Genomic DNA, 72,089 nt, shown 5'->3' on the forward strand with positions numbered 1-72,089 from the left:
TAGAATGCTTGAATGGGCCGAACAAGTCACACAAATGACAACATTATTTAATTAGGATACTTCTCGAGCACTCGCTTCACACTGCTACAACGTTCACCTGGGGCTCTTTGATTTACCGCTGAAATCAAAATAAAGCATTTACCTTGATACTGAATATCTTCCGATTTATTTGTGGCAAAGTCCAAATGATGAGTTCTAGCAGACGGCGCCGTCAGTAAAAGATAATGATTCCAAACACTTACTATCGTTTAGAGCGGTTGTTCTCAAACTTTTTACTTCGAGCCCCCCTGTATAATCCAGCTGCTAGCCGGGCCCCCTACATGTAAGCGTACTATATAAGTGAGTCGCTTTTGAAATTTTACAGTAAAACTTTATTTGCTTAGTTTTGTACATTTTATGCATAGGTACTACATTAGAGCATAATGGGGCAATAGGTTTAATCGTAATATAACAACAAATTCTATACAAACAATTATAATTTAATATTTATTTATTTCAGCTTCTATAGTACATACATGTTATTTATAACTCAAAGTAATAATAATAAAAAGACCTTCAATGTGAAGTATGTGCTTGTTTTCTCTTTAAGCATAGCTTGTCGAAACGCGGTACCAGTTCTGATAACGCTATTCAGTTCCTTGATCAAATCCAGTCCTAAGCAATATTTACATTTCATGGCCACTAGTACAGAAACTCAGTTTCACAAGAATAAGAAGTGGTGAATGGAGTAAGTAGTTTCAATTCCTTTTCACTCAAAATTGGTTGTTCCTTTTGTACACCAATCCAGAAGGGTGTGAGAGAAGATTCTTTAAACTTACTTTCGAGCTCAGTGTTACCCTGGAGGTCAATGAGGTTTGTTTCTATAATCTTGGGGGAGCACTCATTTACGGATGGTTTGAACGGATTTTGAATCTATGCCAAATCTTCCAAGTCCTCATAAAAATAATTTTTTATACGAGATCTGAGGATTTCTAAGTGTTTAAAAGAGCATTTCTTTGGATTCGTTGGAGTAATGTTGATATCCATTTCTTTAATCACAATTTGAAGATTAGGAAATAGTTCAATATTGTCACTTTTCAGTCCACCCTTGTATAAACTTAGCTTATTTAGTTCACCTTTTCAGTCCATCGCAAAAGGTTTGCATCTTTTTTCTGTAAAGACTTGTTTAGTACATTTATTTTCTCGAATATATATGCCATGTACGCTAATAGCAGAAAAAAATCTGAGCCATTGAAAAATGTTGCTTTGGTGCTTTTTGTCAAGCAAAAATGCTAAAATAACACGACTTCATATCTAAGCTCAAATATTCTGGTCAAAGCCGTTCCTCTCAATAACCAGCGAGCTTCAGTACGAAACAGTAAAGCTGTATGTTCTGAGCCCATATCTTCACAGAGAATCTTAAAAACTCGTGACTTTAAAGAGGCTGCCCTTTAATGATATTGACTGTTTTAACGACCACGTGTAAAATTTCATACATTTTGCCCCTAAATCCTCTCTATGAATTATACAATGTGTCCATTTAGCTTCTGAAGCTACCTTTTTTATCAACCCTCGGAAGCCCAGTGTACTTTCCTTACATAGCCCAAGCTCCATCTGTGCAAATTCCTGTACATTTTATTCAAGATATGTCATTATCCTGCAAAAATGTATCAACCATTCGGAAAGTGGTTTCACCAGTGGTATTAGCTGAAAACGTCTAAAAAATCTACTCTTCCCGCTTTGCATCACCATTGACGAATCTTAAATAACATATTAAATAAGAAACTCTATCGGTAGTTTCATCAACTTGTATGACAAAAATGAGAATTTGTCACCTTCTCCATCAATTGCGCGTGATGACCTTCCGAAATCCCATACATCTGTACGGCTATACTTCTTGATAACGTATCATTTGACATCGATATAGCCTTCAACTGTTGACCCATGGATTTTCAAAACAGTTGAAACCATGTCAATTGCTGCTGGTAATATCAGGTCTTATCCAATAGTGTGCGGCTTTTTTCTTCTGAGCGATTCTGTGAAAAATCTGGTAAGATGCCAATAAAGCCTTTGAAGATACACTTGCAATATTGGAAAAAGCATTTTTGTAGATTTAACACTCTTAAGTTTAAAACAAAAAACTCTCTGGGTTTGTTTGCGATATTTCCATGTTTAGTGTCAAGGTGTATTTTTAGCTTGTTAGCTTTCATGCTCTCAGAGGCCAGGACGGCTAGACAGATTACACACTGGGGCCGTTCTTGGCCATTTATGATTGTTTTTGTTAAACCTAGTGATAAATAACTGTTGTCATACTTGCGCATTTTGGCTACGCTTGGTTCACTTGGACTGGAGAACGATTGGTTACACTTGCCGTGTCCTCATTTTGATCTTGACCTGCCTTCACTGATGCGTCTACACTTCCACCATTTGTTACAGTTACAAGAAATCTTTTCATTTCGATGCTCATATATATATATATAAACTTGTACTCAAAAAGCTTACGCAAAACCAAAGTATCTCTGAAAATAACCACAAAACATGGAGAGGTGCTACATTTAAAACATGTAACTGCACTAACTGCACTAGACGTTCGCACTGGTGGTAGTGGTAGGAGTAATGAGGGCTCCAGGAAAGTCTAGGGCCGATCGGTCACGGTGGTACTTGACGAGTCATTGGGAAACCGCAACAACCAGGCGCTACCGCGAGTCGTATCCAGCACTCTACTGAAAACATGTTGGTGTAAACTCACAGTATTTTACTTCCGATAAACTAATAAAAATAAAATATTTGACACTAGTACGACGATGATTAAAAGTTATACGTAAAGTTATTGTAATTTTTAAAATAAAAAGTTTGCTTTATTGTTTTTAAGTTTGTGCTTAAAAATTAAATTAATTTTTCAAGCGAGCATGGGCCCCCTTGAATCTTCATTGCGCCCCCCTTGGAGGTAGCGCCCCATACTTTGAGAACCTCTGGTTTAGAGGATTGGAATATATTTTCTCTTCAGGTGTCAAAAAATCTAAGACATGCACAAACAGTTAAACATCTAGTAAATATGTGTTGATGAAGTGGAGTGTTGTGGAAGGCCATATATATGTCTACGATAAGTTAAAATAATCCGACATAAAACGGTATCATTCTGATTTCTTACAAAGTCGTATTTGACCTTGACAACAAACTTTACATTTGGGTACCTATACAGTAATAGTTATGTCATACGACTTATTGTTGTTTATATTATAATTTTAAATTCTTATTAATTTTAAACACATTTAAACTTGTATGTCAACACTACTATTGTTTTAATAAATTACATATATGTAGTACAAACACGTATACTGATTCTTAGGCAATAGGCTTAATATTAAGTCTTTTGTTCACTTTTTAGTTCTGTTTGTTATAAGTCTACCACAATCATTATTCTAAAATAAAATACTATTAATTTACCATTATAAGGAATGTTCTTTTCAAGTCTTGTTACATTAGAGGGTTCCAAAAATATTCTGCAAATAATGCAGCAATTAAAGCAGACTAATATAACTGTAAAGTCGCACCACATACTACTAGTGTAAGCATCAGAAGAGAACTTGTCAGTGCTCATGTAGCTGTAAGCTGCTGTAACAATCAGATTGCTTAGTGATTTGTTTATTTTAGATTAAGAGAGAGCAGATGTCTCTGCTCTTTGATTCAACTGTTGACCTTGACAGGCAGACTCTGTAGTGGGGAGACTGTAGATGGTGCAATCTACGAGTAGCGGCGGTCGGTCATCGATTAGCTATTGAAGCCGACATTGTGTGGTGACAGTTGAGTGGTCCAGTGTTGTTCTTCATTGCTCAGGCGATCGAGTGAGCAGCTTTTGTAAGTACTACTAAGTGCATAAATATATCTCGTATATTCCACATTAATATAGATTTCATACTTTTGATTGGTATTTTGAAATATCAGATATTCTATAATTACGAGAACACACCTAGAATAGGTTCTAATTCGTGCAAAGTCCAACATCTTTAAATATTCATGTAAAACGTTTTCGACAAATACATTATTTGGAATGGAACACAGGGGGATGTTATTTATTACGCTATCTCATAATATATTTTACCGACCCAGCTATCATCTTTTAGGATATAGTACCGGCAAGCCGGACGGACAGTCCGGCGGACTGTTGGACCGATCACACTATACATTTCTAGTTGAATCCAGTCCGGCAAGCGGTATTTTTTAAATATTAAATTACTTTCAATGCGTGTTTAGTAATTGAAATGTTCTCTAGTGATGAAGATGCGAATGCCATTTGTCTTTATTGGTAGTCTTAAATGGTAACAGGAAACGGCGAAAAAACGAAAGTTAATGGTGTAAACAGTGGTTGTCGAAGAGGGGTACGTACTCACACATAAATTTAATAATTGAATTAAATGGAATCCCAAAGGATTGGCACAACTACCTTCTATTGGATGGAAGTACGTAACTAAACCTTTTGTCATTGGTTGCTCCTGTAATTGAAAGAAATAAAGTGATGAGAAGTGCGACATCCCCTCATGAACGCCTTCACGGTTCACTTTCATGAAAACTACTAAATCCCTCGAGACACTGATTTTCTTTTTATCGCGATATGTTGTCTGAACAACCGACAAGAACTGTGTCAACTACGCTGGCTCGCAGTCAGGTGGCCCGCAATCCACACACACGCACAGGCTTGTCTAAATCATCTTCAGAATGGCCGAATAGTCCAAACTGACAGGCCAACCGGAGCCCATACACGCTCTGTGTTCAGGCAGAGCTGTCCGGCTTGCCGGCACGTTCATGCCGCGTTTAACGAACGCCACTGGATACGGGCACCACTGGCCAACGGACGCCAAAGGTTACGGGCTCCACTAGCTGACGTACGCCACAGGCTACTGGATCCACTGGCTATCGAACGCCACAGGCTACTGGACCCACTGGCTAACGAATGCCACAGTCTAGGGCTCCAGTGGCTAACGAACGCCACGGGCTACGGGCTCCACTGGCTAACAGACGCCACAGTCTAGGGCTCCACTGGGTAACGAACGCCACAGGCTGCTTGCTCCACTGGCTAACAGACGCCACTGTCTACGGGCTTCACTGGGTAACGAACGCCACAGGCTGCTTGCTCCACTGGCTAACGAACGCCACTGTCTACTGGCTTCACTGGGTAACGAACGCCACAGGCTGCTTGCTCCACTGGCTAACAGACGCCACAGTCTAGGGCTTCACTGGGTAACGAACGCCACAGGGGCGCTAACAGACGGCTCCACTGGCTAACAGACGCCACAGGCTGCTTGCTCCACTGGCTAACGAACGCCACTGTCTACGGGCTTCACTGGGTAACGAACGCCACAGGCTGCTTGCTCCACTGGCTAACGAACGCCACTGTCTACTGGCTTCACTGGGTAACGAACGCCACAGGCTGCTTGCTCCACTGGCTAACAGACGCCACAGTCTAGGGCTCCACTGGGTAACGAACGCCACAGGCTGCTTGCTCCACTGGCTAACGAACGCCACTGTCTACTGGCTTCACTGGGTAACGAACGCCACAGGCTGCTTGCTTCACTGGCTAACAGACGCCACAGTCTAGGGCTTCACTGGGTAACGAACGCCACAGGCTGCTTGCTTCACTGGCTAACAGACGCCACAGTCTAGGGCTCCACTGGGTAACGAACGCCACAGGCTGCTTGCTTCACTGGCTAACAGACGCCACAGTCTAGGGCTTCACTGGGTAACGAACGCCACACGGGCTACGGGCTCCACTGGCTAACAGACGCCACAGTCTAGGGCTCCACTGGGTAACGAACGCCACAGGCTGCTTGCTCCACTGGCTAACGAACGCCACTGTCTACTGGCTTCACTGGGTAACGAACGCCACAGGCTGCTTGCTTCACTGGCTAACAGACGCCACAGTCTAGGGCTTCACTGGGTAACGAACAGAAAGCCACAGGCTGCTTGCTCCACTGGCTAACGAACGCCACGGGATACGGGTTCCACTGGCCAACGGACGACACAGGCTACGGCTTCCACTGGCCAACGGACGACACAGGCTACGGGTTCCACTGGCCAACGGACGCCACAGGCTACTAGATCCACTGGCTAACGAACGCCACAGGCTACTGGACCTACTAGCCAATGGACGCAACTTTCTATAATCTCCACTATGCAACGTACCCACTGGCTAAAATGCGCCATTAGTTAAATGACTCCACGGATGTCACAGGATAACGTGACAGTTGCAATGTTGCAGAAGTGGTTTCAAGGAGAGGCATAGCCATTGTTAACAATCTTTGGAATTAGTACAATGCTGTAAAAGTGAAATAAAAATAGGCAGTTTTATTGAGACAGGATGTGTAATGCCACGAGCAAAAAATAACTTTCCTCCTCATTTTAATGTTTGATAGTTATCGCACAGACAAGTGTAATTCATCTGGACAGAAAGAGAGCAAGACTACATCTCGCGCCAGTCGCCTTATTTAACGTTAGGTGAGAGACCCCTTGGATTATTGACAAGATGTAGTACAAACAAATGTTTTGTAAATTTAACATTGAAAATATCACGCGCGCGTGTTGCTTTATTTAATTGTTAGGTGAGAGACCCCTTGGATTATTGACAAGATGTAGTACAAACAAATGTTTTGTAAATTTAACATTGAAAATATCACGCGCGTGTTGCTTTATTTATTGTTAGGTGAAAGACGCCCTTGATTATTGACAAGATGCAGTACAAACAAATGGTTTCTAAATTTAACATTGAAAATATCACGCGCGTGTTGCTTTATTTATTGTTAGGTGAAAGACGCCCTTGATTATTGACAAGATGCAGTACAAACAAATGTTTTGTAAATTTAACATTGAAAATATCACGCGCGTGTTGCTTTATTTATTGTTAGGTGAAAGACGCCCTTGATTATTGACAAGATGCAGTACAAACAAATGTTTTGTAAATTTAACATTGAAAATATCACGCGCGTGTTGCTTTATTTATTGTTAGGTGAAAGACGCCCTTGATTATTGACAAGATGCAGTACAAACAAATGGTTTGTAAATTTAAGATAGAAAAAACATTTCGTGCGCGTCGCTTTATTGTGTTGTCAGGTGAAAGACGCAAAATCAAATCAAATCTTTAATTGCTCGTCACAATTACACATTGTATGGCAACGTCAGAATTAATTATACATTTAAGATACTCGCGCATTCCACATTACCACCACGTCCAAACTATACATAATGTTCATGCATTCCAGTCTCATTCATCCATCGCCAATACTCAACCCACTTCCAGCGCTGGAGTCAGTCATCTAATTGGCGGTCTCCCAGTTAACGCCAGAAACTCGTCAACGCTGTAAAATGGATTTGACACCAGGAAGCGCTTAAGACGAGCTTTTGACGCCTTGGGCGTTTTGTAATAGAATTTGGCAGACTGTTGATAAAATGAACATCTGCCTGCGAAGGCAAGTGCTCATAAACCACCGTTCTGTGTCTTCAAGTTACGGTAGTTATCTCTGCCTCTAGGTCTCATACACGTGTATGTTACGTCCCCTGGTTAGGGCACATTTAGACCAAACAGAACAAAGATGTTTCTAAAATGTAGAGACTGGGCCCAAAGTCCAACAGTTGCAAAGTTTTTTGAATGCTGTCCTGCACGACTCTCTGAAATTCAACTTTGCGATGATACGAATTGCTTTTTTTTTTGCAATTTGAACACCCTCAGGAAATTATTGTCTGTAAGGCCCCCCACAACACCACTCCATAGCAAAGGGTGAGAGTGAATTAGCCCATAATATGCCGCAATCAATACCTGACTGGGGCAGTACCGGGGCCAAGGACCTCAAAACATATATTCCTGAGGACAGTCTTGGCACACACATGGTCAATGTGATTATTCCATGTCAACCCTCGGTCGAGGAGTATTCCGAGGAATTTTGAGGAGTAGACTTCTTCCAATATGGAATCTGCCAACATGACAGCTGACCCACATTGGGAGTCCACTGGGCGCAGTGCGAAATTTAGCACGTTGGATTTCGAAGAACAAGAATTAGTTTGAAGGTTGAGGCTATTGAAATATTGCACACAATGTTGATATCGACAAAGGTTTGTAGCTCCAAACCTTCTTGTGTGTTATCTCTGAAACAGAGAGTCGTGTCATCAGCATACTGCACAATTTTACCATGCAGCAGCGATGAACTGTACGTCATTGACGTACAACAGGAAAAGGATTGGGCTGAGTATAGAGCCCTGAGGAACTCCATAACTCAGTTTTGAATTGGTTTAGAAAGTTGGTTTGATATCTGGAACCACTTGAGTTCTCTGACTTAAAAATGACTTAAGCCATAAGAGCGGTACATCCCCTCGGATGCCATGAGAATGTAGTGTGTCTAGCAGTATTTTCATGGGTCAACGCAGTCGAATGCTTTTAGAAAGGTCAAGGAACACACTTAATGTGTGATCCTGACGTTCTAGTCCCCTCTACAACCATATCAACCAGACTCACCACTGCGTCTATCGTAGATTTATTTTTCCTGAATCCAAATTGATGTTCAGAAAGCTGGTTGTTTTTATTTAAAGAAATAACAGCATTCTCGTTAGAAAAAGTATTTTTTCAAATATTTTGCTCAATATAGGCAAAATTGAGACGCGGGCCGATAGTTATTTATTGAACAGGGGTTTTCTTTCTTGAAAATTGGATGCACTTTTGCAATTTTTAGGAGAGAGGGAAAAACTCCTGAGTTAAAAGACAAATTGACCAATTGAGTCAGTGGTTTCATTCACGATATGCCTAGTGCGAGCATTGTTTTATTAACCAACATGGATCTCGATTATAGATCATTTGATTTTTTAGCTGGTAATTGTTGAATGATTTTATTGAGCTCTTCCTCAACTACAGGAGTCAGAGCCATTTAGGCTGTTGGACTCTGTCTGCGCGTGGGATTCCCCTGTGGCAGCGATGGACGATGGTGGCCCCGTCCACAAGCAACAGACGCAAAAAATCCCGTTTTAAACTCGTCGGCAACCCTAGAAGCATCACTCACTAGGGGTGTCCCCCAATTTTGACAGTTGATTTTGCTTGGATTCGTGATGTTTATTGTTAAATGATGCCCCATACAGTTTTAGAAAACGATTTTTTTTTGAATAAATAATTGATTTTGAGACATCATACGCTTTTGCAGCTTGGATCACCTTTCTATACATTTCTTTATATTTCGAAAAAAAAAATTTGAACTGTTCAATTGTACGTTTTCCTGTTTATTTCGGATAAAAACTTGAGTTTCCTCTCTCGAAACCAAAATGCCTTTAGTGATCCAAGTATTATTTACCTTCTTATGACGAGGTTTGATCGTTTTTGTAGGACAGCAGGTGTTTAGAATGGAAATTAAAAAACATTCATTGAAAATTTGAAAACTGCTGCTCTACTGGGTGTGAAGAAATTAAAAATTTCCACTTTTCTTTTGAAAGGGAAGCGTTAACGAGAGCAATATTTTCTGGCCTCGTGTCTTTTATTGTTTGGTAATTTCTTGGGTTTTTATTCGCGATTTTTTGTTTTGCACTAAATGATAGCCTCTAGGCCATAGTGGTCTGAGATAGCTGTGTTGACCAGCGACAACTGTAACATTTTCAACGCTTGTGATGATGTTATCAATAGCCGACTGTGTTGTAGCCGTCACTCTCGTATGGAGTTTTGACCAAGAAGTTCAAGGCCAAATGACCTCAGCAGATCGACTAGTCGATCCTGTGCATCCATTTGCATCCACGTTGAGATCTCCCATCAAGACGTAATCGTATTGATGGTTAGTCAGGTCAGTAAGTAACACGTTCGAATTTTGAAAAAAAACTGATCTTCATTTCCCACTGGGAGACCTGTAAATCCCTATCACAATTAATGTTGGACCTGTTAGTTTTGTACTATGATCCCCAACTGCTTCGAAATTTTTCGCGGTCGATTCTTTGATTGTAAATTTTGTGAAAACTAAATTTTTGTCTCAGAAAAATTGCTACACCACCTCCTTTGGAGGTCTGGTGACAGTACGCTTCTGCAATTTTGTAAATTTGGAATTTTGCATAGTTCAAGGTTTTCGTTGTTTAAAACCGTTTTCGGTTACAACGAGTATATATGATATTTCCAGCTCCTCACACATCAGCTGAATTTCATCCAATTTGTTGGTTGCGTCGACCTGAGCGTTTTGGTGGAGTAGTCTTAGGGAACCTTGAACATGTAATTTTTGGTTTGTCTGATTTTGCCGATTCTGGTCTGTCAATTGTGGGGGTCCCTTTGCTGTAAAGTGGGCCCCCTAAAAAAAACTGAATTTTTTTAAAGTTAAAGAATGTCTGGACTGGGGGAGCGTCTCACGGCGTTTTCTGCGTAGGAGACAACCCTGTATGTTAGCTGGGGCCGTTATGAGGGGGGTTGGTTTCCGAGTCTTCTTGGGCAACAGCGGGCGTTGGCATGCTGGCCGGTGGAAGCAGCAGTTTGCTCGAGGAATTCCCCCCAGAGTCGCGGCTGCGCCTTCGTTTTCTGATATTTGAGTGGATGGTCTCATCGCCGCCACAATCATCCCAGCCAGTAACCGCTTGCCCCGCCAGGAGAGATGTTGGCCGTGTCTCGTGAAATACCTACGGCTGATGTCGTCGAAGTTTAACACTCTAATGTTGTGTCAAAACAGCCAGTTCCTCAATGTAGGCATTCAACGAGCACGGTCTGATAGTGGACAGGGTGTGGGTCGGGTCCAAAAAAGATCGTGGCGAATGCGGCAGTGTGGTGAGGATGATCTCGGTGCTGGAAGATCCAGCAAGCGATGTACCCCTCCAGATAGCGGTAAATATTCCGCTGCTGCCCGCTGACCGCCAGGGTCGTTAGTGCCGGCGATCAGCACCTCGCAGCAGGGCCGGGGCTCAGATGCCGTTCGAACAATATCCCAAAAAACTGGCCGCCGGGTACACAGACGTCGCTCACCGCGGTTGCAGGGCCGATCTGGTTTCTTCACAAGTCCAGCGATGTGGCCTAGCGTGGCTGTCCCCTCGAACAGTTATGGACTTGAACTGTACGTTGCGTGTAGGGGTATTTTGGAGCTTGCCATGATTTTTTAGAGGTTTTTTAAGGTCAATTGGATAATATTGCTTTTTCATTTTAGAGAAAGATTCAATTTTTGGCTTAGTTAAATTTTTTGGTTGGGTGGGCAAATAAATTATTTTGTACTACCGAGGATATATATTTTTGGGCTTCCTCTTCTTCACTTCTGTCCCACCTGTTGTTTCTCTTTAAGATCAAGCGCACTCCGCAAGTTTTCAGCTGCTGCTTCAGACTCGGATTCTCAGCCTCCAAGACCTCTATTGTTGTGCTCAATCTGTCGAGAAAGGTCAGGCTTGTTCACACGTTGCCAGCGGTTGGCTGTTCCGGCAGTCGCACTGCACTCCGACCTCCACAGAAGGCGGGTGGGTTGAGGAGCATCTCGCTCTGCACCTCGCGGTCCGAAGTCACGGGAGCGTGGGTCGTCTGGTCAACGCGGGACGAGGTATCGACAGGGAAAATCTGGTCGTGAACTGCAGTAGTCGAGGGTGTCGGATTCTTATTGTATGATCAAGGAGCCCCTGGAACTCTTTGTTAAGGCGTTTCTATCTCCTTTTTTAAATAAATAAAATAAATAAGGCCTTTATTCTTGAGCGGATTTCAGTTTACAATCTGTTTTACAATCGACTCACGTCAAACTAATCATAACAGTACAATTTGTATTTTAAAAACTGTGACAACCCAAATATTGCGTGCTGGTAATTTACATAGAAAATTCATACTTAAACAACAATACATCATTAAGGTACCTATTACAGTTTTAACTTCCTTTTTGAAAGTTTTAACAGACAAAGTCTTTATAACTGGTGGTAAGGCATTGTACTTCCTGGGGTCCAAAGTAACGAGAAGGACCTTTTTGTAGCCTCCAACCGCACACGCGGCAGTTTGCAGCTTTGTCGTCCTGTCGAGTGTGCCGTTCTCTTAGAGTCGCTCGCGCCACTAGTTTCCGTCTCAGGTAAAGAGGGTTCACCAGTTACCAAAAAAAAAAAAAAACCTTATGCACCAATGTCACAGTTTGGAGCCTACAAATATCTTGAACAGGAGTGTAAATTTGCTCTTTTTGCGATAAGGTGAGATGTGGTCAAATATTTTTTTAGATTATAAACAAACCTCAGCGCACTGTTCTGTATCCGTTGCAAGGATGTACATTTGCCTCTTGAGTTAAGCAGGCTACCAAACACTGGAAGGGCGTAATATATTGATGGAAATACTAGAGAATTTACAAATATGCAGCTTTGAAAGCATTGGAATTAACGCTCTGTATCTATTCAAAACTCTCAATTTACACATTGCACGTTGAGAAATCAATTCAACATGTTTAAGAAAGTTTAGCTGATTGTCAATTATAACTCCCAGGACTTTAACAAAAACACGATCTTCCAAACAAATACCCTCAACAGAAACAGAGAGAATACTCCTGTTCATGGTCTCTTTAATGGGACGGTGAGCAAAAATGCACCACAGAACACTTATCTGCATTCAACTTTAGGCCATGTCCCTCCGACCACTCTTTAACCCTACGCAGATCAGCATTGAAACAACTGCACCGCTTCATGGACACCTGGAGGGGGATATTGTTTAGAAGCATCTGAGAGTCATCCGCATAGGAGTAGAGTGAACACGAGGACAATGCAAGTTCAAGATCAGCAGTATATAAAATGAACATAACAGGCCCTAAAACATGACCCTTGAGGAACCCCTGTATCCTTCGACAGCGAGGAAGAGCATTTTTCTTTTACCTTCGTCACCTGACTCCGTCCGCTCAAATATGAGCCAAACCATTTTATAGCGATTTCATTAAACCTATAGAAATTTAATTTGGCAAGAAACAGTTCATAATTCACTGAGTCGAACGCTTCAGAGAAATCAAGCGTCCCCCCCCCGCCAAAATACTCCAAAACCTTTATCTTTCGCTACATGCAGCTCATCCATAATGTTTATCAAGGCGGAGGTAAGTGCTGAAAGACTTCCTAAAACCAGACTGATGTACAGGAAAAATATTTTCAGCCTCAATGAAAGCTGTCAACTGATTCACCACTACCCTTCTCAAGGATTTTTTGACATGGCCGGAAGGATCGATATCGGCCTAAATTGGGAAATCACACTTGGGATTCAGTTTATTTTGGGTATGGGCGTGACAAGACTTTGCTTCCAGCATGATGGAAAACACCCAGAAGCAAGGGACAGGTTAACAAATGCGTAATAGCTCTCAAGCAATATGGACTAATGGCTTTTCACTAGCCTGATAGATATTCCATCAGTCCCCACAGCCACTGACGTAATGTTATTCATTATGCATTTGATCTCACCCTCAGTAACTGGCACAAAACTGAAACCATGCGCCAGATCCTCACAAACATTGTTTCTGTAGAAATTCAGTTTTCTCGAGGCTATTCCTGTCCCCCCTTCCACCCACCCATGCCTGCAAAGTACCTGTTGAGGTCATCAGCTGAGAATCTTATATCGTCACTATTACGGTCATTTTCCAGCACTCCACCGGACCGTAAAACACCCCAGAATGAGATTTAGAGTCCTTACAATTCAGCTTGTCGTGAAAGTAATTTCGTTTTTGCTCTTCTGATGGGCGCAGTTCAATTTATTTCGTGCCTTACAGTACAACGTTCTAGCAGCCAAAACATCACTATCATGCAGTCTGTGTTTGAAATAATTTTTTTTTTGTGAGCTCTCTTATCTCGGTCACTCCGTCCCATGGGGGTTCTTTTCTTCTTGGTGACTCGCTTTCTTGTTAACGGTACGCAGGTGTCAAGCAGTTGGACAATGTAGGTAGTTATAACAATTGACTAACTTCCTCGACCGAGGTCTTTGTCTCGATATCATCCCAATCAATACGTGACAATAAAGAAACATAAAGAGACACATCGAAATTGGAAAATTTCGATAAGTTATAAATTTCTCCTTTGGCCTATAGTTGCCATAACCTGAGATCACAATATACCAGGTGGTGGTCCCCGTAATTTGTTTACGTCTTGAATCAACACCAATTTTGAGGACGTATCCAACTAAACCAATTTTGACAATGTCTAGACCTTTATTCACAACAATATGGTCGATCAATGTCGAAGAGCTCTCGGTGACACGAGTGGGCTCTGTTATGATTGTACCAACCCTAACGATTCATACAGGTTTTTTCAGGAATCTACAATCGCCTTACCAGTATCCATAAGATTTACATTAATGTCACCCAACAAAACAACATCATCAACATCCAACATCTGATCAATAAACAAAGTCGATCTTTTTTAGTCGTGCGATCTCTGCTGCTGCATCCTCAGGTGTTGTTTTTGAGGGGTGAGGTTCCGGGTTTCCATAGAGGACAGACGCAGGTGGGAAGGCGGTGGAGTGTGGCGGCGGGGTCCCCGCCCGGGCGTGGAGCAGGCGGGCGCGGGCCGTCGTCGGTGTGACGGGAGACGCGGTGGACTCCCCCGCATTACGGAGCTTAAGTATTGATTATTGACGCCCTTGATTATTAACAAGTGTACCCGGTTAATTGGTTAATTAAATTTCATATAATGTAAATTTCACAACCTAGTCAGCCCAATATAATTTAAAATATTATTTTATCCAATGTTCCGGAAACTAAAATTTATCGGCGGAGTAACTACCTAATTGGCACGCGTATGAATATTTTCTTCTAACCCTTTGTAGCAGCCCAACGTACGTGACCGAGCAGACCTCGCGCGCTTTGTCCGTAAGTAAAATTTATCTTTTCGTAACTATTAAATTAGCCCTTTGATATATAAAAATGAATGTAAACGTAAAGTAAAGTTGTAAATAGTAAAGTAACTTACTCTTGAAGATCTTTTATTTGCTTGATTGAAATAGATACACGTTGTGGCGTCGTCCTTCGGGCGAACACGTTGTTGTAATGGATTTTTTTTGTATCATTAAATGGCTAATACCGTCGCGAATTTGTTTTAGGCGAGTTCACGTAGCTCACGTAGCTGATGAATCTCACGTGTTGTTTGAGTAGATGGCTACCACTTTCCCAACTCTACTCCTCTTCTAGAAATAACCGTTCTTAGACTACAGCTTCAATGTCTCGTGTCAAGACGCCGACATCCGGGTTGTGAGTCTACATATTGCGAAGGGAAGTGAAATCTTGTTGTGTTATAAAGTAAAACATCGTAGGCATAATTCCAGAGAACATTGGATATTTTAGGCCCACCCATAAGACATACGTTTTTAGTTCTTGTATTCTAAATGGCAGCAACGTGGCATTACATACTTTTCCTTTACCATCCAAAAGTGGTGCTTGTAAGTTTCACAAATTAAACTGAGCTTATAAGTAAACTTTGCAATTCGAGTATTTATTACTACGACCTCAGAAGTCACCACCCCCATGTGTTATCGTCATTCGGTACACAAGATGCAGTACAAACAAACGGTTTGTAAATTTAACTATGAAAATATCACGCGCGTGTTGCTTTATTTATTGTTAGGTAAAAGACGCCATTAATTATTGACAAGATGTAGTACAAACACGTGGTTTGTAAATTTTACATAGAAAACATCACATGAGAGTCGCTTTATTTGTTGTTACGTGAGACAGGTCACCTGATTATTGACAAGATGTAGTACAAACACGTGGTTTGTAAATTTTACATAGAAAACATCACATGAGAATCGCTTTATTTGTTGTTACGTGAGACAGGTCACCTGATTATTGACAAGATGTAGTACAAACACGTGGTTTGTAAATTTTACATAGAAAACATCACATGAGAATCGCTTTATTTGTTGTTTACGTGAGACAGGTCACCTGATTATTGACAAGATGTAGTACAAACACGTGGTTTGTAAATTTTACATAGAAAACATCACATTAGAATCGCTTTATTTGTTGTTACGTGAGACAGGTCACCTGATTATTGACAAGATGTAGTACAAACACGTGGTTTGTAAATTTTACATAGAAAACATCACATGAGAATCGCTTTATTTGTTGTTACGTGAGACAGGTCACCTGATTATTGACAAGATGTAGTACAAACACGTGGTTTGTAAATTTTACATAGAAAACATCACATGAGAATCGCTTTATTTGTTGTTACGTGAGACAGGTCACTTGATTATTGACAAGATGTAGTACAAACACGTGGTTTGTAAATTTTACATAGAAAACATCACATGAGAAATCGCTTTATTTGTTGTTACGTGAGACAGGTCACCTGATTATTGACAAGATGTAGTACAAACACGTGGTTTGTAAATTTTACATAGAAAACATCACATGAGAATCGCTTTATTTGTTGTTACGTGAGACAGGTCACCTGATTATTGACAATATGTAGTAAGCTTATGGGTTTGCAAATTTAACTTAGAACATATTTAGATAGTATTTACACTACAAAAACGAGCTGTTAAGATCGTATGAAAATTGAAATCTAGAGTCGAGTAAAAATGCTTTCAGGGAACTAGGATTGCTGACTTTGTCTTGCCTCTACCTCTTCGAGGTGGACATACACTGTCGAGTCGTTATCTTTATTCATCTGAATTCAACAAATGCATTTTGGTGTATCAGGCGTTTTACTGGGTAATTTAATGAAAAACCAATCAGTAGCATAAGGTCTTGGTTCTGATGTCAAGAGTGAACTATGATAGAAAGATTTAAAAGTTTAAGCTTATATGAGCCCGAAAGAAATTTTGTTTCTAAACCATTTTTAATGTTTACTTAAAACGACTATTGAAGTTTCCAATGCAGTGTATTAATTGTTTTATGCACCTATATTATTATTATTATTATTCTACGACTAAAGTACTTCCGGTACATATGAGCTAAGTAAGGATGGCAAAGCAAAGGAAACTAAACATAATGAAACCAAACCAAACCTAACCCAACCCAATCCGACCCAGCACAACTTAATACGATTCCAACCCGGCCCAACCTAACTCAGCCCAGAATACAGCAGTTCACGTCACCAACCAGCGTGATATATTAGTTCAGAGTGCGGACACTTTGCCACTTCATCTGCACAAGACACGTCCGAACCTAACTCAGCCCAGAATACAGCAGTTCACGTCACCAACCAGCGTGATATATTAGTTCAGAGTGCGGACACTTTGCCACTTCATCTGCACAAGACACGTCCGAACCTAACTCAGCCCAGAATACAGCAGTTCACGTCACCAACCAGCGTGATATATTAGTTCAGAGTGCGGACACTTTGCCACTTCATCTGCACAAGACACGTCCGAACCTAACTCAGCCCAGAATACAGCAGTTCACGTCACCAACCAGCGTGATATATTAGTTCAGAGTGCGGACACTTTGCCACTTCATCTGCACAAGACACGTCCGAACCTAACTCAGCCCAGAATACAGCAGTTCACGTCACCAACCAGCGTGATATATTAGTTCAGAGTGCGGACACTTTGCCACTTCATCTGCACAAGACACGTCCGAACCACAATTATTGGACACCATGTTTACTTGTGATAGCAACAACAATTAACAATTCGCAGAAAACCAAAGCCCGTATAGGGTAGAAGAGAAAAAAATTGAAATATTAGAAAATACTCGTATTGCAGTCGTTTTGCAACTCGTTGAGTAATAATAATAATAATAATTCTTTATTGCAGTAAAACAATTAACAAAATTGCATTGCAAGCGTCATTTCAACATTTTGATTTAAATATCTATAAACTAAAACCTATCTTATCATAGGAACAGTTAATTCCACATACTCATGTGTGAACCTAACAATATATTGTATTTTGCATGTTTTGGATATCAGAAAAGGATAAATAGAATAATAATAATAAAATATTAATTTTCATCCCAGCGGCCCATCGTAAACTCATCAACGGAGTAAAATGCCTTTGACAACAAAAAGTGTCTTAATCGAGATTTGAATTGTTTGGGTTCATTAATTCGTTGAGTAATAGCGAAGGATTAGCACACATGTGGGCTGCTGCACATGTGGGTAAAACTGCACTGCAGATCTTATCAAAGCGACCTCAACCTTCCGCATCAGCTGACTGATAACGACTGCAACTGATGACTAAACTCTTGGCAAACTGGCTCGAGATAACATTTTCTGCTCGAGGCCCTATTTCCTCTTTGCATCATAAAGTGGATACATATAAGTAAGAATTCTTAAAAATCTTTGTATTAGTTTTGGAATTCTTTAGATTCTTTTGAGAGTACTATTTAACATTGAAAGATTGGATTTGACTATTCTCTGTAAGTATAATTGTTACAGAGTGGGTAAAACAAGCCACATTAATAAATATGTGGGTTAACTAGTAATAACACATATTACTATTATTTGATAACACTTATTTTAATTCTTACCAACATGTACAAATATTTGGGTAAACAACTAACAACACGTATTATTATTATTATTATTTAATATCACTTATAATGTTTACCCACATATAAATATATGTATAAAATAATAATAATATAAATTAATTGAATTTTTATAAATGTAATTAATATAAATACTCGTATCACTACATAAGATTTACAACAATAAATGTCCTTGTGAGCAATATTTGGATTGTTCCAGTTCCTAAAACGTATTTCTTCTTTATTTTTAATAAATAAATAAATATATTTTGTGAAACTTATTAAATCACAAGAATTACTGTTTTCCAAGTACACATAGCTGTAGAACACTGTATCCCTCAACTGAAAGCTGTATGTAAGCTCCCGGCCGCCCCTCTGATAACACTGTATCCCTCAACTGAAAGCTGTATGTAAGCTCCCGGCCGCCCCTCTGATAACACTGTATCCCTCAACTGAAAGCTGTATGTAAGCTCCCGGCCGCCCCTCTGATAACACTGTATCCCTCAACTGAAAGCTGTATGTAAGCTCCCGGCCGCCCCTCTGATAACACTGTATCCCTCAACTGAAAGCTGTATGTAAGCTCCCGGCCGCCCCTCTGATAACACTGTATCCCTCAACTGAAAGCTGTATGTAAGCTCCCGGCCGCCCCTCTGATAACACTGTATCCCTCAACTGAAAGCTGTATGTAAGCTCCCGGCCGCCCCTCTGATAACACTGTATCCCTCAACTGAAAGCTGTATGTAAGCTCCCGGCCGCCCCTCTGATAACACTGTATCCCTCAACTGAAAGCTGTATGTAAGCTCCCGGCCGCCCCTCTGATAACACTGTATCCCTCAACTGAAAGCTGTATGTAAGCTCCCGGCCGCCCCTCTGATAACACTGTATCCCTCAACTGAAAGCTGTATGTAAGCTCCCGGCCGCCCCTCTGATAACACTGTATCCCTCAACTGAAAGCTGTATGTAAGCTCCCGGCCGCCCCTCTGATAACACTGTATCCCTCAACTGAAAGCTGTATGTAAGCTCCCGGCCGCCCCTCTGATAACACTGTATCCCTCAACTGAAAGCTGTATGTAAGCTCCCGGCCGCCCCTCTGATAACACTGTATCCCTCAACTGAAAGCTGTATGTAAGCTCCCGGCCGCCCCTCTGATAACACTGTATCCCTCAACTGAAAGCTGTATGTAAGCTCCCGGCCGCCCCTCTGATAACACTGTATCCCTCAACTGAAAGCTGTATGTAAGCTCCCGGCCGCCCCTCTGATAACACTGTATCCCTCAACTGAAAGCTGTATGTAAGCTCCCGGCCGCCCCTCTGATAACACTGTATCCCTCAACTGAAAGCTGTATGTAAGCTCCCGGCCGCCCCTCTGATAACACTGTATCCCTCAACTGAAAGCTGTATGTAAGCTCCCGGCCGCCCCTCTGATAACACTGTATCCCTCAACTGAAAGCTGTATGTAAGCTCCCAGCCGCCCCTCTGATAACACTGTATCCCTCAACTGAAAGCTGTATGTAAGCTCCCGGCCGCCCCTCTGATAACACTGTATCCCTCAACTGAAAGCTGTATGTAAGCTCCCGGCCGCCCCTCTGATAACACTGTATCCCTCAACTGAAAGCTGTATGTAAGCTCCCAGCCGCCCCTCTGATAACACTGTATCCCTCAACTGAAAGCTGTATGTAAGCTCCCGGCCGCCCCTCTGATAACACTGTATCCCTCAACTGAAAGCTGTATGTAAGCTCCCGGCCGCCCCTCTGATAACACTGTATCCCTCAACTGAAAGCTGTATGTAAGCTCCCAGCCGCCCCTCTGATAACACTGTATCCCTCAACTGAAAGCTGTATGTAAGCTCCCAGCCGCCCCTCTGATATACTGATTTTAGTATGCCTTTTCAGTATCATTTTTGACTCAAGAATTCTAGTTAGCTGCCTTTCTTTCAGGTTTGTCCAAGTTACATCTTTTGTTACATACTTATCGCCTCGTCAAGAGCTTTGAAATTATATGCATTTTGATTTATCTTTAAATTTAAGTTTTCTGTGAGTCCTCTAGGGCCGCCCTCCTGACGAGGTAAAAAGTCTCTGATGGTGACAAAAGTTGTCATGCCCGTTATTCAAGTGCAAAGTTTAGCCTTTATAAGTAGAATCATAACAATATTATTTAGTTATTCCGGGGCTGTTAAATACCGACTATCCTTATATTAAAAAGACTTTAAACTAATTATTATAGTATATAAACGAATCATTTATTGTAAATAGAAATAAGATTTTGGAACTGTGTCCTACTCAAAAATACCTTTAATTTGATGTACATCTCTGCCTATGCCCTCGTTTAAGATAATCTTCTAACTCCTTGGTTGTCTCCCATATGTGATGACAATTTGATAAGGGTTTAAAATTGTGTATTCGTACACTTTGTAGCCTATATACGAAGAAGGGTAGGTCTTATTCCTTTATATGTAATGATTGACAAATGTATGTACAGAGTGTTCACAAAGGGTGTCACAAAACTTTCATGGCTATCACATAAAACATGGCTTTTTGTGTTCACATTATTTGAAACAAAAATGTACTGTAAACATAGCTCGAGGAGTGTATCGTATAGCTGCCAGCCGCCATTTTGTATTTTTTAGAAATAGTGAAGCTACAGATACCAAATTTACCATCAAGGTTGAGATGTATAGAACAATTTTAAAAGAACTGTGTTATGTAATTTAATATATACGAAATTGCGTATATCAACTGTTTTGCAATTTTTATTACAATTCCAGCGGTACCTCTCAAGGAAATCCGTGAACATATAAGCGAGTATTACCATTTTAAATGTACGTTTAAACAAGTAAAGGGCAAGAAACGGCCAATGATGACGTGTTTGTTACTTCCTGCTTGTACATATGTTAATATTAAACCTAATTAAATAGTCTTTAAAAATTCTTCTATTATGTATTTCAGCCCATGTGCCAAATTTTATATCTGTAGCTTTACTAGTTCTTGAGATTTTTTTAAATGGCGGCTAGCGGCTAAACGACACATTTCTTGATCTATGTTTATAGGACATTTGTCGTTTGGAATCATAAGTACTTATCCGCCCAAAAGTTTAGTGACACCCTTTTATGAAAACTCTGTATATACTGTAGTGCTGCTAATTTTTGAACACCTCATATGTTATTACTGATCTTTGGTAGCTATTATTCGTGAAGAAATAAATTTAGTTCGTAAAATGTAAAACACGATTATACCTATTGGCAAAGATACCAATAATATTTATTAATAATTTATGTTTTTGCGTTAATTATTTTTTAAAGTTTTTATTATTTGTAACTAAATACAAATATTAATAATACAATCGTATTAAGATCTTTCTCTACTGCCGCCAGTTCAAATAAAATATTTTGATTTGTTCTCAAACGCCTTTGTTGGAAAATAACATTTCCGGTATCTTCACTAACAAAAACTATTATTTAAACATGTGACATATAATACATGTACCGTATGTGTCAACTATTATAGTGAAATGAAGTAACATAGAAAAGTAAACAAACTAAATACGCGTAACATACGACTAATACATTTCCTCAGTTAAATATGTCTCAGACAAAACCGTACGAATCTACATGAACGCGGTATGTATATTTAAAGGTAAACAGATTTGGTTTAAACACCGATATTGCAACATAGCATGCATTATCGCTGCGTATAGAATATGAGTTTTGTTGAGTATAAGGAAAGGCTTCTATTTTGTGGTAGTGTAAAATAATACCCTGAGCCAAGAAGATAATTGTCTATCTCACTGACAATTACTGATAATACTGTAAAATATAAATCAGGTCAAGTGTGATGGAGAACCACGTCTAGAGACATCTCTGCTGCTTAGACAAAGAATTCTTCAATTGATTTTACCAGTGAGACTGCATACTAGTCAGTGAGACGGGCAAGTTTTGGTTTAGTAAAGAATATTCCTTTCTAACTCACTCCACACTAGTGGCGTCAGTTAGAATCAATTTTTAAGTTTCCCGTTTGGCAGTAGTATTACTCATTCCTGTCATGTTGCAGGACTGCTAGAAATTACTCATTGCTAGATGAAAAGTTCTTGGCAGCCTCTCTTCAGGGAGAACAAAGCAATCAGCCAAAGGTGTCAATCGTCAGTTTTAAAATCGCTCCACCCAAACTACAGGCGGTTGCTCGAGTGACATCTGCTCTTTGTGTCTTATCAAAGTTGTGTTGTTGCAGGAATATGGGCGATGGAATCCCCTCCTGGTTAGATGAAAAGTTCTTGGCAGCCTCTCTTCAGGGAGAACAAAGCAATCAGCCAAAGGTGTCGATCGTCAGTTTTAAAATCGCTCCACCCACAACTATTGACGGTTACTCGAGCGATATCTACAGGGTCCATGTAAATTATAGGCGGGAAGGCTCTACACAGGAACAGTCAAAATATCTTGTCGTGAAAGTCCCTGACTCGACCGGGTTGATAAATATTTTGTTGGGTCCCATCAGTTGTGAAAAAGAGCATTTGTGTTATAAAGTTCTGCTCCCGAAAATGATGTCAAAAGTTAAGTGTGCCTTCGCCGCTGAGTCGTTCCACAGCACTGTCGATAAAGTGATCGTAATGGAAGATCTGGGAAAGGAATATCGCTTGGCGGATAGATCCAAACAGTTGGACTTGGAACACTGTAAGTTAGTCTGGGCTACTTTGGCCAAATATCACGCAAGCTCCGTAGCTATACACGCCGAGAACAAAGAAGTGATCGACTTTGTGGCCACAGAAGTGTTCTTCCCGGAAGGTGGAGTCATGCGACAGTGGATAGAGTTGGGGAACAGGACCCTCGGGGTGTCCTTAGAGAAACAGGGTCACAAAGAGTACGCAGACGTTTTCCTCAGCAGAATTGAAAACATTTGGGATACTTTAGTGGAGAATGTAAAGCCTCAACCGGGGCGCTTGAATGTACTGAATCACGGAGACTTGTGGTTGAACAATTTATTTTTTAAATATAATGAAGCAAAAGAACCGGTGGAAGTAAGATTTATAGACTTTCAAGCGTCTCGATATTCTCTCCCCGTAATGGACTTGGTGTACTTTCCTGTACGGCAATGCCCAATACGACGTGAGGGAATATCGACAGAAGGAACTGTACAGCCACTACCTGGAGGTCCTGAACCGCACTCTAGAGGAGCTCGGGCGATCCGAGCGGTTTACGGAACAACAGTTGAAGGAAGATTTGAAATCATCGATTCCTTGGTTTATCGGTACCCTCATCTTTTCCGTGTCACTCATAGTCTTCAGTCAGTTAACTCACGACCTACCCTTCAATGGACTGGTAGCGGACGACTTTGTATCTGGGAAAGCTAATCCCGCCATTCTTCACGTGCTGCAAGGAGAGGACTTCAACTCTCGCCTCCCACACTACGTGAGGCAGTACCTCGCCTTTATTGAATCATAACAGTGTACAAAGCAAAGATCAATATGTCTGTTCAGTTAAGGTTTATTGTTTGCTTAAACTGTAAAGTTTGCTTTATCAATACCTTGTTATCGCTAACAAATACATACAAATTTATAAAATTGCGATATAAATTCTCCAAAAATAAACCAAATTACGATGAATTTAGTAATATATACATTTATTAATAAACTCATAAATGCGACTGATAAATTTAATGCACTGATGTAATGCTCTAAAGGTACTCTAAAGGATACTGTTATCAATGGCAGAACTATTGGATTGTAACACAGTATTTAATTAAATACATTTGTTCATAACTGAATTGCTTTCGTTGCCTAATCAATCTAAATGTCTATTACAACTTTATTAACTTCATATTTTAAATACTTATATAGGATTTGGAAAAGATTAGAGCCACCTTCATTTATTTTAAATTAGCAGCTATCCGGGAAGAAAGAAAAACAGATACACCGTAGACATGTTTCTTTTAAAAGTCATTGTAAGCACTCCTGGGTTAGGTGTTACACTGACAATGGAATATCTTCTGATCCATTTTAGTTTTAAAGTTCAAAGAGCAGTGTTGTGGGGCCCTCAAGTCTGAGAGTGACACGGATTTATAACTACCGTGAAAGACCTTAAACTTATTTAAAATTTTATTTTATAATAAACGATACGAGTAACAAAAAAACTATTTTAGGCCAGCGTGTAGAAATCTTAAATTCGAAGTTCTTAGTTTTCAGTTAACTCACTCATAATATAATGAATAATAGGACTCTATGAGATTTTGAAACAATAACAATAAAAAACATGTTATTGATATGTAACAACATTATAAGTTGTGTCATCAATGCCGATATTGTAATAACAAATTTTAAACGAGACAGTTACTACCCAGGACAAACAAAATGTAGGTTCCTTTTGAATGATTTGTCCCTTGTTTTTAATTTAATATATTCTAGATGTTTAATAAAAGACCTATTTAAGTTTTTTTTTTTAAATAAATTTAGTCTGTGTTACCGAGTATGGGAATGTCTCTGTACAGTCCGACCGCCCGGGTCAAGTCCAGGCGACGAACCTACCTCCATTGTACGCTTGCCCACGCTCTTTCTTTTTAACTCCTTCTACGGAAGAAGAAGTTATAAGCATTGTTATAGGCATGAAAAATAAAAACTCTTCTGGTTTTGACAATATTACCGTGCAACTACTGAAGTTTACGATCCCTGAATTAGCAGCAATTTTGACACATTTAATTAATCTTAGCTTTAGTAAGGGAATATTTCCTGAAAATCTAAAATTAAGCTCTGTTATTCCAATTTTTAAAAATAGTAGTTCAATTAAAACTGACAATCTGAGACCCATTAGTTTGCTTTCAGTTTTCTCAAAATTAATTGAAAAGATTATGGTAGTAAGACTTCAAAAATTTTTGCAGACTACAAATTTTTATAACCCTTGTCAATTTGGTTTTACAAAAGGTAAATCTACAGAGGATGCTCTCATAGCAGTTTCAGAAAAGATTTACAGTAGTTTCAATAATAAACTTAAGACATCAGGTCTTTTTATTGATTTTAAAAAGGCTTTTGATTTGGTTGATCACGGCATTCTCCTATCCAAGTTGGAGGCTGCAGGAGTAAGAGGGATTCCCTTGTGTTGGTTTAAATCTTTCCTTATTGGTAGAAGACAACGTGTTGAAATCGGCAAAATTTTCAGTACTTCAAAGGTTGTTAAGGCCGGAGTACCGCAAGGATCGGTTATCTCGGCAACTTTATTTCTAATTTTTATAAACGACTTGTTAAACTTAAATTTTGAAGGCAGCATTAGTGCTTTTGCTGACGACATTGCCCTTTTTTATTCTCAACAAAACGAAGCCATGATTGGGCTTTCGATTAATCAAGATCTTCGATTGTTAAGAGAGTGGTGTCTCGAAAATCGTATGCAAGTCAACACAAATAAATCCAAATATTTGAATTTTCATTTTTCAGGTTTTGAAATTCCATTTCCTATAATATTTCACTCAAAATTATGCAATTTTCAAAATTGTCTCTGTGAACCTTTGGAGAAAGTAAAACAAATAAAGTATTTAGGTATTGTTTTAGATGAGAAGTTTACTTTTGAAGCACACATTGATGTTCTACACAAAAAAATAAGACAAGCTATAAGGAAGTTTTATTTCTTGAGAAATGTTTGTAGTACTTCGCTACTCAGAACAATTTACTTTGCATTAATTCATTCAAGATTGCAGTATGGAATTGTGTGTTGGGGGTGGTACCTTTAAATTTTTAATTGAAAAACTTAGAATAACTCAAAATTACTTTTTGCGAATAATTTTAAAGGGGTCAAAAAGGGATAGTTCTTTTCCTTTGTTTCAAAATTTGCGTATATTACCTGTTCAGCATATTTTCATTTATAAAGTGCTAAGGATATTTTTTATTAGAAGCGGAAATCTTGGTTTGGAAAATTTGCATTATGTTACAAGATTTAGCCACCAAATTAACTTTAAATTGCCAAAAGTAAACAAGTCATTTTTTCGGCATTCATTTCAGTACTTGGGACCAAAATATTATAATCAGTTATCCAATAGCATTAAATCCAGTGGCAATTTATATAAATTTTCCAAAAAAAGTGTTTGATTGGCTATTGTCTTTGAATGACACAAGTTTTTTAAATAGTATTCTTAGTTAAAGTATTATAAGATAGTACGTTTTTTCCTTAAAGTGTGTTTTCTATAAATGTATATTAAGTTTGTTAATGTGACAAATTTTATAGTTATATTGTTAGGTAAGCATACATTGTTAGTAATAATATTTAAATTGTATTATTATATAGTCATAACAACTGTTTGTCTTTAAGCTTAGAAAAAAAATTAAGTCTATTTGTTCTTTTAGTTTAGAATTTTATCAGATGCTGCAGAAAACGACATTTTTTCAGCTATAATGTTAATGCTAGACTCATAATTTTCAATTTAAAATTCTATTAAAATTACAATTTTGTTTTTTTTTTTCACCTGGCCACAATACTAGCAAAAGTGGCCAGGAAATTTCCAGATGATTTATGTATGTACAAAACTATGTAAAAAATAATTGGAAATAAATCATTATTTCATTATGTAATTATAACGTACGTTATTATCGTGGTAATCCAATCCCTCAAATGATATATATTTAAATTTGAATGCAATATTGTTTCTAAAATTACACGCAAGGAAAGGTCAAAAGTTCTAATTCTTTAAGTGCATTTTTTATAAGATCAACCATCTCTGAAACTCTTTATTACAAGAGTTTCATTATTACATTGCAACCTCCCCAAACAGAAATACCGCATGATAAGTGAGAATATACACCACAATAGGCCAATTTTAATACGGATGTTGTGCAGTATTTACTTACATTTCTCAATGCAACTCTGCCAGATGACACTTTTGAACAAAAGCTATTGGCGTGTTTGTTAAAATGTCATTGTTTATCAGTACAAATTCTAGAGAAATTTTTACAATTAATCTCGTCAATTATGGTTTCATCAATCATAAAATTCATGTTAGTATGCTGAACAGGAAAATGACAAGCAGAAAATTTTATGAAATTAGATTTCCGTATGGTAGTTTTTGAATTGATATCGAATAAAAAATTTTTCACATGGATTTAAGTCTACAAAAGTTTTCAGTTCGCTAAAGTAAAGAGTCGTATCATATGTATAGTGGATTAAATTTCCAACTGTTAACGAAGACGTTCAATTATTTACATACCATAAAAAAACATGAGACGAAGATTCGATCTCAGAGGGACACAAAAGCATAAATTTCATCTTGTTAAATTGTATTGGCTAGATATAATTCTATCCCAATTTGTGGCACTCCAAAATACCATGATTCTGAAAAATGATGGAAAGCCTGATGATTTAGACAATCAAAGGCTTTCGATAGATCTAGAAAGATGCCAGTGTTGCAAGTGGTTTCCCAATTCTTTAACAATTAACTCCATTAAGAGTGGTACAACATTGTTGGTTGACTTCCCTTGCCTGGACCAAAATTAAAGTCTTGATAAGGCTATGTATTTTTCGAGATATCCTAACAAGAAACCCCCAATCTTGTTGTTGAAGGCTATAATTAAATTTTAGGATACTGTTTTGTTGTATTGTCCGTCTAATTATTAATTTTTCGTGATAAAATTTAGCACACCAGTTTTCAATGAAGATCTATTCTAAAATATTGCAAATGGAAGATTAAGATAACCATGTACGCAGGTGTGGGAAGCCTATTTCGGCCAAAAAGTATATACCTGTGGCCATTGTAGTTTATTTCGGTCTAAAGTATCACGGGTGCTATAGCAGAGTTTGTCTAAAAGGCCGACTTCAGTCAAAAACAACAAAGATGTGCTTTATAACACTCTGTAACACTTTGGCTCCCAAGAGACACAACACATAGTCAAGGTCTGCTCAGAGGAGTCAGCACTTGTACGCTCTGGGAGTGAATGTGTTATAACAGTCTGTAACACTTTGGCTCCCAAGAGACACAACACATAGTCATGGTCTGCTCAGAGGAGTCAGCACTTGTACGCTCTGGGAGTGAATGTGTTATAACAGTCTGTAACACTGTGGCTCCCAAGAGACACAACACATAGTCATGGTCTGCTCAGAAGAGTCAGCACTTGTACGCTCTGGGAGTGAATGTGTTATAACAGTCTGTAACACTTTGGCTCCCAAGAGACACAACACATAGTCATGGTCTGCTCAGAGGAGTCAGCACTTGTACGCTCTGGAAGTGAATGTGTTATAACAGTCTGTAACACTTTGGCTCCCAAGAGACACAACACATAGTCAAGGTCTGCTCAGAGGAGTCAGCACTTGTACGCTCTGGGAGTGAATGTGTTATAACAGTCTGTAACACTTTGGCTCCCAAGAGACACAACACATAGTCATGGTCTGCTCAGAGGAGTCAGCACTTGTACGCTCTGGGAGTGAATGTGTTATAACAGTCTGTAACACTTTTGGCTCCCAAGAGACACAACACATAGTCATGGTCTGCTCAGAGGAGTCAGCACTTGTACGCTCTGGGAGTGAATGTGTTATAACAGGCTGTAACACTTTGGCTCCCAAGAGACACAACACATAGTCATGGTCTGCTCAGAGGAGTCAGCACTTGTACGCTCTGGGAGTGAATGTGTTATAAACAGTCTGTAACACTTTGGCTCCCAAGAGACACAACACATAGTCAAGGTCTGCTCAGAGGAGTCAGCACTTGTACGCTCTGGGAGTGAATGTGTTATAACAGTCTGTAACACTTTGGCTCCCAAGAGACACAACACATAGTCATGGTCTGCTCAGAGGAGTCAGCACTTGTACGCTCTGGGAGTGAATGTGTTATAACAGTCTGTAACACTTTAGCTCCCAAGAGACACAACACATAGTCATGGTCTGCTCAGAGGAGTCAGCACTTGTACGCTCTGGGAGTGAATGTGTTATAACAGTCTGTAACACTTTGGCTCCCAAGAGACACAACACATAGTCATGGTCTGCTCAGAGGAGTCAGCACTTGTACGCTCTGGGAGTGAATGTGTTATAACAGTCTGTAACACTTTGGCTCCCAAGAGACACAACACATAGTCATGGTCTGCTCAGAGGAGTCAGCACTTGTACGCTCTGGGAGTGAATGTGTTATAACAGTCTGTAACACTTTGGCTCCCAAGAGACACAACACATAGTCATGGTCTGCTCAGAGGAGTCAGCACTTGTACGCTCTGGGAGTGAATGTGTTATAACAGTCTGTAACACTTTGGCTCCCAAGAGACACAACACATAGTCATTGGTCTGCTCAGAGGAGTCAGCACTTGTACGCTCTGGGAGTGAATGTGTTATAACAGGTCTGTAACACTTTGGCTCCCAAGAGACACAACACATAGTCATGGTCTGCTCAGAGGAGTCAGCACTTGTACGCTCTGGGAGTGAATGTGTTATAACAGGCTGTAACACTTTGGCTCCCAAGAGACACAACACATAGTCATTGGTCTGCTCAGAGGAGTCAGCACTTGTACGCTCTGGGAGTGAATGTGTTATAACAGGCTGTAACACTTTAGCTCCCAAGAGACACAACACATAGTCATGGTCTGCTCAGAGGAGTCAGCACTTGTACGCTCTGGGAGTGAATGTGTTATAACAGTCTGTAACACTTTGGCTCCCAAGAGACACAACACATAGTCATGGTCTGCTCAGAGGAGTCAGCACTTGTACGCTCTGGGAGTGAATGTGTTATAACAGTCTGTAACACTTTGGCTCCCAAGAGACACAACACATAGTCATGGTCTGCTCAGAGGAGTCAGCACTTGTACGCTCTGGGAGTGAATGTGTTATAACAGTCTGTAACACTTTAGCTCCCAAGAGACACAACACATAGTCATGGTCTGCTCAGAGGAGTCAGCACTTGTACGCTCTGGGAGTGAATGTGTTATAACAGTCTGTAACACTTTAGCTCCCAAGAGACACAACACATAGTCATGGTCTGCTCAGAGGAGTCAGCACTTGTACGCTCTGGGAGTGAATGTGTTATAACAGTCTGTAACACTTTAGCTCCCAAGAGACACAACACATAGTCATGGTCTGCTCAGAGGAGTCAGCACTTGTACGCTCTGGGAGTGAATGTGTTATAACAGTCTGTAACACTTTAGCTCCCAAGAGACACAACACATAGTCATGGTCTGCTCAGAGGAGTCAGCACTTGTACGCTCTGGGAGTGAATGTGTTATAACAGTCTGTAACACTTTAGCTCCCAAGAGACACAACACATAGTCATGGTCTGCTCAGAGGAGTCAGCACTTGTACGCTCTGGGAGTGAATGTGTTATAACAGTCTGTAACACTTTAGCTCCCAAGAGACACAACACATAGTCATGGTCTGCTCAGAGGAGTCAGCACTTGTACGCTCTGGGAGTGAATGTGTTATAACAGTCTGTAACACTTTAGCTCCCAAGAGACACAACACATAGTCATTGTCTGCTCAGAGGAGTCAGCACTTGTACGCTCTGGGAGTGAATGTGTTATAACAGTCTGTAACACTTTAGCTCCCAAGAGACACAACACATAGTCATGGTCTGCTCAGAGGAGTCAGCACTTGTACGCTCTGGGAGTGAATGTGTTATAACAGTCTGTAACACTTTGGCTCCCAAGAGACACAACACATAGTCATGGTCTGCTCAGAGGAGTCAGCACTTGTACGCTCTGGGAGTGAATGTGTTATAACAGTCTGTAACACTTTAGCTCCCAAGAGACACAACACATAGTCATGGTCTGCTCAGAGGAGTCAGCACTTGTACGCTCTGGGAGTGAATGTGTTATAACAGTCTGTAACACTTTGGCTCCCAAGAGACACAACACATAGTCATGGTCTGCTCAGAGGAGTCAGCACTTGTACGCTCTGGGAGTGAATGTGTTATAACAGTCTGTAACACTTTGGCTCCCAAGAGACACAACACATAGTCATGGTCTGCTCAGAGGAGTCAGCACTTGTACGCTCTGGGAGTGAATGTGTTATAACAGTCTGTAACACTTTAGCTCCCAAGAGACACAACACATAGTCATGGTCTGCTCAGAGGAGTCAGCACTTGTACGCTCTGGGAGTGAATGTGTTATAACAGTCTGTAACACTTTAGCTCCCAAGAGACACAACACATAGTCATGGTCTGCTCAGAGGAGTCAGCACTTGTACGCTCTGGGAGTGAATGTGTTATACAGGCTGTAACACTTTAGCTCCCAAGAGACACAACACATAGTCATGGTCTGCTCAGAGGAGTCAGCACTTGTACGCTCTGGGAGTGAATGTGTTATACAGGCTGTAACACTTTAGCTCCCAAGAGACACAACACATAGTCATGGTCTGCTCAGAGGAGTCAGCACTTGTACGCTCTGGGAGTGAATGTGTTATACAGGCTGTAACACTTTAGCTCCCAAGAGACACAACACATAGTCATGGTCTGCTCAGAGGAGTCAGCACTTGTACGCTCTGGGAGTGAATGTGTTATACAGGCTGTAACACTTTAGCTCCCAAGAGACACAACACATAGTCATGGTCTGCTCAGAGGAGTCAGCACTTGTACGCTCTGGGAGTGAATGTGTTATACAGGCTGTAACACTTTAGCTCCCAAGAGACACAACACATAGTCATGGTCTGCTCAGAGGAGTCAGCACTTGTACGCTCTGGGGGTGAATGTGTTATACAGATGTGTGATTCACGAAGATATACAGTAACTGTAGGAGCTCTTTCTACATGTAAAAATAATGCAAAAAAGTTTATATAAACATGGGTCTGAAAATGCTCCGTTAGCGAGTTAAAGTTTGTGAAAGATTTCGCCCAGCTTTCAGCTCACCACGTAAAACGAGATCTTCCTGAAATTCTGGTAAGGTAGATTGAAGGGAGAATTCATTAGTTTGTTATGGTTTTTGACCTGGTAGATTTAATAAAACAGGTCCTATAACTGTAAGTTAATTAGTTTTTTTAATAGCAGTGTTAAAAACATTTTTCATCTTTGGGCTACATTAACTTTGTTATTTCACTAAAAAACAAATAAAAATTTTAGTAAAACTCGCAGAACATTTCATTCTGAACAAAGCGGTATAAAAAGTACACAAAAAGCAAATATATGTTTCATTAAAATAATATATATGCATAACGGTATTTGGCTGCAGTAACTATGTTAATTATTCAATAAATAAATTAAATTTCTACTATGTAATTGTAAATTTTGATTCTTAAATGAAAAATTGTTTCATAGAGAGGATTGATTTTAGCAGTGCATTCAGGTGCTGCTGACATGCTCGTCGCTTGGAGTACTGCATTTGGTTAAACACTCATTGGCAGCTTTTTAAGTATATTTTACAACCGATGAGTCACATTTAACTCGTGATGGTATAAAAAATTTATGAAACCCATATCAAGGACAGAAGTGAACCCTCGTGCAACAATTGAAAGTAACCTTCAATACTGTTTTAGTATCAACGTATGGAGTGGTATCATTCATGATAGCTGATTGGACCGTTTATTACAGGACTGAACAGGTCAGACACACTTTACTTACAGTTTCTTCGAGAAAACTTACTATGAAGGCGCACCTAGTTGAATCAAAACTTTCCAAATAAATGGATCAGTCGTGTAGGCCACCCAGGTCACCAGATCATACTCTCCGAAGGAGAAAGTTTACGAGGTTAAGGTTAATTTCGGTGAGGCGCTACTTAGACGTATTAATGAAGTTTTTACGCAGTTAAAGGAAAGCCCTGTTGAACTACAGAAAGCAACAAGAGCCATCCTCAAAAGCCTTTAGAAAATGCATTGGAGTCGGAGGACACACTTTTGAAAATTTACTGAAAATTGGTTGAATATTTTTAGATTAACGTTTTCCGGCTAATTTAACTTTGTACGGTTTTGAATCAAAATGTATTTAATCAATTATCCATTCGCTTTCTGTGTAATTTGTTTACATCACACAAAACGTTCAGAATAAAATTATTTACAAGTCTCATTAAACATTTGTATCCCTTACTTGGTGAAATAAACAAGCAATTACGTTCCATGTTGGGTTCGCAGGCTCTCTCCGGTGGAGGGCCGCCCAGGAGGTGGTCGGGCGTCGTCTGTAGTCGTCGAACATCCGCACGCTGCCACCGCCATGGTGGGTATATGTGGGTGTTCTGGCGCTGCTGCCGTCTTGTTACATTGATTAAATTACCAAATTTCCTTAGCAGTTTACCCGGGGATAGAGCGCTGTGGTTAAGCGGACACACATACCTCAGAGTCAAAATAACAACCAAACTTCTAGAAAAGAAAATATACTACTTAACAAAATTAATAATACACCTTTTAAACCCATTTATAACACTTAAGCAAACACGAATTGACATTACGGCATTGAAAACCACGATAATCTCAGTAGTGAGAGTTTATCTCGTCCAACAATGCGCTGAAGAGTCGACACTAACATCTGTCTGGCCGTAGTTCCGTAAACATGTCGAGATAACAACCAGAGTTTTACATTACAGACTATTATCTCTGCTTGAATGGTACTCCCGATATCTCATCGTTCAATTGTAACCAAGGTTTGCGATACCATTGTGCAACATATATAGTGAACCCTTGTTATCAGTTTATTATTTTCCATTGAATATGCTTTATCTTAAACCAAAATTGTTAAAATAACTACAACGCTACACTTGATGTGGAATATTTACTACGTCAGTTGAGCCATATACTAGATGTTGTTTTGTTTTTTAAACTTACCAAAGATACGCATCCACCTGTACAGGTGAATTTAGGGGAGGAGTAACCAATACGACCAGCAGTTACCAGTATGACTCTTGTATTACAAGCTGCCAACTTCTTGACAATTAGACACTGTCTCCTTTATTGAGGTAATTTTTCTTGATTATTTCTCAGACTTCTCTTTTTATCCTTGTTCAATAGTAATTTTTGTAAATGGTTTCGTTTTGTTTAATTTTGATGTCGCAACTTTGGTTGTTAATTCCGTAACCTGTGTTTCACTTATCATCATGTTTCGTGTGCAAAGCGTGTTAGACTTACTCTTACTCTTGTAGACATTGTATGCTTGTTTCCCTAATGTAGACTGAGCCACATGGAGTTTCAGTGGAATTGTATCTTTCACTAGTGCAAACAATTCTTATATTTTTAGGCAATTCAAATACAGTTTCTCTCCCCCCCACTCCCTCATTCCTCCATCCCTCCGACCCCCCCTTCCCCTCTTACTCTCCCTCTCCCTTTCCCAGAACAGAACATTACAGAGTAATACAGGAGTGGTATGAGGATTTTTGATAAAAAGTGGTTCGATGGATAGGATATTGCAGAAGTGATGTATTCCTCGTAAAGTGTTCGCGAGTATGGTGTCTGGAAATGGACTTATTAAGGTTTTGCTTGGCGTACATACAATGAAGGCAGAGTAGGTAAGATGTTAAGGATTGAAAATGAAGTTTACACGAATCGTTACAGGAGGACGCTGTCAGCAGTCTGATGATCCTCTTTTGTTCCCGGAAGACCTCGGTTGATTCGCTGGAATTACTCCAAAAAAATACTCTATATGAGAAGTAGGACTGAAAATAAGAAAAATAGACTCGTTTAAGAGTAGCTTAATCTAGTACATTTGATGGCGTCAGAATGGAGGAGGAGGCTTTATTCTGTTTGGACAGTAAGAGACCGATATGCTGCTACCAAGTAAGACTAGAGTCAATCACCAAGCCAACAAATCGAGTCGAAGAGCCTATTTACAAAGAAGATCGGAGATACGTCGAATTATTTTAAATTTATATGAAAATTCATGAAATTTGATTTTCCCTGATTTATTTTCAGACCATTGGCACTGAACCACTAATTCACACGTTCCAAATGTTTAACAAGGGAAGCTGCCAGCTGGCCTGAGTTTGTGTGTAGTGCCAATACAGTGGTGTCATCTGCGTATATTGGTAGATTAATGGCAGAGACAACTTCAGAAGATCATTGACGAACATAATAAACAACAATAATCCTAGTATGGACCCCTGGGGGACACCAGATAAACCAGTTTGATAAGCACCTTCGATCCCATCTATTATCACCTTTGTTGGCGATGATTCAAGTAGGAACAATTCCAGCTCAAAGCTTCTATAGTGACTCGGTAGAAACTCAGTTTTCAATCAAAATGTCATAATTTACTATATCGAACACCTGGGATAGGTCGAAGAACGTCCCAACAGTAAACTGCGATCTATCTTCATTAATACATCTCGTTCATCAGATACGTATCTTCGGTGGCCTACACTCGATCAATTAACTCAATTTGTAGTGCTTTTTCCCTTTTCAGAAGCCAAACTGGTATGAGCTATAACATTGTTCTGGTCTAAGTAAGTATATAGTCTATCAAAAATTACTCTCTCAAAAATCTTTGAAGAGATTGATAACATTGAAATTGATCGGACATTATTAAGAGTACTTTCACTGGTCTTTTTCGGATCGGTTTGGCTATTGAAATCATTAACAAGTCGGGGAATTTACATAGAGCAATTGATCAGATACGTAAAAGGCTTATACACATTGCGAATGCCTTTTTAAACTAATAATGGAGAGATTTCATCCCAACCCGCTGACTGTAAAGATCGCACTAAGCACCTCCCGCTCTGAGGCTGGCATAACATGCGAAACGATAACTCTAAGTGATTCAGGCATTAATTGTAAAGCTTCAGCGCTATCAGTTGTAATGCTTCACGCAAAACAATTGTGCTATCACTCTTTACGGTTATGCGTAACAAAATAAAAATAACAATAGTTATTGAAACCTGCTGTTTAAATGAACGTAATTGCATTGGTAGTGTTTTCTGCCGTCGAAACTATCCATTGTTTTCGGCAGCGCAGCGGCCATTTTACTTCTATTGGAAATATCAGCGTCTACATTTTAAAGTACATCTTTGAGTGTATTTCCAAAGTTGAAGGAAAGAATAATAAACATTGGCTGACGTAGAGGCTAGTCATTTGATGGCTGTTCAAAACTGTAAACACCTTCGTGGAACACAATGTTAGATATATTTACTCTCTATGTATTAGTTTGTCAATCTAAATGTAAAACGATTGACTTTTTCTTTAAATTGAATGTATTCAGTTCGTTACTGTGATTGTGTTTTAAATTTTATTTAATAATATTTCGACTGCTATCATCATTAATTAGGTAACTCATAATTCTACAAGTACAAGTAGCTACCTACTTGTGTAACTGAGATAGTAACCATTATCGTCTTCAGGAGTATATACGAGTATATTAGCCAATAACCAATGATGTTATTATCTGCGTCATTTCCTTGTCATCGTAGATAAGTGTCTCACTGCACTTGACCTTGGTCGACATCTACTTACTGAGTGCGACTCCGTGCTGCATACTGTGACATTCTCCGCACACTGTAAGTACTGTACTGTAATTGTAATTGTAGTAGTGGTAGTGTTAGTCCTTCGTAACCAATTACTCTAAGTAAGTACATTCCTACAACATAATAATCATTGAGCTAATGATATAAGTGTTTGTAAACTATAGGTAACTTTTATGATTTTAGCCTGAATATGTTTACTTTTGCTTCTGAGACTCATACTGATTGTGTAACGTTTAAAAAGCCAATTTCTCGGTTCTAGACGATACATTACGTTTATTATTGCTCAACTTCACGCAGATTGATAAAATACCGTATGAAAAATTTGAGTGAATTTCTTAGGAAATGTGCATAGGAGAAATTGGTGTAAGCTAAATTTGAGTGAATTTCTTAGGAAATGTGCACAGGAGAAATTGGTCTAAGCTAAATTTGGAGCGTTTGTAAAATAATTTCAGTATTTTTGAAATGTGTTAAAGTTAAATTTGTTATTCAAATGTTGGCAATATGCTTCTGTTTGCAGGGCCAAGGCGAGGTATAAGCTTATTATAATCTTGCGCCAATAGTGAATATAGAATCAGTGACACAATACGACGTGGGCTGCGGCACCCATACCTACATTACACCACGCATACAACACACAATTGTAAATGTAACGTTAAGTAAAACTTAAACTAAGCTAAAGGAAAAGTATTGATAAATAATTCACTTTGCACACAGCTTATCACGCTGACGTAAAGTATAACAATTCCCAACCGTAGGGGCTATTAGATTACCTAAGGATTACACTTAGAATAACTGGGGCGTAACGAGAACCCTATTAAGATATTGTCTCAAATAGTCTAAGCCAGAATTGCCTTTGAGCTGTATATCAATAATAGGCCGGATAAATGAAGTCACGAGTGGATCGAGAGAAATTTGTGGTGTATAGTCTACTTCGGTCCTATAGGGACGGGGTGGTGACTAGCATCTTCATGAGTCCGAGAGGGTAGTAGGGTGTAACTAGATTTCTACGTGGGTCCGTGAGGGAAGTGAGTAGTGTCTAGAGTCTACCTGGGTCCGATAGGGCAGTGGCTTGTGTGTAGAGTCTACCTGGGTTCCGGAGGGGAGTTGGTGGTGTCTAGAGTCTACCTGGGTTCCGGAGGGGAGTTGGTGGTGTCTAGAGTCTACCTGGCTCCGAGAGGGGAGTAGGTGGTGTCTAGAGTCTACCTGGGTTCCGGAGGGGAGTTGGTGGTGTCTAGAGTCTACCTGGCTCCGAGAGGGGAGTAGGTGGTGTCTAGAGTCTACCTGGGTTCCGGAGGGGAGTTGGTGGTGTCTATAGAGTCTACCTGGCTCCGAGAGGGGAGTAGGTGGTGTCTAGAGTCTACCTGGGCCCGATAGGGTAGTGGCTTGTGTGTAGAGTCTACCTGGGTTCCAGAGGGGAGTAGGTGGTGGCTAGAGTCTACTTGGGTCCGATAGGGTAGTGGCTTGTATGTAGAGTCTACCTGGGTTCCAGAGGGAAGTAGGTGGTGGCTAGAGTCTACTTGGGTTCGAGAGAGGAGTAGGTGGTGGCTAGAGTCTACCTAGGCCCGATAGGGTAGTGGCTTGTATGTAGAGTCTACCTGGGTTCCAGAGGGAAGTAGGTGGTGGCTAGAGTCTACTTGGGTTCGAGAGAGGAGTAGGTGGTGGCTAGAGTCTACCAGGGTCCGATAGGGTAGTGGCTTGTGTGTAGAGTTTACCTGGGTTCCAGAAGGGAGTAGGTGGTGGCTAGAGTCTACTTGGATTCAAAAGGGGAGTAGGTGGTGGCTAGAGTCTACTTGGGTTCGAGAGAGGAGTAGGTGGTGGCTAGAGTCTACCAGAGTCCGATAGGGTAGTGGCTTGTATGTAGAGTCTGTCTGGGTTCCAGAGGGAAGTAGGTGGTGGCTAGAGTCTACTTGGGTTCGAGAGAGGAGTAGGTGGTGGCTAGAGTACCAGGGTCCGATAGGGTAGTGGATTGTGTGTAGAGTCTACATGGGTCCAAGAGGGGAGTAGGTAGTGTCTAGAATCTACCTGGGTCATCATATGTGATTTAACACTACGATCTATGATGAAAAGTTGCCTCAATTCTGTGTCTTGTGAGAAATAGTACATGTAATTACAGCGATATTTCTGGCAAGAACTGTTTGAGAGTGACCAATCAATAAGTGTACATTGTTTATTATTGACTGAGTGTAATGCATGGGTTCGGGGTTCCTCGTAAGTAGGTCAATACGTGATCGCTGGGTGTTGTTACATGACAGATAACTCCTGAGTGTTATCGCTAGTGTGCATATCCTAGTAGCGACTTATCTGTGTGTGAGAGTGGGTGAGCTTGCAAGATTCCTCTGAAGATTAGTGGCACACATTACAGATATGGAAATATGACTTACATTACAGATATCACTTTTTTTTAAACTGGATCTACAGTCCGAGGCACCGAGTATTAGTGTCAGTAAACCTATGGAAGTTTAGTGTAGAGAATGTGTGTTTATATCACATTTTAGAACCAATGTGTATGAACACACTATATTGTGTAGCTTTATTGAGGAAGTCCTTCTTTACCATATTATAAAGGTATTGTTTCATTCAAATACAATGTTTATTATCTGACTTAGAATGTAATATTCAAAGGATGCAGAAGATTAAATGTTACAAGACAAAATAGTCTTTATGTATTTGGAATTATACACAAAGTATCCTGCACATTACTAGATTAAGAGTATTCAATATTGAATAAGCACAGACAAAATCCAATGAGCCCGGAACACAAACGCGTCTTGAGGCAAAACTAATCTTACAATAACTAAAAAAAATAGAAAATTGTTATTTGGATTTAATCAGCTTAGCGAGGTATAGAGTGGGGATCGCTGTAGTTCAGTTTATTTTGCCCACGTGCAGTCGGTTCTGCGGTATTCTCGCTTGGGGAGGAGTGTCGTCTGCTGTACAGGAACCACTTGCGGTCACACAGAGAAGTATAATAAGGATCATTTTGAGGAGAAGCCGCAGATATCCTTCTAATATTTTATTTCATGCGTTTCCTGTTTTAAGTGTAAGGCAATTATACATAACATCTCTTTTTCTAGCATATACGAGATTTTATGCGTACAAAGATTTTATCTTCATATCGATTCACTACAACTATACCCGACATATGATACGGTTTGGATATCAGATACCAAGACCAAATTTTTCCATAGCTCATGTGCTTTATAAAAGTCTATCAGAGCACATGAGGCAGAGGGTGGAAGTGTAGCCGAGTACAAGCGTAGGGTGGGTCGGTGGTTGCTCAACCTGGGTGATGCTGCTGCAGAGGCACTGATTCGTTCGCGTTACCAATAAATTATGTAGAAGCCTGCTACCAGGAAATAATTAGAAAATATTGTCTATATGAGAAATATTATTATTGGATCTGGTTAGGTGGTGTTGGATTGTTTTCATCCATTTAACAATAAATAAGGTGTTTCAGCGGTGCCTAAACTGAATAAAGATAGGTATGTATATATAATAATGCATTTTGTACAATCCTAAATAAACCCTTTGTAAATTTGAATGTAAAGCCATACTATATAAATTTAATTAAAGAAAAGACTGATTTATGGACTCTTTCACTTACACAGATACAGTCGTGTAAATCCTTCATTTGAAATAATGGAAGTATAGCCTACTGTATGTGTTAAGTTCTGTTACATGAATATTTAATTCTGTATATAAAACGTATATTCACTGTCTCACTGTTCACTTCTACTCAGTCGCACTCTATCGGTAATCATTGGTCAGATAAGATAAGTCGAGCCGTTTATTTACGAGCACTTCTGTTTGTCTGTAGGAAGTGTGGATCACCTAGAGACTGTGTTATAGTGGTAGTCTTGTACTGTCAGGGCTTTCATGTTTATTTTAAATGATTAAAGGTTTTAGAGAAGCAGATGATTTGTATTTTACTTTATGTAGTCACATTATATTTTAGTTGAAAAAAAAAACTAAGTTTATTATTTTTAGCCAAAACGATTTAACAATATATTGGATTTCCTTAGATAGTAGGTTTCGCATTTATAGAAGTCCTATCTATTGAAAATGAAACTTTAATGTAACTTGAAATTCTATTTAACTATATGTGCGATATAGGTTAAAATACGGTACACCATTTTTGATATGTAAGTTATGAATAGTTTTGCTGTACAATATTGCTGGGATGTTTAACACAGGCTTATCAAACTAGGCCTCGTGAACAGCACGTGGCATCACGTTATCATGATATGGGGTATGAACTCTATAACAGTTCCCTGTCCAGATCATTTAAATGGAATGATAATATTTTCTATCACTTGTTTTCGTATCATATCTTTTCTTCTGTTTTCCATCCCAAAATATATCAATCAATTCTAATGCAAAAGTAATGAATATATTGACCTTGTCAATTTATCAGTAGCCTGTACCAAGCGTCGTGGGCTCTGAGCACCGAAGTAGTCTGCTTAGCTTCAGGTTCTAGAGGATTATATCAAACCTATTCTTCTATTGTTTTAAGAGCACCAAGTGATAATGTATAATTTAAAACGCTCTATTCTTCGCTTGTAAGCGGCAGCGTATGCTATTGTTTGATGTTGTGTGGGGGTGGGGAGGGGTGGCTTATATTTCAAGTTTAACATCTTTACTCTTTATTTTTAGTTATAAATATGTATGTTAGTTTAATTTTTTACGAGGTTAAGTGGTAGAGAGGTCTTTATAACTTCGCCTCTAATAAAGACATTTTTCATTTTCATTTTTTTTCATAATAAAAAAAATAATTCAGGAGAATTAGAAATAAGCAGTAATAAGTGACTCATCGCTTCAAAAAGTGTAAAGCTTATATAAAAATCAATAACATATTTTAATTAAATAAACTAAAACCTATGTGTTTTCTAAATCTGGTGATCATGCTAAATAAGACGGCTTTAGCCTCCCACATTTTTTATTTACCGCTTCTTAGATCTCCTAGATGTTTATCTGTGGATGTTATGTTAGGCTGTGTGTTTCTGTCTGTTTACACAGAAATACAAACATTACTCCCCTATAGATTTTGTGATAGATTTCTTTAACTTTAGTCGAATAAAAATCAGACTTCAGTAGAATATTTAGTTTTGTTTAAATCGAAACTCAATATATTTGTTGAAATGTTGAGTAGTATTATATAAATTTAAATGTAATTTTCTCTAAGAAATATTGTTTCTTTTTTGGTGTTGAACAACGTGTAAAAACATATTTCATATCACATATTGTTTGTGCAACTTTGGCATTTTACTAATTAAGGTATTTCCGAACACTGTGGGGTTGTATGATAAGTCAAGCAATGAATGTCATGTTTTATCTCCTGGCTAATAATAAATGGGCAATGGTCTACTTTCCAATACTATACGTATACGGCTGGAATATGTGAAAGTTATCGCTTTCCTCGTAACTGTCAGCTGCATTTCTCTCTCAAACATGTCTTTCCTCGCGTTATTAGAATACGCGGTCGCTTCGCAGCCCAGTTTCATCGTCGTTAGCCAACAACCTCGGATAATGGATCAGAAAGTTTAGTAAACAGACTCCACACAGTACATTCAGACTGCCACAACGAGTTTGGCCTCACTAATTTCCTTGTGACCGATTATCTGGTCATTTACTTGGTGCGGTGACACGTGATATAACTTGTTCTGTGCAGTGACCGAGACGGTGTGCGGTACTTCCACCTCCGTCACCCGGGGATATCCACTCCACCAGTGACTCACAGTCACCGAGCGACTGCCTGCTAGTAGGTCACGAGGTCAAGATTCACTATCAACGGTTTACGGCCAGCGGTAGTTTGTCACGCTCCCCAGCATAGTTTAGTGTTAGCCGTAGTGTCCGTTGTTGACACCCAACATAATGATACTAAGACGGCTAAACTGTTTCCATCTATTTGTATCTCACCAGGTCAGTGTAGGACACAGATTTCAGTGTCCACCTCACAACAGCTTTCAGAGTTAGGACGCTCAAGAGGAAAGCGTTAGGAGAACGTTAACATTGTTTATATTTTTGTGTATCTTATACTAATCATTACGTCACAGGTTTGATGAAAATTTCATTTCCTCGTATATTAATCTTGGATAAGTTGAGTTGAAAGTACAACACTAGTAGCCTACAACTTATGAAACAAAGTTCTGGGGCCGAGAATTCGTATATTGAATAACGTAACAAGACATATACCTCGGATAAAAACCACTTATAACTTATGATTAAATTTAAAAAAATTATACAATAAATGTTAATAAAAAAACTACAACACAGTATTGCTTAGTAGATTTTGTACGGGTCAATTTCACATCACATACGAATAACTGAATAGTTAATTCGTTGGGTATTTATACAGATTTTTATCGTACATAACTAAGCCTTCGTTAAAATGATGGCATTTACGAAACTAAAGATAAACTTTGGTAAGATAAACTTTTATCTTACCAATGGTGGTAAGATAAAAGTTTATGTTGCGGCAAATGACAACATTATTTTATTCAATAAATACAAGTTAGTAATACATACGCTACAATACCTGTACGTGTAGCATTACAAGCTTCTCTAAGGTGGCATGCTAATTAGAAATCTATAGCTTATTTCATTCTCAAACGTAGTACAGACAGATACGTGGATAGGCATTCGTGCGCAAAAATGTTCCCTACAGACAAAAGATAAATTGTATCAGCCTATTGAGTGATAGGCTTCAATGACGCTCAGCCAAATTCCATTGTTGGCCATGCAAGTCATTCTTATCCATTTAGAAATTAAGTTATAAACCATGCGCAATTCTAAGATTTAAGATGGAATATTTATCGATATATCTTGCCACATGATATACTCACATTTTTATTCATTAACTTACTTATGTATCATAGTACTGTTGAAACAATAAAAGCTCCAGTAGGCTAGGGAAGATATTACAACGCGAGACTGCGCTGAAATCAAATATCGTTACCGGCCCTGACTTTTAATATTGACTTCCACTCTATTTTTTGTTTTACTCTATAAATAACAGTGTTACGTGTTGCAATCGCATATTATCGTGCTCAATAGTCTTACACAATGTATAATATGATTCTGGTGTTATCTCATTGCCATTGTGGTCGCCCAGTAGACTCAATGACCCTCAACCAAATCCCATGCGAATTAAATCATTATCGAACTCCATGTTGCCTATTAATATAAAAATAAAGCTTCATTCAAAATGGCAAGACAGTTAATTTCTTAGATATCTTCCGGGTACACAGAAATGGAATTTGTCCAGCCCTCAAGTCACAGGATGTGCCAATGTTCAGCCACTACGACAGGCACGAATGTAGGTTATGCGATACAAAGAGCTCGAAACTAATTTAAACTGCAACGTATAAACAAAGCGGCTCAGCGAGGCTATTGAATGTAGCCTAAGTTCTGATACTTTGGAAGCTCTCGAGGGCTAAATCGGTACCTTCAGTTTCTGTTACACCACAACAAAGACCGGATGGGTGGGGTCACGCTGTTAATGGGAGGAATTCCCGGAAGAGTTTACTTGTTTTACCTGGCATGACAACAACAGTACACTTTAATTTCCTACAGTGTACAAAAATCCATTCTCGTTCCTTGAGTTATTTAATATGAGGGTGGTCTAAAGCCAGAATTTTCAAGTTGTTTTTAATCGGTAGTGACAATGAAGCGGCAAAGTTAATATAAAAAAAATCTTTTATAAACGTAAATAATTTGTCAACTGAAAGAATTTACCCAGATATAGTTAATTATACTAAAGAAGATACTTCTTGGATTAAATAATGATCTATATTAAAGAATGATACTGCGGCCTATGTAAGTAAAGCAATATTAGAAAAACTTAGGTGTTCGAAGTAGAAGACAAACACACTCCTGTATTTCTACAATATTATGTCACACAGGAACAATCGATATATAGATATTGAAGCTTTAACTAGGAGGCTGTGGAATTTTGATCTCTGTAAGGTTATGACTTCACAGCTAAGTTTTGACAGCTTTTGGGAGTCACATATCAAATCTTTGTCCATGAAGTTGAAGAAGAAACAGTATTCACTGGCAATAAATAATAATAAAATAAATAAACAATTCCTTTTCTATTGCCCCTTTTAGTGGAAAATTCTAAAACTATATAAAATGTAAAACTATAAACGCTATTTATATGTATATGTGAATGTAACTATAACTGTAAACTATATAAACTATGTTAAATGGATCTGATAATGTTTTTTTTTTTTTTTAACGAAAGGCCTCACAGAAATGAAATTAAATAGTTTATTGGAGTGTTTTTTTTTAAATTAAGTATATTTGTTTGTTTAAAGTTTGTAATTGACGATGGTAGGTTTGAAAGGATAATAGGATTTCAGACATTTGCAGTCATTAAATGTGATGAAAAAAGTGTTTATGACATAAAACAATGGCAAAATCCGAAATCCTATTATTTTTTCAACATATATTTATTCTATAGGTAGTAATATACAATACATGTCGATTTACTAAGTCTACAAATACATTGATTTAAACTGAGATAGTTTAAAGGCAAAGGAAATAATTATCAAAATTCAATACTTGACTTGGAGGAAGTAAGCATCAATACAAATTTTAACCAAGACCGACACAGATAAACGTTAGGGATAATTCATGTTGAACTGGTGGTAAACCTGAGTCATGTGACAGGAAACTGATAACAGCTTCGCTCTACCGTGTCAGCTGACTACTGGGTCGGTTGTACTTATCGCACATGCGCAAACAATAGAACAGTTTATAGGCGCTATCACGGTCCTACAGACTAGTGATGGAAGAATCGAATAAATAAAAGAATCGAATACGGTATATTGAAAAACACCCTTGTATTCGAATACTACTTTTGATAACAGACAGGTCTAGACTTGTCTTACTTCCTTCCCGTAATCCATTATTTCTATGTTAATTGAAATTGCCCTGCCTTTCCAAATTTAGGTGGGAAAATTCTTAGCCTTTTTTGCCTTTTGCAAACATGTCATGCCCATGATTTATAAACTTCAGGAGAAATACATTTCTTTGCCTGCTACTTCAGTCCCGCATTAAACATTCTTTTCTGCTGCAGGTTTTGTCACCAATGATCATAGAGATAGATAGAAGCCTGAAACCTCAATCATTTTTGGTTTTTATTTAACAACATGAAATAAATAATTGTTGTCTTTATTGTTTACAAATGTATTTATTAATTGAATATTAGTACAATTATACATTTGGTCAAGTTTGAACATTATAATTACTTATTCCAAATAATTAATATGATTCTACCTTTTATTAATTATTCTTTTCATCACGTGTCAACTTTCGCACGCATCAACACAGATTGACAGTAGCGCAAAATCTACCGCAAGAAGTTGGTGTCAGATTAATCAACAGGCTCCCTGAAGAAATCAAAATTTCCAATAATCAAAATCAATTTAAAACGCGTCTCAAACTCCTTTTGGAGTCCAAGGCTTTCTACTTGATGAATTAATGTCAAGCCGCTTGGATATTTGAGATTGCTGGATCTGAGGTCAATGCGATTGTGACCTGCCTGAATGATTGTAAGAATTGTGAGTATGAGGTTGTGTGAATGTGTGGATGAACTCGTGTAAATAGACTTATAAAAACTGTTGACGATTGCGATGTAAAAATTGTTAAAAGAATGCAATAAAGAGATTATTATTATTATTACGTACGCGCGCACGCACACGCACACGCGCGCCCACACACACACACACACACACACACACACACACTCCAATGAATACGAATACAGCTCTTGAATATTTTAGTTTAATACCATTAGTCCAAACGAATGAATACTGTAGTTTTGAATTCGACTGTTTTAATATTTGAAAAGTATTCGATTCTGTGTTCGATTCTCCCATCACTAAGGTGCAGCCTGAGTGAGTGTTCTGTCTGACCCATAGATTACATTATAATCTATGGTCTGACCGCACCAGTACGTAGTAGGAGACTAGCTCTAGTAGTGTGAGGACAGTGAGTCACAGCTAACTTTGTGCAGTCGTACAGTGATCTGCTTATCTGTCAGGTATACTACGTAATGTTCTATACACATTATTAAATACCGTATTTTGTTACTTTCTCTGTTTTTAAGATTCCAACTTCGTTTCAATTATTTGTAAATTACGTCCAATTATGTCGACTATCAATTTTATATCAGTTTTAATATGTCCAATTTTCATTTTTATTTACGTGTTGAGTATTTTAATCGTTTTTAATGTGCAACTGAAATACAATAGTAACTACAAGTAGCAGAAATTCCAAATTGTTTATCCAAAGAACCCTCATTCATCGCTACTTTCTATATGTATAATTAATTTATCCAATTTTCTTAAACTTGGATCCAAATGGATTTTATAAACTTTGGTTGGTTGTATTTCCATTTAATTCCTACTATTAGCGAGCAAAACCTCTGTATGTACATCGTCGTGGGGCAAGAATGATTTGCTTAAATTCAACCTTTTTTAATTATCGATCGAGCTGAAATGTTGAATATAAACTCCAATTCCGTGACATGTTATTTAAAAAATGAGAATAATTAATTCTCAATAAAAATATGTTGTATTTGTATGGTAAATTGTAATCATGGTATCAAGTTTATACATTATTTTTTAACTCATCCAAAACAGAGTTTTTCTAATTTTTATGAAATCAAGCCCACCAACTGTTGGAATAGAAATGAGTTAAAACTGTCTCTATAAAAACTTTTAAATGTACTTCGACATTAGGATTATGTGGAAAGGTCACGTAAATTCACTACCTATGCAAAAGATTTGTGATATCTGTCAGAGTTTGTCTCTGGAAAAGTTCTCAAGACCGCATACATTGAAATGTTTTAACCGAGAATGGTGTGGTGTACAGTATAATACCTGTATTCTGGAGTTTTTCTTGCCTGCGTGACTTTAATATAGTATTTATTCTGCAAAGGAGGGCTCTTAGGATTTGCCAAACCCTTTTAATTGTATTTCAGCACCAAACCCTTGTTCCTTTACTGAAACATAATTACAATACCCGAGCTCAAAAAGAACATTTCAGATTATGTTTGTTTAAACAATCACTGTATTGCTACGGTCCAAAAATATTTAACCCAATACCCGAAGATGTTAACAAATCTTCTAGTAGGAAAGTTTTCAAAGGGCAACTGAGACGTCATCTGATCAGAAAGTGTTATTACAGTCTTGACGAGGCAGCCACAATCATTGTATGAAATATCTGTCAAAATTCACTAGAAGTTTTAATAAGTACTTGTAGTGTGCTGTTTTTAATTGTGTTGTGACGTGCACAGAAACTGTATTGTTATAATCGTGCCAAAAAATTATTTGATTTGATCTATAATGTAAAGCGCAGTTCAACATACAATATATGGTTTTTATAAATTATCATATACTCGTATGTTGTTGTTATTAAATATCCTTCAAATTAGGATAACCTAACTAGCCTGAAGTAAATTATTTAAAACGCTTTATCGACAGCTGGTAGAATAAATGTAAATAACATACGAAAAATAAAATATTAGTCCTTCATGATCGTGTCTTCACAGGTCCATTCGCGTGATACGGTAACTCTTGGTAGCTAAATGACAGAAACATGAAACTTGGTGAGCCTAAGTAGACTCCTTCGGCTCGGTTAGAGAAACAATTCTTCTTAATTTGGAGCCTAAAGGTCAACATTAAAAGTAAAATATAATTCTAGCATGTTTACAATAATATTATGGTTAACCTGTTGGCAGCAAGAACATTGCAGGATATACAAATTAGTAAACAAACTGAGCGTAGTCGTATGAGATTTTATCATGTGACAGTATCACATGTGATGAAGTTACTTTTTAGAATTAGTTGGCAAAAGGCAATGAAAAGGTCTGAAATCATTTGGATAAAAACTATTCACTGTATTAATAGTAATAAAGCTGTTTCGAAACGATATAATAATATATATCATGCAGTCAGACACGAGGTTGAATCATAATTAGACTATAAAACACGTTAAACAGTTTTTTAATAATTTTAGATTGTTATTCATTAAAATACGAACAAAAGTTTCTCTACCGCATTATTTACATTCTCGTTTATTACTGCGTTTTATTGTTATGATTTATACTATCACTGCTATTACTGGTTTATTACTGCAATCATATAATTATATGATATAAATAAATAATATTTTAAGTTGTTACTTTTATAAATAAACAGTAGCTCATAACACCAGATTACAATACATTTAGATTTAAAATGATGAGTTTTCCGACACCAGAAAACTAAACTTGTAAATGTACGTTATCCGTGAACCGTATAAGAGTCTAGATACTTTGAGAATACCAGTTTTTATATAATGATGTAATGTGTCGGATATGATTCAACGGTTATTCCTTATAGACTGACGGGCCTCTGGGAATTGAGGAAAACGTACCATGATATGAGGAAGAGGTGGTAGAAGTGAACTGGAAAGTTGCCAGAATGCTAATGACGTGTTATTGTAGGTTACGGAGAGTCCCACTCAGAGCTCTGACCACACTAGCCTACCATGTGTGGTCACTGATAGGCATACTATTAGACGTACTTCTATCGTTATATCCAAACTATGCATTTGTTCGTACGACATAGTTATTTAAATTTGAAACAGTATTATCTAATATATTTATACTCGTAGTATTCCTAATAAGGCTAAATGTAAATCAATTGCTAGGCTGCAATTTACTTGACGACTGTATCATATTAACTTTTTGCTAATTAAAAGGAAAAATCTTTCGAGCTAGGAAAGATCACTAAGATAGATGACTCACACAGTCATAGGCGTATCAAGGATGACGTAATGGGGGAGGGGGTAACCCCCAACACTACAAATGTTCCTTTCATCCCTGTTAAACTAAAAAAGGGGAGCACGCCCCCGGAATATGTTAAATGCTAACAATATTTAAAATTGTAAGTTTGACAGCCGTCCGAGAGCATATTATTCTTACTTTATGCTCTACAAAATCGGCAATAACACAAGCGAAAAGTTAATCTTTTGGAGACCACCCGACCACACAAAAGAATTTCAAGAAAACGACGCTGTATTAAAGATAACAACAGAGGCTCGGGGGAAATGGCTGTACAGGCTGTATCCTAAGACCTACTAGGCACATTCTCGAATTTTTACCTAAAATGTATGCATTCTAAAATTGGTTTTCAAGATACATATCCCTTATTTGAATAATGGGTGTGTATTTGTGCAAATTAAATAATATGTATTTTTTATTTTTATGTTTATAAATTTCAAACCATGCCCATCCCTAAAAACGACTATTGGGACATAAATTGAAATGTATTTACATGGAGGCTATATTTACTGTGTATACAACTACACAGTAATTGTGTGTTTTATACCGCCCACTGCGTGCATTGCGCATTGACGCGGCAGACGTTCGAACCCTAACCTCTCTCAGGATACGCCTTTGCGCGCTATCAATTATTTCAGGGAAGCTAGGGTAATGGTGAGGAGTCGGATCAAGATTGTTTGCTGTGGACATGCGCCCTTGGTAAGTCCCATCATCTCGATGATTCACCCACTTGAATTCCATTTGTGTTGATCAAAATTCCATTGTTGAAGTCGGTTTGAAGAAGCGTTATATATGCCTCTCCTACACCTTTCTATGAGAATTTGGTATGCAGTATGTTTGTAGACCATTAACACATGGCAAAGTTCCACACTGATATCACAGAACTAGACAGACAATAACTAGGAGGACTCTTTGTTTAAAATTTGTTGTTGATGGTGGAAGGTTTGACAGGATAACAGGATTTCCGACATTAGCCATCGATATGGTTACTAAAGGTATAACACAACGTTTCGAGGATTGGAATCTATCTTCTTCGTCAGGTGGGGGAGGTATTATTACATATAAAAATAAATAACAGAAAGAGATAGAAAAGAAGGAAAAGAAATGGGTTCAAACATACCAAAAGCTGCTTGGAGTCCAGCCCAGGCGTTGTCACTGCACAGGATGCAAGTCCCGAGCACAAGTCCCGAGATCAAGTCCCGAGCACAAGTCCCGAGCACAAGTCCCGAGCACAAGTTCCGAGCACAAGTCCCGAGCACAATTTCCGAGCACAAGTAAGTCCCGAGCACAAGTCCCGAGATCAAGTCCCGAGCACAAGTCCCGAGCACAAGTCCCGAGCACAATTTCCGAGCACAAGTAAGTCCCGAGCACAAGTCCCGAGCACAATTTCCGAGCACAAGTAAGTCCCGAGCACAAGTAAGTCCCGAGCACAAGTAAATCCCGAGCACAAGTCCCGAATTCGAGAAACACACTGACACATGACACCGACACGGATAAAAGGTGGACACAAACACGAAAATCGACGTCAGCTCTTTCTTTGGCTCCGAGTCGTGTCACCTGAAACAATGGGCGATGGTCAGGAGGTAACAGTACAGATGTTGCACTCTATATTGTACATTTAAGTCCACATTAATATAAAGTTTTGGATGCGTGTATTTTAAAAACAACATCTCAACAATTGTAAGAAGTGAATTAATAATTGGCTCTGCTTTGTTACAGAGAGCGGCTGTGTTGGATTACAGAGAGGGCCAGATCAACACGGGCGCTGATTACGTCATCTGAGTTTTCTATTGCCACTTAGTCAATCACAACTTACGTAAGTAAAAATGAAAAATGTATGCTCGAATTTGGAATAAAAATTTCATAGTATTAAAGTTCATAAAAGCACAGCTGAAACTTATCTCAACTAAAGGAGGAGATCAATATTTTACTGTTAGATTTGTATTTACTACATTCAGTTTTCACACAAATGATAATTCTATCACATCTTCAAAAATAAAATTCGTCTCCTTCTCATCTCGTAACTTATAAAACACAAGATTGCTTCATTATTATCCTAAAAAATTCTTTTAGTAGCATTGGATTTTCAATATTGAAGCCCAAATCAAAATCAAAATAACTCAATCTTAAGTCTGGACCTTTGAGCCCATGAAGATATTCCTCAGTATTATTTTGACAAATATTTTGTGTTTATTTGTTTAGTAATAAAATGTTATATAATTTGTTTAATAAGTTAATAGCTATTCTTGTGTACGTATTAAATACATTTATCTAAATATTGCATGATGTAGCCTACTGTGATATTCAATAAATGAGACACTTTATAAAGTTTTAAATTATTATGATGAAGATAATTCAAAAGTATCAGAATAGCTTACAGAATTTACATATTTATCAAATATTTGAAGGAAAATCACTTTAGATAGAAATACCCATGATACATGCTACAGCTTACTCTGAAGCTGATACAAGATAAACGGATCTCTGACAGGTTCGTGATGCAATCGGAATGTCATATTCATTTGAGGCGCCCTTGAACGCCGAGTAGATGGACACTAAAGTGGGGTTTTTAGTTTTTGCAACAGAGAATGATCAAATTTGGCACACTACAACAGGGATCTTAACCTGAGGGTCGCGGAAGAAACATCTACGTTTGTCCACAACGATCAGGGCCAAATTTCCTAACATAATATGTATCGAAATAATATGTAGAGGTTAAAGTTATTTTGTATTGGTTACCTTCAATATTTCTATAAATTCATCGATAAACCTTCAAATTGAAGATAGAAGAACAGGGCAAGCAACACATGTTCACGGTGTCTGCTCCACTTCCGACATGACGATGTTTTGACACACCCACCGAGACATCCCCTAAAATGAACTGAAATATTCCTACCGTAATTAGTAATAAAAATAATAACTACATATAAATTTGTCAAGACGTAAGAACGGTTAAAATAGACTTCACCAAATTCGAAAAAATGCTACTTTCACTCTCAGCTGTATCTTTAACGATGCACCAAATTAAAAACAAATACGTTAAATGCTGTAGAAAATACACTACTTTGATTTTATAGTAGTAAAGTAAATTAAAACTCTTATACTATAACACCGACATTTATACACTAATGATTAGTTTTCACAAAAAGTTCGATATGCCTAAGTTTTATGTTAACCCTGAGCATTGTCTAGCCATGGTTGTTTATAAAATGTTTGATTGAATATTTTTTTGCACATAACTCTATATTTTCCCACTGACCACCTGTTTCTTGTATTAATTTCAAATTATATAAATTCAAGCATCAAAGGAGTTATCAAAATTCGTTTCCTTCACTCCTTTAATCTAAAGTGATTTTTTTCAAATCTATTTATTGGCCAAATACGCAAGTTGGATTAACCACTGTTCATCACCAAAATGTTCTTCAAGCTGGAGATTAACATACCGAAGGAATACCAAGATCTCTGATCTTAATTCACTTAACACTCTGCTCAACACGCTTCCTCGGCAAGGCCAACATACTCTGTGTGAAGCAAATAACCCGTCCTTTAAACCTTGCGGAAAAAGACATTTTTTCAATGCACGAGCTCTAACAAAATTATAAATTTTCACTGCATCGTCCAGAAACTTGATGATGACCATATATATATATATATATATATATATATATATATATATATATATATATATTAACTAATTACATAAATAATTGTATTAATAGGCAAAAGAAAATTTATCTTCTTTAATGTTCCCTCCAATGATAAAGAGCTTAAATATAAAAACGAACACTAATATGTTGCAGTTAGATCAAATATCATTTTTTATAATAAAAGCAATAATTCATAATAGTTAGTTTTGGCCTTTTTGTCTTATTGTTTACCACAACACAAGGCCACGATTGTTCCCGAGTTTAGCCGAATATTCCCGATACCCAATTGATTCCCCACAGGAGTACCAAATTACTCGTCAGTTACAATGCACAGCGAAGTTTTAGTATATTCATCAGTTATAAAGTATTCGACACAAAGTAATAAACACTTTACAGCGATTCATGAATCCCACTTGAGTATAGAGTGGACAATACGTTGCTCTAGTATTATAGTTACCTATGACAAAACGTTTCAATATAAACATTCACACGAACCAAATTTTACAATAATATCAAAATAAGCAGTAATAATACATTCGTAGCATAACAAAATCGTTAATTTTATTTTAACATGAAATACCTTTAATATAAAAAATCAAAACACTTTCTCTTGAATGTTTCAAAATAAAAATACAGTAATCAGGAATAAGTGGTATTGAGGTTATATTTGTAAGCTGCAGATAGCTAGTGTCACTCTTTTCGTAAAGACTTGTCGAGTACGCTCTCAGTAACCGCACTTCATCGTTACCAGTTACATCGACAAATGTACAAGTTACAAGTTTCAGTGACTTGGAGTATCTGTGACTATAACGTCAAACTTGACTGAGACAGAGTAATTGTTGGGAACATATGAGTAACCGCACTTCAACGTTACCAGTTACATCGACAAAGGTACAAGTTACAAGTTTCAGTGACTTGGAGTATCTGTGACTATAACGTCAAACTTGACTGAGACAGAGTAATTGTTGGGAACATATGAGTAACCGCACTTCAACGTTACCAGTTACATCGACAAAGGTACAAGTTACAAGTTTCAGTGACTTGGAGTATCTGTGACTATAACGTCAAACTTGACTGAGACAGAGTAATTGTTGGGAACACATGAGTAACCGCACTTCAACGTTACCAGTTACATCGACAAAGGTACAAGTTACAAGTTTCAGTGACTTGGAGTATCTGTGACTATAACGTCAAACTTGACTGAGACAGAGTAATTGTTGGGAACATATGAGTAACCGCACTTCAACGTTACCAGTTACATCGACAAAGGTACAAGTTACAAGTTTCAGTGACTTGGAGTATCTGTGACTATAACGTCAAACTTGACTGAGACAGAGTAATTGTTGGGAACATATGAGTAACCGCACTTCAACGTTACCAGTTACATCGACAAAGGTACAAGTTACAAGTTTCAGTGACTTGGAGTATCTGTGACTATAACGTCAAACTTGACTGAGACAGAGTAATTGTTGGGAACATATGAGTAACCGCACTTCAACGTTACCAGTTACATCGACAAAGGTACAAGTTACAAGTTTCAGTGACTTGGAGTATCTGTGACTATAACGTCAAACTTGACTGAGACAGAGTAATTGTTGGGAACATATGAGTAACCGCACTTCAACGTTACCAGTTACATCGACATAGGTACAAGTTACAAGTTTCAGTGACTTGGAGTATCTGTGACTATAACGTCAAACTTGACTGAGACAGAGTAATTGTTGGGAACATATGAGTAACCGCACTTCAACGTTACCAGTTACATCGACAAAGGTACAAGTTACAAGTTTCAGTGACTTGGAGTATCTGTGACTATAACGTCAAACTTGACTGAGACAGAGTAATTGTTGGGATCATATGAGTAACCGCACTTCAACGTTACCAGTTACATCGACAAAGGTACAAGTTACAAGTTTCAGTGACTTGGAGTATCTGTGACTATAACGTCAAACTTGACTGAGACAGAGTAATTGTTGGGAACATATGAGTAACCGCACTTCAACGTTACCAGTTACATCGACAAAGGTACAAGTTACAAGTTTCAGTGACTTGGAGTATCTGTGACTATAACGTCAAACTTGACTGAGACAGAGTAATTGTTGGGAACATATGAGTAACCGCACTTCAACGTTACCAGTTACATCGACAAAGGTACAAGTTACAAGTTTCAGTGACTTGGAGTATCTGTGACTATAACGTCAAACTTGACTGAGACAGAGTAATTGTTGGGAACATATGAGTAACCGCTACAAAGTAACCGTTACCATCTGTAATTTAGTCGCACACCTAGGTATAACGTGTCACGCAGACAGTTTTTTCCTTGATTAGTGAGATCGGTCTTTATAGGATATTGGGTTGGACTTGCCTGCTAGTTTAATTTTTTTTTCATTACATGGAAGAGTTTTACTTTAAATCTTTAATTCTTTTAATCTCCAATGGGTTAATGAAGTAATTATGTTACCAAAAGTTTCATTATAATTAAATTATAATTTTCTTTACCTCTTTATTATACATAGGTTGTTTGGGTAAGAATATCTCTTAACAAATCCGCATATTTAAATTAAAAGCTTAAATAATATGAAACGATATTTATGTATTACATTAATGTAGTAACCTCTATCTTTGTCATGTTGTTTTAGGACTATGGGTGATGCAATACCCTCATGGTTGGACGAAAACTTCGTCGTAGCCGCTTTGGAAGGAGGACTAGACAAACAGACAAAGGTGTCGATCATCAATCTCAAATTCGACGCGTCCTCCACTGTTGAAGGTTTCTCCAGCGACATCTACAAGGTGCGAGTGGACTACCGAGTGGGGGACTCGACGCAGGAACAGTCGAAGGCCCTTGTTGTCAAAGTGCCTGATGCATCCGGCTTGATAAATGTTTTATTGGGTCCGATCAGTTGTCAGAAGGAATTCCGGCATCATAAAGAACTGCTGCCGAAAATGATGAAGAAAGTAAATTTTGCGTTTGCCCCTCAGACTTTCTATAGCACTGTTGAGAAAGTAGTTGTCATGGAAGATTTAAAAATAGATTATCACATTATCGCTAGGAATGTACAGTTGGACTTTGAACATTGCAAGTTGGTGTTGGCTACCTTGGCCAAGTATCACGCGAGTTCTGTTGCATTATACAAGGAAAACAAAGAACTAATCGAGTTTGTAGGCAAGGAAGTCTTTTTCCCTGAAGGTGGGCCACTGAGACAATGGGTGGAGTTGGGAACAAGGACTTTGGGAGAGTCCTTACAAAAGCAGGGTTACAAAGAGTACGCAGACGTTTTTCTCAGCAGAGCTGACAACATTTGGGATCTGTTAGTGGAGAGTATGAAACCACAACCGGGTCACTTGAATGTACTAAACCACGGAGACTTGTGGTTGTTTAATTTGTTTTTTAAATACAACGAAGCAAAAGAACCGGTGGAAGTAAAATTTATAGACTATCAAGCGTCTCGATACACTCTCCCCGTGATGGACTTGGTGTATCTCATATACGGAAGTGCCCAGCCAGATGTGAGAGAACATCGACAGATAGAACTCTACAACCACTACCTGGAGGTGTTCAACGGTACTCTGGAGCAGCTCGGGTGTACTGAGCGGTTGACGATGAAGCAGTTCAAAGAATACATGAAGTTGGCCATTCCTTGGTTTATCGGCGTCATATCGTTTGCTCTGTCACACATGTGGTCTATTGACACCAAAGATGAACAAAGTTTCGATGGTCTGACCACAGCAGAAGACTTCCATTCAGGAAGAGCGAACCCTACACTCCTTGCCCTCCTTCGAGGAGAAGTCTTGAACGCTCGTCTCCCCGTTATCATGAGGCAATACTTTGAGGTCATAGAGTCTTGACAGGCCCTTAACATTAGAGGGGTCTATTAACATTAGAGTATACAAACAGCTATGCTCATTAGAACAAATAAAGTTAAAGTTTTACGTGTCTTTAAGGTGTAATATTGTGAGTTTTATTATAAAGAATGGGTTTAATCAGTTAGAGAATTCTTACCCTTTTGCATCATTTTGTTATGATACCAATGTTTCTGTTATGATACCCCTTAGAGAAATTATAATCCGTGATTTGGGGCGTGAAAACCAATATCTCGAACTCATTAATTTTGTACCAACTCCAGTGTACGTCAAGAACCTCTTATCTCTAATCAGATCATTACAGGCATTCTAGTTACCGTAAACAGCAATACCCTGCAGGCAGACGTGAGATATATATGAGATATATATATATATATATATATATATATATACGTGAGATAATATATGCGTTGTTAGGAGTGATAAAGAATGTTGAGTTGTAAATAAACGAAGGTTTTAAAACGCATACAAATGTGTCGAAATGATTATTTCTAGTAATGAATGCTTTTTTCATCCCTATATTTTAAGGTGTGCTTCTTTACACCAACATTCATATGATAAAAATAAATGACTAAATGTTCATTGTGGTTTGTAATGTGATATTTCATGAGTTGTTGGAATAATAGATAATAATAATATATACTAATACTCACGTAGACTAATAATGGAAATAATAATACTCACGTTGACTATTTTAGAGTAAATACTTGTACTTATTTATAAGTAAAAGTTTAGGACTCTGGTTAGATTTCAATTAAAAAAAACAATATATTTTAAATTTACTTACATATTAAAACAAAATATGAGCAGATAGAGGAGATCTTTGTACCTTGGGCCAATAAAAAAAAACAGTTTTCTTTGAGGGAATTTTGTATTTTGTGCCAATGGGGTTGGTTGCTCTGCCGAAACCGATTTTACAGCTGACTTCTGTAAATTTGGCGCATTTTGTTTGTGAATAGGAGATGAAACGGAGAACGTTATTGCATCCAATTACAGATAGGATTTTCTTTTTCTTTTACTTCAAGCTCATGTCTGTTACTAGCCTATGCCCCGTTACCTTACTTACTTTTTTTTTAGCTCTATTGTAATGGGAGCTAGGTTTATTTATTTATGTATGTACGTGAGTGTGTTAAGTGCGCTACATATTTGAGTTATATATGATTAAAACTTATCGGCAATGTGGGTCGACCTATCTTTTCAACGACTCGTGCCCACGCACAGGCTTGCCTATGTGGGTACTTTTTTCCTATATTTTAAGTAATGTTAATGTTTTAATCATACTTGAAAATTACTATAGTATATATTACTCTATTATGGAACTGTAATTTCTTTATTTGGAAATAAATAAGGTTTTGAAAAAATTGAAATTGAAGTTTGTTTGGTTTATGTTAAAGTAAATATTTAAACCTCACTATCTAGATTTTATTGCAGTAAAGATATGTACTTGTATATTGTAAATAAGTTAACACATTATATCTAAATATTATTTCCCTAGGTATTTAATCATGTTATCATGAAGACCCACGGCACAATGATGTCTTACTAAACATAACCTAAAATATCTTTCTGACTTGCATGTACCATGGGCCATTTCCACGCCTTGTACCATAGGCCGGCCCAAGGTACAATAATTACTTTATTCTTACAAAGGGTTTTCTTTTATGTCTAGATGACGAGGAGTAAAGAGGAGAATAAGCGACCAAAAGTCTCTGTGGAAAGTTTACAGGAGGCTGTAAAACTTATTCAGGGAAGAGGCCTGGCCGTCTAAACAGCTGCGAAGTAGGCTAGTTCAATGTGTTTCGCACAACTCTTCAGCGCCACTTAGGTCCACACTTAGAGAGTGGAAACACAGAGTTGTCGGAACAGGCCTGTCCGTCAGAACAGCTGCGAAGTAATTCAATATGTCTCGCACAACTCTTCAGCGCCACTTAGGTGCACACTTAGAGAGTGGAAAAACAGAGTTTTCGGAACAGGCCTGTCCGTCAGAACAGCTGCGAAGTAATTCAATATGTCTCGCACAACTCTTCAGCGCCACTTAGGTGCACACTTAAGAGAGTGGAAACACAGAGTTGTTGGAACAGGCCTGTCCGTCAGAACAGCTGCGAAGTAATTCAGTATGTCTCGCACAACTCTTCAGCGCCACTTAGGTGCACACTTAGAGAGTGGAAACACAGAGTTGTCGGAACAGGCCTGTCCGTCAGAACAGCTGCGAAGTAGTTCAATGTGTTTCGCACAACTCTTCAACGCCACTTAGGTGCACACTTAGAGAGTGGAAACACAGAGTTGTCGGAACAGGCCTGTCCGTCAGAACAGCTGCGAAGTAGTTCAATGTGTCTCGCACAACTCTTCAGCGCCACTTAGGTGCACACTTAGAGAGTGGAAACACAGAGTTGTCGGAACAGGCCTGTCCGTCAGAACAGCTGCGAAGTAGTTCAATGTGTCTCGCACAACTCTTCAACGCCACTTAGGTGCACACTTAGAGAGTGGAAACACAGAGTTCTCGTATAAAACTAATTGCTCAGTTCGACAGATTTTTTCCAGAGAAGGAGGGCTGTCTCTTCGAAGCAATTTATTGACTGCAAGTTCAATGCACAATGGCGTTTCAAAAGAACACGTAAAAGTTGGCATACCAATTTGCCAAAGACAACAAGAAGATATATCATGCGTCTTTGGATGCCAGTTGCCAAGCAATGTCTACTCGACTTTCGCAAAAGGAACCCAGAACTGTTATTGAGAACAAGTATAGGTCGTGTAGATCTAACAAGCCTATTGTTCAAATATATTTCAATACGCTGCTTGATGTTAAACAAGATTTATTAGAAGTTCTTAAAAATTCTCGCCCGGAGAGAAACTGTGAATATGAGACGAGATTATTTCATTCTTCAACAATCACAGTCGAATAAAAAATAATAACAGACGATAGACCCCATAGATCACTCACTATCTTCTTAGCCCTAACTTCGCCTGGGAAGAACGTAGCCAGGAAAATATTTGGGGGAGGGGGATCCAGACAACTGATATTTTCCCTTAGTAGACAGAAAGTAAGGCTCCATTTTGTCCCTTAAAACGTTTTTGACCTGTTTCTTTGTTGAGAACGAGCTTTCAGCAGTACATGTCAGTACATTTAAGTCTGATTTGTTGCAGGTTTTGAAACTGTAAATCCCACCAACCTTATAACACATTTAATGGCATAATGTTGGGGTGTGAGCTCGCTTCGTGCGATTCAATGACAAACGTAAAGTTGGTGCTGTTGAGCATAATTTGAAGGTGTATTAATTAATTTTTGTTAACTTAAAAATCATAAAATGCCACAACACTTTCAAATCTTGATGTTATAGTATCTATGACGGAAAATACATTTTTAATTCTTGACCACAGCAGATAGCAGAACCGATCTCATGGTAATCTGTCGTACTGCGAGTTGTTAGACAACGATACAGATATGTAGTTGTAAAAGGTAGTTTTGTAAATAGTAATACAATCCATGTAAAGTATCGTCTAAGAAAGAGAAGAATAGAGATTCAGCGCAGGTGAGTTTAGTTTTATTGCCTTCCACAAACACTGCCCAAACTTCGAGTATTTACATGGCGATACGTATCTATTTCTGTTTTCCATAGTATTCCGATAAATCTTTGTAGTCCACTGTTCAGGGTCAACAAACCTTACCTGATTCCTTTATACCTACGCATCGTAATTCTCCAGCGATCGCCAGTAGGGTAGCAGGATCTCAGATATTTGCCATCGTTGTATGTTACCAAAGTTATAGCACAACGTTTCGAGGATTGGAATCTGTCCTCTTCGTCAGGTGGAGGAGGTTTTAGTACATTCAAAAATAAAGAACAGAAAGTAGGGAAAGAAAAGGGTTGAAACATACTTAAAAGCTGCTCTGAGTCTAGTCGAAGCGCAGGCGTTGTCACTGCAGATAATGCAGTCACGAGTACGAGAAACATTATCACACCACAGGCGTTGTCACTGCAGATAATACAGTCACGAGTACGAGAAACATTATCACACCACAGGCGTTGTCACTGCAGATAATGCAGTCACTAGTACGAGAAACATTAACACACCAGCATGGATAAAAATTCATCACAGATTTGTTTGTAAATTTTCAAGTGAATTTATGGTCAAAAATTAGTATTTAATTTGTGTTAGAATATTTATCTTTTATTATAGTAATCGACACAGAAATAAAAGTTAAACGTCGTAGTGGTATACACATTAGTTTGACAAAGATTTAGAATTAGATTAAGATTAGTATATCAGTTAAGTTAATATATATACTTTCTATCTTTTAGTGATACCGCTGTAACAAATTATCTACTAATAAAACCAATAATATCAGTAGTTGAATAAACTAATCGTTTTAGTCCCAGTGTGAAATTTCAAAACCAATAATATAACAGACTGTTTTTCAAGAACTCAAATTTAAACATTAGTGAATTTCTGGGTAGTTGTACAATCTGTTCAAGGGGCATGGATTTTTACTACTTGTAAATGTTTAGATAGATTGAACAAGACAACATATAATTGAGAGCAATAGTTTAAGGAATCAATCAACTCCTTTTGAATAATATACTTAAATCTTTTAATTTTGTCTCCATTATTTGGCTGCGCGTTAACGAAGTCTATCACTTGGGAGGCTTGAAAATTATATTTCTGTCTGTCCGCACGCTATCTAGAGAACTAACAAACCTTTAAACTTGAAATTTTGCGTGAAGCTTCATCTATATACAGCCAACACTGATGGTGCATGTTACTCCATGGAGTTTGGCTAGGAAACAGTGTCACATTGGTGTTATGAGTAAACACGACAACACGAGAACATCGGGACTAAATATATTACATGAGGCTTCATCTATATACAGCCAACACTGATGGTGCATGTTACTCTATGGAGTTTGGCTGGGAAACAGTGTATCACATTGGTGTTATGAGTAAACACGACAACATGAGAACATTGGGACTAAATATATTACATGAAGCTTCATCTACATACAGGCAACACTGATGGTGCATGTTACTCCATGGAGTTTGGCTAGGAAACAGTATCAGGTATCACATTGGTGTTATGAGTAAACACGACAACATGAGAACATAGGGAATAAATATATTACATGAAGCTTCATCTACATACAGGCAACACTGATGGTGCATGTTACTCCATGGAGTTTGGCTAGGAAACAGTATCAGGTATCACATTGGTGTTATGAGTAAACACGACAACATGAGAACATAGGGAATAAATATATTACATGAAGCTTCATCTACATACAGGCAACACTGATGGTGCATGTTACTCCATGGAGTTTGGCTGGGAAACAGTATCAGGTATCACATTGGTGTTATGAGTAAACACGACAACATGAGAACATAGGGACTAAATATATTACATGAAGCTTCATCTATATACAGGCAACACTGATGGTGCATGTTACTCCATGGAGTTTGGCTGGGAAACAGTATCAGGTATCACATTGGTGTTATGAGTAAACACGACAACATGAGAACATATCGGGAATAAATATATTACATGAAGCTTCATCTACATACAGGCAACACTGATGGTGCATGTTACTCCATGGAGTTTGGCTAGGAAACAGTATCAGGTATCACATTGGTGTTATGAGTAAACACGACAACATGAGAACATAGGGAATAAATATATTACATGAAGCTTCATCTATATACAGGCAACACTGATGGTGCATGTTACTCCATGGAGTTTGGCTGGGAAACAGTGTCAGGTATCACATTGGTGTTATGAGTAAACACGACAACATGAGAACATCGGGAATAAATATATTACATGAAGCTTCATCTATATACAGGCAACACTGATGGTGCATGTTTACTCCATGGAGTTTGGCTGGGAAACAGTATCAGGTATCACATTGGTGTTATGAGTAAACACGACAACATGAGAACATAGGGAATAAATATATTACATGAAGCTTCATCTACATACAGGCAACACTGATGGTGCATGTTTCTCCATGGAGTTTGGCTGGGAAACAGTGTCAGGTATCACATTGGTGTTATGAGTAAACACGACAACATGAGAACATCGGGAATAAATATATTACATGAAGCTTCATCTATATACAGGCAACACTGATGGTGCATGTTTACTCCATGGGGTTTGGCTGGGAAACAGTATCAGGTATCACATTGGTGTTATGAGTAAACACGACAACATGAGAACATCGGGAATAAATATATTACATGAAGCTTCATCTATATACAGGCAACACTGATGGTGCATGTTTACTCCATGGAGTTTGGCTGGGAAACAGTGTCAGGTATCATATTGGTGTTATGAGTAAACACGACAACATGAGAACATCGGGGAATAAATATATTACATGAAGCTTCATCTATATACAGGCAACACTGATGGTGCATGTTACTCCATGGAGTTTGGCTGGGAAACAGTATCAGGTATCACATTGGTGTTATGAGTAAACACGACAACATGAGAACATCGGAATAAATATATTACATGAAGCTTCATCTATATACAGGCAACACTGATGGTGCATGTTACTCCATGGAGTTTGGCTGGGAAACAGTATCAGGTATCACATTGGTGTTATGAGTAAACACGACAACATGAGAACATAGGGAATAAATATATTACATGATGCTTCATCTATATACAGGCAACACTGATGGTGCATGTTACTCCATGGAGTTTGGCTGGGAAACAGTATCAGGTATCACATTGGTGTTATGAGTAAACACGACAACATGAGAACATCGGGAATAAATATATTACATGAAGCTTCATCTATATACAGGCAACACTGATGGTGCATGTTACTCCATGGAGTTTGGCTGGGAAACAGTATCAGGTATCACATTGGTGTTATGAGTAAACACGACAACATGAGAACATAGGGAATAAATATATTACATGAAGCTTCATCTATATACAGGCAACACTGATGGTGCATGTTACTCCATGGAGTTTGGCTGGGAAACAGTATCAGGTATCACATTGGTGTTATGAGTAAACACGACAACATGAGAACATAGGGAATAAATATATTACATGATGCTTCATCTATATACAGGCAACACTGATGGTGCATGTTACTCCATGGAGTTTGGCTGGGAAACAGTATCAGGTATCACATTGGTGTTATGAGTATACACGACAACATGTGAACATATGAAATAAATATATTACATGAAGCTTCATCTATATACAGGCAACACTGATGGTGCATGTTACTCCATGGAGTTTGGCTGGGAAACAGTATCAGGTATCACATTGGTGTTATGAGTATACACGACAACATGTGAACATAGGAAATAAATATATTACATGATGCTTCATCTATATACAGGCAACACTGATGGTGCATGTTACTCCATGGAGTTTGGCTGGGAAACAGTATCAGGTATCACATTGGTGTTATGAGTAAACACGACAACATGAGAACATAGGGAATAAATATATTACATGAAGCTTCATCTATATACAGGCAACACTGATGGTGCATGTTACTCCATGGAGTTTGGCTGGGAAACAGTATCAGGTATCACATTGGTGTTATGAGTAAACACGACAACATGAGAACATAGGGAATAAATATATTACATGATGCTTCATCTATATACAGGCAACACTGATGGTGCATGTTACTCCATGGAGTTTGGCTGGGAAACAGTATCAGGTATCACATTGGTGTTATGAGTAAACACGACAACATGAGAACATAGGGAATAAATATATTACATGATGCTTCATCTATATACAGGCAACACTGATGGTGCATGTTACTCCATGGAGTTTGGCTGGGAAACAGTATCAGGTATCACATTGGTGTTATGAGTAAACACGACAACATGAGAACATCGGGACTAAATATATTACATGATGCTTCATCTATATACAGGCAACACTGATGGTGCATGTTACTCCATGGAGTTTGGCTGGGAAACAGTGTATCACATTGGTGTTATGAGTAAACACGACAACATGAGAACATCGGGACTAAATATATTACATGAAGCTTCATCTATATACAGGCAACACTGATGGTGCATGTTACTCCATGGAGTTTGGCTGGGAAACAGTATCAGGTATCACATTGGTGTTATGAGTAAACACGACAACATGAGAACATCGGGAATAAATATATTACATGATGCTTCATCTATATACAGGCAACACTGATGGTGCATGTTACTCCATGGAGTTTGGCTGGGAAACAGTGTCAGGTATCACATTGGTGTTATGAGTAAACACGACAACATGAGAACATCGGGACTAAATATATTACATGATGCTTCATCTATTTACAGGCAACACTGATGGTACATGTTACTCCATGGAGTTTGGCTGGGAAACAGTGTCGCATTGGTGTTATGAGTAAACACGACAACATGAGAACATCGGGACTAAATATATTACATGATGCTTCATCTATATACAGGCAACACTGATGGTGCATGTTACTCCATGGAGTTTGGCTGGGAAACAGTGTCAGGTATCATATTGGTGTTATGAGTAAACACGACAACATGAGAACATCGGGACTAAATATATTACATGATGCTTCATCTATATACAGGCAACACTGATGGTGCATGTTACTCCATGGAGTTTGGCTGGGAAACAGTGTCAGGTATCACATTGGTGTTATGAGTAAACACGACAACATGAGAACATCGGGACTAAATATATTACATGAAGCTTCATCTATATACAGGCAACACTGATGGTGCATGTTACTCCATGGAGTTTGGCTGGGAAACAGTGTCAGGTATCACATTGGTGTTATGAGTAAACACGACAACATGAGAACATCGGGAATAAATATATTACATGAAGCTTCATCTATATACAGGCAACACTGATTGTGCATGTTACTCCATGGAGTTTGGCTGGGAAACAGTATCAGGTATCACATTGGTGTTATGAGTAAACACGACAACATGAGAACATCGGGACTAAATATATTACATGAAGCTTCATCTATATACAGGCAACACTGATGGTGCATGTTACTCCATGGAGTTTGGCTGGGAAACAGTATCAGGTATCACATTGGTGTTATGAGTAAACACGACAACATGAGAACATCGGAAATAAATATATTACATGATGCTTCATCTATATACAGGCAACACTGATTGTGCATGTTACTCCATGGAGTTTGGCTGGGAAACAGTATCAGGTATCACATTGGTGTTATGAGTAAACACGACAACATGAGAACATCGGGACTAAATATATTACATGATGCTTCATCTATATACAGGCAACACTGATGGTGCATGTTACTCCATGGAGTTTGGCTGGGAAACAGTGTCACATTGGTGTTATGAGTAAACACGACAACATGAGAACATCGAGAATAAATATATTACATGAAGCTTCATCTATATACAGGCAACACTGATGGTGCATGTTACTCCATGGAGTTTGGCTGGGAAACAGTATCAGGTATCACATTGGTGTTATGAGTAAACACGACAACATGAGAACATCGGGAATAAATATATTACATGAAGCTTCATCTATATACAGGCAACACTGATGGTGCATGTTACTCCATGGAGTTTGGCTGGGAAACAGTATCAGGTATCACATTGGTGTTATGAGTAAACACGACAACATGAGAACATCGAGAATAAATATATTACATGAAGCTTCATCTATATACAGGCAACACTGATGGTGCATGTTACTCCATGGAGTTTGGCTGGGAAACAGTATCAGGTATCACATTGGTGTTATGAGTAAACACGACAACATGAGAACATCGGGAATAAATATATTAAAAAACCCGTGTTTTTGTACGTAAATCTGATATTTCTCAGCAACGTATAGACATATGTGAGCAAACTACTTCATTTTTAGATTCTCCGTTAAATTTTTAATTTGAAAAAGTTATCGGTTAAAACGGCAAGAAAGAAAATTAAGCTTCAGGTCGATTCAAATGGGAAAGTTGTTAAGTTTCAGAAAAAACTGAAATATTATTGAACCCCATCTTTTTGCCACACCCTGTACACAAGAATGTATACAGTGATATTAAGTGATATTCAAAACTTTGCCATTTAATAGGTTTTTAAAATGATATGCCATATGACCAGCTATTTAGGTGTTTTGCCATTAAAAAAATCAGTATAGGTTAAAAGTTAACACTGAGTAGTCGGTATAATAAACATAATTTTTGAGCATTAGTAAAGATATTTAATAATGGAACTTTAATCAATTATCAATAAGGTAAATGAAAATTAGAATACCTCAAGAACACAAAACATTAAAATTAAAATCATTCATAAAATCAGTTTATTCTCAAAATGGCGACCTTCTTTTCTCACACAAGCTCTTGCTCGCTTTCTCATTGCTCCTATGGTCATTTTATAAGACAGTTTTTTCCCGAAGCCTTTGAGCAGCCAGACCAATTCTGCCTCGTAATTCTTCTACTGGGGTGGAATAAACCTCCTGCTTAAAAAAAAAAACCCCACACAAAAAAGTCCATAGGTGTAAGGTCGGGAGATCGGGCAGGCCATGCGACAGTTCCCACGTACAATCCACTCGGGATAGTTTTCAGTCAGCCATTGACGTACGTTGCATTAAAATGTGGAGAGGCTCCATCCTGCTGGAATATAAGCTCGTCTCTTTCAACATTGTTCAAACCATCTAGAAGCTTAGGTAGGTCGTGTTGCAAAAAAATCTAAGTAGTTTGTTCCATTTACAGTTCCATCAAATATGTGAGGACCAATCAATTGGTCGCCTAAGACTCCACACCAAACATTAATACTAAAACGCGTTTTGAAAGGATTTTTTCCTTTGTCAGGTGTGGGTTTTGTTGATCCCAGTGGTGCATATTATGACAATTGAAAATTCCCGCTCTTGTAAACAATGACTCATCAGTCCAAAGGATTTTTAGAAAAAAATAACGCTGCTCTATGTCTCTGTTTAGCAACCAACGACAGATTTGTACTCTAGGAGCATAATCAGTTGATTTCAGACCTTGAACAGGCGTAAAAATGGTATGGATGGAACTTATTCTTATGCAAAATGTCCAAAACCTTCCATTGTGAAACACCTACGTCTCTATCAAGTTGTTTACTACTAACTTCTGGATCATTCCGAACTGAATTTAGAACTACTTCATCTAATCCTACATCATGAACAATGTGTCCTACTTCGTTACGTCTTTTGCGAACTGTACCTCCCTCCACAAGACGTTGATGGAGTCTTGAGAACACAGAATGACTGGGAAGTCGGCGATCAGAGTAGAGAGCTTGATACTCTCTTTGGGCAGCACACCCATTTCCATCACAAAACCCGTAAATAAAGTGCATATCAGCGTATTCTCGAGTAGTGAATTCCATAGCAGCCTACACTTGACTAAATTGAGCAGAAAAATTGTTTATTGGAGGTAGAAGTAATTCATGTGGATACTGGTCTTACAAAACAAGATAAGGAATGAATGTACAATACTGGTGAAAATGATAAGATAAGGAATTAAAACATTGATAAAGAGTGTGACCAATAATCCGTAACTAGTATCCACAAATTATTTTAAACTGCTTTACTTTTTTGTAATCTTCAATTCCTTGTTTTATGAGGCAGTTTTATAAAACATAAAAATTAAGTACATTTGTTATTAAATTGTTTTCATCTTTTTGTAGCTTGCATGTTTTTTAATATTCAAAACCGATAAAAGTAAGTAACCGAATACTTAACTATGGTCATATGGCATACCATTTTAAAGCCTATTAAATAGCAAAGTTTTTAATATAACTTGACACATTCTTGTGTACAGGGTGTGGCAAAAAGATGGGGTTCAATGATATTTCAGTTTTTCTGAAACTTAACAACTTTGCCATTTGAATCGACCTAAAGCTTAATTTTCTTTTCTTACCGTTTGAAGCGATAAATTTTTCAAATTAAAAATTTAACGGGGAATCTAAAAATTAAGTAGTTTGCTCATATATGTCCATATGTTGCTGAGAAAATGTCAGATTTACGTAAAAAAAACACGGGTGTTTGAGAAAAAAACTGAAAATAATTCATTTCAGACCTAACTTTTGGAGTTAAACTTTTTTTATAACCACCATTGTGTCACATTTACTTTACATTATAACCCAAAAAATTTTGTCACACACCAAGAGCCACTCACCCTGTATACTAATACTCACGTAGACTAATAATGGAAATAATAATACTCACGTTGGCTATTTTAGAGTAAATACTTGTACTTATTTATAAGTAAAAGTTGAGGACTCTGGTTAGATTTCAATAAAAAAAAAAACGATATATTTTAAATTTACTTACATATTAAAACAAAATATGAGCAAGTAGAGGAGATCTTTGTACCTTGGGCCAATAAAAAAACAGTTTTCTTTGAGGGAATTTTGTTTTTTGTGCCAATACGGGGTTGGTTGCTCTGCCGAAACCGATTTTACAGCTAACATTCTGTAAATTTGGCGCATTTTGTTTGTGAATAGGAGATGAAGTTTGTTTTGGTTTATGTTAAAGTAAATATTTAAACCTCACTATCTAGATTTTATTGCAGTAAAGATATGTACTGTATATTGTAAATAAGTTAACACATTATATCTAAATATTATTTCCCTAGGTATTAAATCATGTTATTATGAAGACCCACGGCACAATGATGTCTTACTAAACATAACCTAAAATATCTTTCTGACTTGCATGTACCATGGGCCATTTCCACGCCTTGTACTATAGGCCGGCCCAAGGTACAATTACTTTATTCTTACAAAGGGTTTGCTTTTATGTCTAGATGACGAGGAGTAAAGAGGGGAATAAGCGACCAAAAATCTCTGTGGAAAGTTTTACAGGAGGCTGTAAAACTTATTCAGGGAAGAGTCCTGTCCGTCAGAACAGCTGCGAAGTAATTCAATGTGTTTCGCACAACTCTTCAGCGCCACTTAGGTGCACACTTAGAGAGTGGAAACACAGAGTTGTCGGAACAGGCTTGTCCGTCAGAACAGCTGCGAAGTAATTCAATGTGTCTCGCACAACTCTTCAACGCCACTTAAGTGCACACTTAGAGAGTGGAAACACAGAGTTGTCGTATAAAATTAATTGCTCAGTTCGACAGATTTTTTCCAGAGAAGAAGGGCTGTCTCTTCGAAGCAATTTATTGACTGCAAGTTCAATGCACAATGGCGTTTCAAAAGAACACGTAAAAGTTGGCATACCAATTTGCCAAAGACAACAAGAAGATATATCATGCGTCTTTGGATGCCAGTTGCCAAGCAATGTCTACTCGACTTTCGCAAAAGGAACCCAGAACTGTTATTGAGAACAAGCATAGGTCGTGTAGATCTAACAAGCCTATTGTTCAAATATATTTCAATACGCTGCTTGATGTTAAACGAGATTTATTAGAAGTTCTTACAAATTCTCACCCGGAGAGAAACTGTGAATATGAGACGAGATTATTTCATTCTTCAACAATCACAGTCGAATAAAAAATAATAACAGACGATAGACCCCATAGATCACTCACTATCTTCTCAGCCCTAACTTCGCCTGGGAAGAACGTAGCCAGGAAAATATTTGGGGGAGGGGGATCCAGACAACTGATATTTTCCCTTAGTAGACAGAAAGCAAGGCTCCATTTTGTCCCTTAAAAAGTTTTTGACCTGTTTTCTTTGTTGAGAACGAGCTTTCAGCAGTACATGTCAGTACATTTAAGTCTGATTTGTTGCAGGTTTTGAAATTGTAAATCCCACCAACCTTATAACACATTTAATGGCATAATGGTGGGGTGTGAGCTCGCCTCGTGCGATTCAATGACACACGTAAAGTTGGTGCTGTTGAGCATAGTTTGAAGGTGTATTAATTAATTTTTTGTTAACTTAAAAATCATAAAATGCCACAAAATTTTCAAATCTTGATGTTATAGTATCTATGACGGAAAATAAATTTTTCATTCTTGACCACAGCAGGTAAAACGATCTCATGGTAATCTGTCGTACTGCGAATTGTTAGACAACGATACATATATGTAGCTTGTAAAAGGTATTTTTGTAAATAGCAATACAATCTGTGCAAAGTATCGTCTAAGAAAGAGAAGAATAGAGATTCAGCGCAGGTGAGTTTAGTTTTATTGCCTTCCACAAACACTGCCCAAACTTCGAGTATTTACATGGCGATACGTATCTATTTCTGTTTTCCATAGTATTCCGATAAATCTTTGTAGTCCACTGTTCAGGGTCAACAAACCTTAACTGATTCCTTTAAAACCTACGCATCGTAATCCTCCAGCGATCGCCAGTAGGGTAGCAGGATCTCAGATATTTGCCATCGTTATATGTTACCAAAGTTATAGCACAACGTTTCGAGGATTGGAATCTGTCCTCTTCGTCAGGTGGAGGAGGTTTTAGTACATTCAAAAATAAAGAACAGAAAGTAGGGAAAGAAAAGGGTTGAAACATACTTAAAAGCTGCTCTGAGTCTAGTCGAAGCGCAGGCGTTGTCACTGCAGATAATACAGTCACGAGTACGAGAAACATTATCACACCACAGGCGTTGTCACTGCAGATAATACAGTCACGAGTACGAGAAACATTATCACACCACAGGCGTTGTCACTGCAGATAATACAGTCACGAGTACGAGAAACATTATCACACCACAGGCGTTGTCACTGCAGATAATGCAGTCACGAGTACGAGAAACATTATCACACCAGCATGGATGAAAACTCATCACAGATTTGTTTGTAAATTTTCAAGTGTATTTATGGTCAGTAATTGTAATTTAATTTGTGTTAGAATATTTATCTTTTATTATAGTAATCGACACAGAAATAAAAGTTAAACGTCGTAGTGGTATACACATTAGTTTGACAAAGATTTAGAATTAGATTAAGATTAGTATATCAGTTAAGTTAATATATAGACTTTCTATCTTTTAGTGATACCGCTGTAACAAATTATCTACTAATAAAACCAATAATATCAGTAGTTGAATAAACTAATCGTTTTAGTCCCAGTGTGGAATTTCAAAACCAATAATATAACAGACTGTTTTTCAAGAACTCAAATTTAAACATTAGTGAATTTCTGC

The 72,089-nt window shown here is 38.2% G+C and overlaps 2 protein-coding genes across 8 annotated transcripts; both read left to right on the forward strand.

The window, feature by feature from the left end:
* Positions 1–3,752: 3,752 nt before the first annotated feature.
* LOC124368357 lies at positions 3,753–57,088 on the forward strand. 7 transcript variants are annotated; one of them, XM_046825638.1, is made up of 3 exons: positions 3,753–3,837; positions 51,245–51,318; positions 55,789–57,088. In XM_046825638.1, the coding sequence occupies exon 3, from the start codon at positions 55,793–55,795 to the stop codon at positions 56,996–56,998; it is 1,206 nt and encodes a 401-aa protein (XP_046681594.1). In that variant the 5' UTR covers positions 3,753–3,837; positions 51,245–51,318; positions 55,789–55,792; the 3' UTR covers positions 56,999–57,088. The 7 variants fall into 7 exon arrangements, with proteins under 7 accessions (XP_046681594.1, XP_046681588.1, XP_046681592.1 ...); XM_046825632.1 differs by lacking the exon at positions 3,753–3,837 and adding an exon at positions 36,619–36,700; XM_046825636.1 differs by lacking the exon at positions 3,753–3,837 and adding an exon at positions 36,668–36,700 and having other exon boundaries at positions 51,222–51,318.
* On the forward strand, positions 21,827–26,902 carry LOC124368358. The gene is made up of 2 exons (XM_046825640.1): positions 21,827–21,980; positions 22,588–26,902. The coding sequence occupies exon 2, from the start codon at positions 22,592–22,594 to the stop codon at positions 23,702–23,704; it is 1,113 nt and encodes a 370-aa protein (XP_046681596.1). The 5' UTR covers positions 21,827–21,980; positions 22,588–22,591; the 3' UTR covers positions 23,705–26,902.
* Positions 57,089–72,089: the final 15,001 nt, after the last annotated feature.

This window comes from Homalodisca vitripennis, chromosome 8 (assembly GCF_021130785.1).
Source record: "Homalodisca vitripennis isolate AUS2020 chromosome 8, UT_GWSS_2.1, whole genome shotgun sequence".
In the NCBI taxonomy this organism is placed as follows: domain Eukaryota; kingdom Metazoa; phylum Arthropoda; class Insecta; order Hemiptera; family Cicadellidae; genus Homalodisca; species Homalodisca vitripennis.

What these genes read in the sequence shown, in the direction of transcription:
- LOC124368358 (XM_046825640.1), top strand. Translation starts at nt 22,592, where the DNA reads ATGGGCGATGGAATCCCCTCCTGGTTAGATGAAAAGTTCTTGGCAGCC.
- LOC124368357 (XM_046825638.1), top strand. Translation starts at nt 55,793, where the DNA reads ATGGGTGATGCAATACCCTCATGGTTGGACGAAAACTTCGTCGTAGCC.